We start from the raw sequence: 71,008 nt of genomic DNA, 5'->3' as shown, positions 1-71,008 counted from the left end.
AATTATACTAGACAGAAATATAAAGGCGATTTGTTTCTGTGTTTTGTTTCGTTTTGAGACGTAGTGTTGCTCTGTCACCCAGGCTGGAGTGCAGAAGCACAGTCTCGGGTCACTGCAACCTCTGCCTCCCAGGTTCAAGTGATTCTCCTGCCTCAGCCTCCCAAGTAGCTGGGATTATAGGAACCCACCACCACACCCAGCTAACTTTTGTATCTTTAGTAGAGACAGGGTTTCATCATGTTGACCAGGCTGTTCTGAAACTCCTGACCTCAGGTGATCTGCTCGCCCTGGGCTCCCAAAGTGCTAGGATTACAGGAGTGAGCCATTGTGTCCGGCTGGAATTTGTTAATAAGCACTTTTTTTTTTTTTTTTTTTTTTGAGACGGAGTTTCGCTCTTGTTGCCCAGGCTGGAGTGCAATGGCACAATCTTGGCTCACTGTAACCTCCACCTCCCGGGTTCAAGCAATTCTCCTGCCTCAGCCTCCCAAGTAGCCGGGATTATAGGCATGTGCCACCACACCCAGCTAATTTTCTGTATTTTTAGTAGAAACGGGGTGTCACCATGTTAGCCAGGCTGGTCTTGAACTCCTGACCTCAGGTGATCCGCCAGCCTCAGCCTCCCAAAGTGCTGGGACTACAGGCATGAATCACCACGTTTGGCCTTCTCTTTTTTTTTTTTTTTTGAGATGTGTCTTGGTCTCCTGGAGTGCAGTGGTGCAATCTCAGCGCACTGCAATCTCCACCTGCCAGGTTCAAGAGATTCTCCTGCCTCAGCCTCCTGAGTAGCTAGGATTACAGGCACGTGCCACCACAACCGACTGATTTTTGTGTTTTTGATACAGACGGGGGTTTCACTATGTTGGTCAGGCTGGTCTCGAACTCCTGACCTCAGGTGATCAACCCACCTCGGCCTTTCAAAGTGCTGGGATTACAGATATGAGGCACTACGCCCAGCCTCTTTTTTTTTCTTTTTCTTTTTTTTTTTTTTTAAGAGACAGCATCTCGGCTGAGCTCAGTGGCTCACGCCTGTAATCCCAGCACTTTGGGAGGCCGAGGCGGGCGGATCATGAGGTCAGGAGATCGAGACCATCCTGGCTAACATGGTGAAACCCTGTCTCTACTAAAAAGATACAAAAAATTAGCCAGTGTGGCGGGCACCTGTAGTCCCAGCTACTCGGAAGGCTGAACCAGGAGAATGGCGTGAACCCAGGAGGCGGAGCTTGCAGTGAGCAGAGATCTGGGCCACTGCACTTCAGCCTGGGTGACAGAACGAGACCCCATCTCAAAAAAAAAAAAAAAAAAAAGAGAGACAGCATCTCACACTGTCGCCCAGACTGGAGTGCAGTGTTGGTCACTGTAACCTCAAACTTTAAGGCTCAAGTGATTCTTCCATCTCAGCCTACTGAGTAGCTGGGACTGCAGGCACATGCCACCCTGCCTGGCTAATTTTTTGTAGAGACATAGTCTTACTGTGTTTTTCCAGCTGGTCTTGTATTCCTGGGCTCAGGCAATCCTCCCACCTTGGCCTCCCAAAGTGCTGGGATGACAGGCATAGGCATGGCCTCTGGCCAATAAGCATTCTTACGCAGCGTTTACTAAGTGCCAAGTGCTATCTCAAGCACTTTTCTGGGGACTGCATATGTTTATGGGAAAAAGCCCATGGCAGAGGCCCCAGGAGACAGGTACATGGAGGGCTGGGTTGGGGAGTGAAGGGCCCCCTCACGGGACCAGGGCCTCCAGGAAAGATCTCTCACCCCAGGGTTGCAGGGGTGCAAGGCTCCTGCTTGGTTAGGAAGGTCAAGGGGGCAGTGCAGGTGGAACACTGCTGACTGTCACTCAGGTGTCTCCCTACAAGGAACCCCACAGGACTCCAGCAGGCAGAATGAAAATACTAATAAATTAAGCAGAGGCATCTGCAGAATACGGTGTCAAGGCAGGAGGCCATGCCTCAGGGCACAGGAATAACAGCAGCCTGGCCTGCTGCAGCAAGGTAGCAGCCCCTACTGCAGAGGCCAGTGGCAGCCACCATTGGGGGCACAGACTCTGGGGGTGCTCGTGCATGCGTGTGTGTGTGTGTATGTGTGTGTGCGCGGGTGCGCATATGACATTTTGAGACACCTGGATCTATCTAGGAAGTATCTGAGGGGTAGTCGGCTTCCTGCAGAAAACGTAGGGACAAACCTGGAGAAGTAGCATTTTGTAACTTTGGACCCTGAGTAAGCAGGAGACAGTCTGCACAGAACAACAGATGTGTATGGGAATATACTGATTTTCTCTTACTGCAGTAACATACTACTGCACAAAACCCCACAAATTTATTGTTTTAAAATTCTATAGGTTAGAACAAGGGTCCCCAAACCTTGGACCACAGACCAGTACCAGTCTGTGGCCTGCTAGGAACCACGTCGCACAGCAAGAGGTGAGTGGTAGGCGAGTGAGAGGAGCTTCTTCTGTATTTATAGCAGCTCCCCATTGGTTGCATTCCCACCTAAGGTCTGCCTTCTGTCAGATCAGTGGCAGCATTAGATTCCATTAGATTATCATAGGAGCGTAAACGCACATGCGTGGGATCTAGGTTGCACGCTCCTTATGAGAATCTAATGCCTGATGATCTGTCACTGTCTTTCATCACCCCCAGATGGGACTGTCTATTTGCAGGAAAACAAGTTCGGGGCTCCCACTGATTCTACATGATGGTGAGTTGTATAAATATTTCATTATCTATTACAAGGCAATAATAATAGGAATAAAGTACACACTTAATGTAATGTGCTTAAACCATCCCGAAACCTCCCTGTCTCCCAGTCCAGAAGACAGTGGAAAAACCGTCTTCTACAAAACAGGTTCCTGGTGCCAAAAAGGATGGGGACCACTGGATTAGGAGCTGATATGGTTTGGATCTGTGTCCCCACACAAATCTCATGAAGATTGTAATCTCCAGTGTTGGAGATGGGACCTGGTGGGAGGTCATTGGATCATGGGGGTGAAGTTCTCATGAACGGTATAGCACCATCCCTTTGGTGCTGTTCTTAATAGAGAGTTTTCACAAGATCTAGTTGTTTAAAAGTGTGTAGATCCAGCCCAGCGTGGCAGCTCATGCCTGTAATCCCAGCACTTTGGGAGGCTGAGGTGGGCAGATCACCTGAGGTGAGGAGTTGGAGACCAGCCTGGTCAACATGGAAAAACCCTGTCTCTACTAAAAATACAAAAATTAGCCAAGTGTGGTTGTGTGTGTCTGTAATCCTAGCTAGTCAGGAGGCTGAGGCAGGAGGATTGCTTGAACCCTTGAGTTGGAGGTTGCAGTGAGCCAAGATTGCCCTACTGCACTCCAGCCTGGGCAACAGAGTGAGACTCTGTCTCAAATAAATAAATAAATAAATAAATTGGCTGGGCGCAGTGGCTCACGCCTGTAATCCCAGCACTTTGGGAGGCCAAGGCAGAGAGATCACAAAGTCAGGACTTTGAGACCAGCGAGTCCAATATGGTGAAACACCGTCTCTACTAAAAATTAGCTGAGTGTGGTGGTGCATGCCTGTAATCCCAGCTACTCAGGAGGCTGAGGCAGGAGGATCGTTTGAACCCCGGAGGTGGAGGTTGCAGTGAGCCAAGATTGTCCCACCGCACTCCAGCCTGGGCGACACAGTGAGACTCTGTCTCAAAAAAAAAATTAGGCCGGGCGCGGTGGCTCAAGCCTGTAATCCTAGCACTTTGGGAGGCCGAGACGGGCGGATCACGAGGTCAGAAGATCGAGACCATCCTGGCTAACACGGTGAAACCCCGTCTCTACTAAAAAATATAAAAAATTAGCCAGGTGTGGTGGCGGGCGCCTGAGGTCCCAGCTACTCGGGAGGCTGAGGCAGGAGAATGGTGTGAACCTGGGAGGCAGAGCTTGCAGTGAGCCGAGATCGCACCACTGCACTCCAGCCTGGGTGAGAGAGCAAGACTTCGTCTCAAAAAAAAAAAAAAGAAAAAAAAGAAAGAAAGTAGTAATAATAAAAGTGTGTAGCTCCTCCCCTCCTCTCGGTCGTGCTCCCCTTCACCTTCTGTCATGAGTAGAAGACCCCTGAGGCCTCCCCAGAAGATGCTGCCTTACTTCCTCTAGAGCCTGTGGAGCTGTAAGCTGATTAAACCACCTTTCTTTATAAATTATCTAGTCTCAGGTATTCTTTTTCTTTTTTTTTTTTTGTCTCAGGTATTTCTTTATTTTTTTCTTTTCTTTCTTTTCCTTTTTTTTGAGATGGAGTCTTGCTGTGTTGCCCAGGCTGGAGTGCAGTGGCACAATCTCAGCTCACTGCAAACTCTGTCTCCTGGGTGAAGCGATTCTACTGCCTCAGGCTCCCCAGTAGCTGGGATTACACATGTGCGCCACCACACTCGGCTAATATTTTTTGTATTTTTTTAGTAGAGATGGGGTTTCACCACATTGGCAAGGCTGGTCTTAAACTGACCTCATGATCTGCCCACCTCAGCCTCCCAAAGTGCTGGGATTACAGACGTGAGCCACCGTGCCCCGCCTTCAGGTATTTCTTTTTCTTTTTTTTTTTTTTTTGAGACGGAGTCTGGCCCTGTTGCCCAGGCTGAAGTGCAGTGGCCGGATCTCAGCTCACTGCAAGCTCCGCCTCCCGGGTTTATGCCATTCTCCAGCCTCAGCCTCCCGAGTAGCTGGGACTACAGACGCCCGCCACTTCGCCTGGCTAGTTTTTTGTATTTTTAGTAGAGATGGGGTTTCACCATGTTAGTCAGGATGATCTCGATCTCCTGACCTCGTGATCCGCCCGTCTTGGCCTCCCAAAGTGCTAGCATTACAGGCTTGAGCCACCGCGCCCGGCCAGGTATTTCTTTTTTTTTTGAGATAGAGTCTTGCTCTGTGGCCCAGGCTGGAGTGTAGTGGCACCATCTCAGCTCACTGCAACCTCTGCCTCCTGGGTTCAAGTGATTCTCCTGCCTCAGCCTCCCGAGTAGCTGGGATTACAGGCGCCCGCCACCATGCCTGGCTAATTTTTGTACTTTTAGTAGAGATGGGGTTTCGCCATGTTGGCCAGGCTGGTCTCAAACTCCTGACCTCAAGTGATCCACCCGCCTCAGCCTCCCAAAGCGCTGGGATTATAGGCGTGAGCCACCGCACCTGGCCGCCTTCGGGTATTTCTTTATAGAAGTGTGAAAACGGAGTAATACAGAAGTCCTACATGGATCTCACTGGGTTAAGATCAAGGTGTTGGTAGGGCTGCAGTCCTTTGTTTTTTTTTTGTTTTTTTTTTTTTTGAGTTCGAGTCTCGCTCTGTCACCCAGCCTGGAGTGCAGTGGCACGATTTTGGCTCACCACAACCTACCCCTCCCAGGTTCAAGCGATTCTCCTACCTCAGCCTCCCAAGTTGCTGGGATTACAGGTGCCCGCCACCACACCCAGCTAATTTTTTTTTATTTTTAGTAGAGACAGGGTTTCACCATGTTGGCTAGACTGGTCTTGACCTCCTGACCTCAAGGGATCCACCTGCCTTGGCCTCCCAGTGATGGGATTACAGGTGTGAGCCACTGCACCCAGCCAGGCTGCAGTCCTTTCTGAAAGCTTCAAAGGAGAATCTGTTTTCTTGCCTTTTCCAGCCTCTAGAGGTTCCCTACATTCCTTGGCTCATGGTTCCTTCCTCCATTTTCAAAGGCAGGAACATTGCATCTCTCAGACCATTCTTCCCTAGCCACACCTCTCTTGGGCTCTGACATCAGGGGAGAATGATTCTATGCTTTTAATGACCCATGTGATTACACTGATACCATATACAAAATCCAGGATAATCTTTTCTTTTCATCCCAAGGTCCATACTCTTAATTGTCATGGTGATCAGCGACTGTCCAGGGCCAGAGGTGCAGACAGTAAAAAGAATTTTTACTCAGCTCACTGTAACCTCCGCTTCCCGGGCTCAAGTGGTTCTCTAATCTCAGTCTCCTGAGTAGCTGGGATTACAGGCGCCCGCCACCATGCCTGGCTAATTTTTGTATTTTCAGTAGAGATGAGGTTTCACCATGTTGGCCAGGCTGGTCTTGAACTCTTGGACTCAAGTGATCCACCTGCCTTGGCCTCCCAAAAAGCTGGGATGACAGGCATGAGCCACCATGCCCGGCCTAGTGGGTACCATTTGAACACCCAGCTAACTCCCTACACTAAGTCACACCTGAGCCATTTTATCATGGGGGCTGTCAGAGGCACTGCTCTTTTCCACTGAAGCCTGTACCCAATTCCTAGATCTTGTGTACTTTTCCCCTCACCCAGTTCAAAGGCCCGTGGCTTTGGGACGCCTCTCCACCTCATTAGTCATTCCCTCCCCTGCCCCATCCCGTCGAAACACAATGCATTGTAGTTATTTATGTCCAGAGCTGGTTCCCCAACTAGGCTGTCAGCTAGCCAGTGCAGAGGGTGTGTATTAGTCACATTTGTATCATCAGCCCCCGATTGGCCATGGCTACATTATTGGTTGAGTGAGTAACACAAGGAGCATCTTTAGCGTTTCTTTGTGGGATCTAGTCTCCTCAATGAAGGTACAGGGAATTTTCCGCACTAACCAGGCCAGCTGGGTCCGGGTGGCATTTTATGTACTTTTTTTGTTGTTATTTTGTGATAGAGTCTCGCTCTTTCGCCGAGGCTGGAGTGCAGTGGCGTGATCTGCAACCTCCTCCTCCCGGTTTCAGGCGATTCTCCTGCCTCAGCCTCCTGAGTAGCTGCGATTACAGGCGCGAGCCATCACGCTGGTTAATTTCTATTTTTTTGGTAAAGATGATGTTTTGTCATGTCGCCCAGGCTGGTCTCAGACTGGGCTTAAGGGATCCACCTGCCTTCATCTTCCAAAGTGCTGGGATTATAGGTGTGGGCCACCACACTTAGCCAAGTAAAAAATGTTTAACAGCTTTATTAATATAAGACTCATATGCTGTACAATTTGCCATTTAAAGTGTACAACTCAATGTTTTCAGTATATTCACAGGGTTGTGCAACCACCATCACCATCTATAATACTTTTTTTTTTTTTTTTGAGACGGAGTCTCGCTGTGTCGCCCAGGCTGGGGTGCAGTGGCGCGATCTCGGCTCACTGCAAGCTCCGCCTCCCGGGTTCACGCCATTCTCCTGCCTCAGCCTCTGAGTAGCTGGGACTACAGGCGCCCACCACCACGCCCGGTTAGTTTTTTGTATTTTTAGTAGAGATGGGGTTTCACCGTGTTAGCCAGGATGGTCTCGATCTCCTGACCTCGTGATCCACCTGCCTCGGCCTCCCAAAGTGCTGGGATTACAGGCTTGAGCCACCGCACCTGGCCCATCTATAATACTTTTAGATGATTTTTGTTTCCCAAAGAGAAACTCCCTACTTATTACCAGTCACTTCCCATCCCTGCCCCCAACCTAGCCTTTTGTCTGTATCCATAGACTGGCCTCTTCTTGCACATTCCATATAAAGTGAATCATACTATATGTATTCTTTTTTTGTGGGGGGGGGACAGAGTCTCGCTCTGTCACCCAGGCTGGAGTGCAGTGGCGCAATCTTCGCTCACTGCAGGCTCCACCTCCTGGGTTCACGCCATTCTCCTGCCTCAGCCTGCCAAGTAGCTGGGACCACAGGCGCCCGCCACCATGTCTAGCTAATTTTTTTGTTTGTTTGTTTTGTATTTTTAGTAGAGACAGGGTTTCACCGTGTTAGCTAGGATGGTCTTGATCTCCTGACCTCATGATCCGCCTGCCTGGGCCTCCCAAAGTGCTGGGATTACAGGCGTGAGCCACTGCGCCCGGCCTTTTGTTTTGAGAAGCAGTCTCATTCTGTCACCCAGGCTTGAGTGCAGTGGTGTGATCTTGGCTCACCGCAACCTCCACCTCCTGGGTTCAAGCAATTTTCCTGCCTCAGCTTCCCGAGTAGCTGGGATTAGAGGTGCCCACCACCACGCCTGGTGATTTTTGTATTTTTAGTAGAGACAGGGTTTCACCATGTTGGCCAGATTGGTCTTGAACTCCTGACCTCAGATGATCCGCCCACCTCGGCCTCCCAAAGTGCTGGGATTACAGGCATGAGCCACCCGGGCAGGTGATATGTATTATTTTGTGTCTGGCTTCTTTCACTTATTAATAGCACCATGTTTTGGGAGGTTGTCCATCTCACAGCATTTATCTATCTATCTATATATTTTTTTGCAACAAGGTCTCTCACTCTGTAGGCTGGAGTGCAGTGGTGTGATCATAGCTCCCTGCAGCCCCGACCTGCTGGCTCAAGCGATTCTCCCACCTCAGCCTCCCCAGTAGCTGGGACTACAGGTGCTCACCACCACACACCTGGCTAACTTTTCATAGATGGGGGTCTGGTTATGTTGTCCAGGCTGGTCTGGAACTCCTGGTCTCAATCAATCCTCCTGCCTCCGCTTCCCAAAGTGTTGAGACCAAGCCTGGCCTCATTTTTATTTTTATTTTTTTTTTGAGACGGAGTCTTGCCCTGTCGCCCAGGCTGGAGTGCAGTGGCACGATATCGCTCACTGCAAGTTCCGCCTCCTGGGTTCACATCATTCTCCTGCCTCAGCCTCCCGAGTAGCTGGGACTACAGGCGCCCCCCACCACACCCAGCCAATTTTGTTTTGTATTGTTAGTAGAGATGCGGTTTCACTGTGTTAGCCAGGATGGTCTCAATCTCCTGACCTTGTGATCCGCCTGCCTCGGCCTCCCAAAGTGCTGGGATTACAGGCATGAGCCACTGCGCCCGGCGGGCCTCCTTTTTAGGTAGGTTTCCATTGTACAAATGTAGCACATTTTATTCATCCACTCATCAGTCTCTAGTTAATGCATCCCTAGTATTTGTTCAGATTGACGGGTTCAATACCCACTGGACAAGTTCCTAGATGAGTGACTTTTGGTAAATCATAATCTCCCCAAGTCTGCCTCAGTTACTTCGATTATAAAATGTCAATAATAATGGAATCTACTTCATAGAGAGTCATGGTTGTATTGCCACAGTAATTAATAAAGTGCCAGGCACTTTATAAGGATTGTGTAACACATTTGGCTATTGCAGTGGCTCACACCTGTAATTCCAGTACTTTGGGAGGTGGAGATGGGAGGATCACTTGAGGCCAGGAGTTCAAGACCAGCCTGGACAACATAGTGAGACTCCCATCTCTACAAAAAAAATTTAAAAATTTTCTAGCTGACCCTTTGGACAATAAAGAATTTTATTTTAGAAAATTAGCCAGGTGGCTGGATGCGGTGGCTCACGCCTGTAATCTCAACACTTTGGGAGGCTGATGCGGGTGGATCACAAGGTCAGGAGTTCAAGACCAGCCTGGCCAAGATGGTGAAACCCCGTCTCTACTAAAAAATACAAAAATTAGCTGGGCGTTATGGCGGGTGCCTGTAATCCCAGCTACTCAGGAGGCTGAGGCAGGGAATTGCTTGAACCCGGGAGGCAGAGGTTGCAATGAGCCAAGATGGCGACACTGCACTCCAGCCTGGGCAACAGAGTGAGACTCATCTCAAAAAAAAAAAAAAAGAAAGAAAAAGAAAATTAGGCCGGGCGTGGTGGCTCAAGCCTGTAATCCCAGCACTTTGGGAGGCCAAGACGGGCGGATCACGAGGTCAGGAAATCGAGACCATCTTGGCTAACACGGTGAAACCCCATCTCTACTAAAAAATACAAAAAACTAGCCGGGCGAGGTGGCGGTCGCCTGTAGTCCCAGCTACTCGGGAGGCTGAGGCAGGAGAATGGCTAAACCTGGGAGGTGGAGCTTGCAGTGAGCTGAGATCCGGCCACTGCACTCCAGCCTGGGTGACAGAGCGAGAGTCCGTCTCAAAAGAAAAAAAAAAGAAAAAAAAAAATTAACCAGGTGTAGTGGAGCGCACCTGTGGCCCCAGCTATTCTGGCAGGCTGAGATGGGAGGATTGCTTGAGCCCAGGAGTTCAAGGCTGCAGTGAGCTCTGACTGCACCAGTGCATTCCAGCCTGGGCAACAGAGGAAGACCCTGTCTCTTAAAAAAAAAAAAAAAACTACAATGTTTCTGGCAGCCCAGATGCCAGCAGCCTCACTACTCTCTGAGGGGTGGGATTTTAACATGCAAAGGCCCACTAACCCGATCACATCTTGCAACTTGAGCTGATTAATACTTTGTTAAAACCTGGACCACGAAAACAGAGATAGGCCGGCGAGGTGGCTCACGCCTGTAATCCCAACACTTTGGGAGGCCGAGGCGGGTGGATCACGAGGTCAGGAGTTCAAGACTAGTCTGGCCAAGATGGTGAAACCCCGTCTCTACTAAAAAATATAAAAATTAGCTAGGTATTATGGCGGGCGCCAGTAATCCCAGCTACTCAGGAGGCTGAGGCAGGGAATTGCTTGAACACCGGAGGTAGAGGTTACAGTGAGCCGAGATCGCGCCACTGCACTCCAGCCTGAGCGACAGAGCGAGACTCTGTCTCAAAAAAGAAACGACAGAGCGAGACTCTGTTTCAAAAAAGAAAAAAAGAGGCTGGGCGCGGTGGCTCACAACTGTAATCCCAGCACTTTGGGAGGCCAAGGCGGGCGGATCACGAGGTCAGGAAATCGAGACCATCCTGGCTAACACGGTGAAACACCGTCTCTACTAAAAATACAAAACATTAGCCGGGCTTGGTGGCAAGCGCCTGTAGTCCCAGCTACTTGGGAGGCTGAGGCAGGAGAAGAATCGCTTGAACCCAGGAGGCGAAGGTTCCAATGAGTCGAGATCGCGCCACTGCACTCCAGCCTGGGCGACAGAGCGAGACTCCGTCTCAAAAAAAAAAAAAAAAAGAAAAGAAAAAAAGAAAAGAAAACACGAGATAATCCTGTCCGCAAACGCTTAGCAGTCTTACGTAGCCCTGGTGAAAGGATGCAGGAACACTCCCCCACCCGCGCCCCCGAGAAAGGCGAACGCGCAGCGCGAGGTTCCGGGTCCGCCAGGCTCCCGGCATGCAGCGCTGCAATCCCGGCGAGCACCTTGGCGCGCGGAGCTGGCACCTTGGCGCGGTCGGCGGCGGCGGGGACAGCTGTGACGTGTGAGGTTCTTGGTCTGCTGGCAGCTAGGGGCGACGAGGCGGGACGTCATGGAAGTGTAAGTCTCCCCGGGCGCGTCCCTTTTCGGCCGAGGAGCCCATCGGTTTGACCGCTGAGAGCCGAGATCCGTGGGAACTTGGCGACCCTCGTACGGAAGTGAGGGCAGCGGGCCGGCCCTGTCCGGGAGGGCCGCGGGGTGGGGACGGGGACGAATGGGACTCTCGCTTTGCCCCTTCGAACCTTCGCTTCCCCTCCACGCCCTGTGTCTGGGGTGCGCGGCCAAACACCTCCCAGTCTGGTTGCCTTTCAGTGTGCGCCCTCCTTCTCTCATTCATTTACCAGCGTTTTTGGGTCACAGTGCGGGGGTGGAGCCCAGCCTGGTATCCGAGCCAGGACTTAGAAGGCTATAAAGGCCTGAGTCTGTTCGCCCTGAAAGTACCTGGAGGAAAGATGAATCAGGGCCGGGTAGAGCTCTGCTTGCAGCACTGGGCCCCTGGGGAGCTCTCACTCGGAAGAGCTGCTCTCAGAGTTTGATGGGAGCAGTCAACACTGTGAGGGAAGGGGCTGGTTTTTGTGGGGAGAAGGGAAGGATGTGAGCCAGGACTGGGACCGGAGAAACAGCACGGGGTGTGAGGGTGTGTACAAGGCGAGGTAAAAGATTTTCTGACAATTTAACTCCACGTGGTCTTTTCCATGCTTGCTCGTTGCACGTCGTGCAAATGGAAGTTTTTGCATCTACTCCGAATGTGGGCTTTATATGGTTGATATTAACTTGTAGGTATTTACCTATCTTGTGTTCTCTGTGCACTGATTATTTGATTCAGTTTCCTTTATGTTCTTTTGCCTCGTGTTTAATGGTTATATGTACGATGGCATTTCAGATTTTTACATTCTTAATTGTTTTTTCTTAAGAAACAGGGTCTTGCTCTGTCCCCCAGGCGGGAGTGCAATGGTGTAATCATGGTTCACTGCAGCCTCACCTTCCGGACTCAAGCAATCCTGCTTCAGCCCCTCCAGTAGCTGGGACTACAGGCCCACACCATCACTCACGGCTAATTTTTTAAAAAAGTTTTGTAGATACAGGATCTCACTACAGCCCAGGCTGGTCTCCAGCTCCTAAGCTCAAGTGATCCTCCTGCCTTGTACTCCCAAAATGCTGGGATTGCAGGCGTGAGCCACCTCACCTGGTCCCTTCCCATTTTTTTTTTTTTTTAACTTAACACAATATATCTGTGTAACTGAAATGAAAGGATCATGAAACAATAATGTATGGAGTACACTCTCATATTGTCTATTTTTTATTAAGATGAATGGGGCCAAGCATGGTGGCTCATGTCAGTAATCCCAGCACTTTGGGAAGCTTAGGCAGGAGGATCACTTGAGCCTGGGAGGTGGAGACCAGCCTGGGCAACATAGGGAGACCCTGTCTCTACAAAAAATTAAAAAGCTAGTTGGGTGTGGTAGTGCATGCCTGTAGTCTCAGCTACTTATGAGGCAGAGATGGGAGGACCGCTTGAGACCAGGAGGCTGCAGTGAGCTGAGATGGAGCCACTGCACTCCTGACAGAGTGACAGAGCAAGGCTCTGTCTAAAACAAAACAAAACAGAACAAAAAAGGTTGACCCACTGAATTAATTTTGCAACCCACTGATCGGATTTCATCTGCAACCTGAAAAACTATTCATATAATTTACTCTAGTCCAAGCCATCATTACTAATTTTTCCCTCTTTACTGGAGCATTTCCTGTGAGCATACAACCCTGCTTTAATGTATTCATCTTAGAAAATCCCCTGTCCCCACATACATGTCCACCTCTTACTCCATTTCTGCTTACCATCCCAACAAAACTTCTTGAAAGTGCTGATTAGCCCCTCTTTCTCTCAACCATTCTGTTGGGCTTTCATCCTCACTGGTCTATAGAAATGACTGTTAAGATTACCTGATCCAGCAGGACGCGGTGGCTCACGCCTGTAATCGCAGCACTTTAGGAGGCCAAGGTGGGCGAATCGCCTGAGGTCAGGAGTTTGAGACCAACCTGGCCAACATGGCAAAACCTTGTCTCTACTAAAAATAAAAAAATTAGCCAGGTGTGGTTTTGGGTGCCTGTAATCCCAGCTACTCAGGAGGCTGAGGCAGGAGAATCACTTGAATTCAGGAGGCAGAGGTTACAGTGAACCAGATTGTGCCACTGCGCTCCAGCCTGGGCGACAGAGCAAGACTGCATCTCCAAAACAACAACAACAACAGAAAAAAAAACCCTGATCCCTCCATCCCTCCGTCTTGTCAAATCCAGAGGTTGATTTTCTGGCCTCAACTTTTTTGATCTCTCAGCAGTGGTTAATACAGAAACTCTAGAAACTTTCCTTTCTTCATGTTATATGTTCCTTTGTGATATTTCCTCCTACATCAAGGATTACTTCACAGTGTCCTTCCCTGGGTCCCATTCCTCCCTTGCTGGATGTCTAAGTGTTGAGGTATCTTAGGTCTCAGTCCTGGGACCCTTTCTCTCCACGCTCTGTCATTTAACCCATCTGTGTGCTGATGGTTCCCAAAGGTGTGTTTCTAACCTCTTCTCATCATCTATCCAATTGCATAGACCAAAAATCTAGCCCTCTCTCCTCACTCCGTAAATCCAGTCCGTCAGTGGTCCTGTTGTCTCTACCCTAGAATGTATTTTGAATGCAGCTACTTTTCACCGTCGCCACTGTTAGCTTTATAGTCCATCACCTCTGGGCTGGATTAAGCAATAGCCTTTGAGTGTTCACTCTTCCCCAGCCTCCATTCTGTTCTCCACATGGCAACTGGAGTGATCTTAAGTAACGACTGGAACATGTCACCCCCTGGGTAAAACCCTTCATTGACTTTCCATTGCACGTAGAGGAAATCTTCATCTCTTACCAGGACCTGCAAGACCCTGTAAAACCTCACCTACTCCCCAGCCTGACCACTTGCCACTCTCCCAACCTCCCAGACGCACACTTTCCACTGACAGGTATTTCCTTCTCCTCTAACCTTCTAAGCACTTTCTGAGGACAATTGCATTGCCATACCCTCTGTCTGGTATACTTTCCTCCTCGCCCTCACCCTGTTCTCTTCTTTTTATTGTATTTTTAAAGTTTGTTTTTGAGATGGAGTCTCGCTCTGTCACCCAGGCTGGAGTACAATGGCGCAGTCTCGGCTCACTGCAACCTGTGCCACCAGGGTTCAAGATTCTCGTGCCTCAGCCCACCAAGTAGCTGGGATTACAGGTGTGTGCCACCATGCCCAGCTAATTTATGTATTTTTAGTAGAGACAGGGTTTCCATGTTGGCCAGACTGGTCCAGACTGGTATTGAATTCCTGACTTCAGGTGATGTGCCTGCCTTAGCCTCCCAGAGTGTTGGGGTTACAGACGTGAGCCACCACACCTGGCCACCTGTTCTCATCTTGAAGGTTGTGTCCCTTTTCAAAGTTGCCTTTCCTCTTCAGTAAGTCTAACATAAGTTCTTTTTGTCTCTCATATCGACTTGATTTACTTTCCCTTAAATAATTACAAGTTGCAATAATAAATGTATGTTTACTTGTTTGGAGGGTGGGGACCAGTGTGTGTTCACCTAGTGCTTAGCATTGCATCTGGCACACAGTAGGCATTCAGCAAATACTTGTTCAATAAAGTAATATAATAATACTTTATTACCTTCATAAATATAGTCATCGCTCAGTGTCTTTGAGGGACTGGTTCTGGGACCCCCTGCATATACCAAAATTCACAGATGCTCAAGTCCCTTATGTAAAATGGTGTGGTATTTGCATATAACCTATGCACATTCTCCCATATACTTTAAATCGTCTCTAGATTACTTATTGTGATTTCATGACACATAATACCAGTTTTTGTCCATGGTTCCTGGCTCACAACTGCCATAGTCCTTGTTACTTCCTGAGTGACTAAAATAGTAAGCATAACTTTTGTTAAAGTATTTGTCCTTTGTCCATGGTTCCTGAAGCGGCCTTGGAACAGCTTCAGAGCAGTAAAGGTAAAAGACAGTCTTTTGTTAGAATGTTGGGATGCTCTGACCAGGCATGGTGGTTCACGCCTGTAATCCCAGCACTTTGGGAGGCCGAGGCAGGCGGATCATGAAGTCAGGAGATCAAGACCATCCTAACACAGTGAAACCCCGTCTCTACTAAAACTGCAAAAAATTAGTCGGGCGTGGTGGCAGGCGCCTGTAGTCCCAGCTACAGGAGAATGGCATGAACCGGGAGGCGGAGCTTGCAGTGAGCCAAGATCGTGCCACTGCACTCCAGCCTGGGTGACAGAGTGAGACTGTCTCAAAAAAAAAAAAAAAAAAGAATGTTGGGGTGTTGTAAGCCTCAGAAGCAGGCCTCAGAAAACAGAAGCTCTGTCCGTCTCTTGCTCTCTAATCATCCGCTGCCTTTCTGTCTTAGAGCTGGCGATAAAGAAAATCTCTGACCTGTCTTGTCTGATTGTTTCAGAGGGGGTCCTGCCCCTTACCTGTGAGGAAGGAATACCGCACAGAGAGGCCAAGGAGAATCTGGACGGGCCTTGCTGGGTTTCTGCACTCAGTCTGCTAGTATTAGATCACACTCTTTGTCCAATCAATTACTATGAGGTTGGCCATGCTTCAATCATCTCTCTCCAATGAAATCTCTACAAAACGCCCAAGAGAACTTCTAGATAGCCTAATAGGTAGATGTTTCTGGAGGGTGGTACGCCTGGGAAGGGCATAGAGCTCTGCGTCCCCTCTCCATCCCTCACCCTGTGCACCACTTCATCTGTATCCTTGGTAATATCCTTTATAATAAACCAGTAAACCTAAGTAAGTGTTTTGTGAGCCATTCTAGCAAATTAATGAAACCCGAGAAGGAGGTCCTGGGAACTGCAGCTTGAAGCCCATCATTGAGAAGTTCTGGAGGCCCTGACTTGTGTGGCTGGTGTCTGAAGTAGGGGTAGTCTTCTGGGACTGAGCCCTCAGCCCGTGGAATCTGACACTGTTTCCAGGTAGTTAGTGTCCGGATTGAATTGGATGGGAAGATACCCAGCTGGTGTTGGCTGCAGAGTTGATTGCCTGCTTATTGGTAGAGAGAAATCCCCACGCGTCTGATCACAGAAGTCTTCTGTATAGATTGTTGTCAGGTGAGAGCAGAGGAAAGACTGTTTGATTCTCAACCAACTTGTCATACCTGATGCAATGTAATGGCTGTGTAAATAGTTGTACTGTGTTGTCTAGGGAATAATGACAAAAAGTATCTGTCCATGTTTAGTACAGAGGCAGCCATCCTAGGCCTAACTACATAGTACATGTCAGCAACAGTGTAGCATTTTCTTAAAATTTTTTTTTGCATGTTTTTCATTTGAAGTTGGTTGAATCTAAGGATGTGGAACCTGAGGCTAAGGAGGACCAACTGTATAGGAATTCATTAGCTAGCATCCTAGTTGCTAGGCGTGTATATTTTCTGACTTTCCTAAGTGAAATGGTTTGAATCAAGGGTTTTTGTTCTTGTAACAGCCTGTCCACTTCTGCCAAGTAGTCAGTGATTTCTGGTAACCAATCTAGAATTTTGCGGCTAGTAATTCATGGGAAAATGAGATTTCCTGATATAGACATGTGATTTGGGAGTGGAAGGGCCCTGGAGTGGAAAGGTCTGGAAGCCTAACTTCTGGTCCTTACCTGGTCATCAACAGGAGGTGTGGTGTTTGGAAGTCTGCTCTGTGGGATCTTTAGCAGAACCTTGAGTTGCAGATACAGTTGACCCTTGAACAACACGAGCTTGAACTTCATGGATCTCCTTATACGCAGATGTTAAAAAATAAATGCAGTTGGCCCTCCTTATCTGCAGGTTCCAAATCTGCAACCCAATGCAGAGAATGAAAATAACGATATTTGAGGGTTGAGAATATACCGCGTATGTGGAGAACTGACTTCCTAGCTGCTGGTTCTGCAAGGCTCTCTGGGAGACAAGCATGTTCAGATTGTGGTATATGTGGGGGTCCTGGGACCAATCTCCAATGAATACCAGGGGATGACTGTATATTGTACCTCATCAGACACTCCCAGAACCTGAAGTGAGGAGGCACAATGAACGACTCCCCTAAGTTTTTGCTACTTTAAAAATTCTTATTGAGTAAATACCTACTAAGTAAATAGTATAGAATAATAATAATAGTACCAATAATAATAATAATACCTGAAATTTCTTCTTTTTTTTGAAAGAGTTTCGCTCTTGTCACCCAGGCTGGAGTGCAATGGCGCAATCTTGGCTCACTGCAACCTCCGCCTCCCGGGTTCAAGCAATTCTCCTGCTTCAGCCTCCGGAGTAACTGCCTGGGTAATTTTTGTATTTTTAGTAGAGATGGGGTTTCATCATGTTGACCAGGCTGGTCTTGAACTCCTGACCTCAGGTGATCCACACGCCTCTGCCTCCCAAAGTGCTGGGATTACAGGTATGAGCCACTGCGCCCGGCCCAGAAATCTATTAAAGGGGAGGAATATTTATGCTTTATTTGATTGACAATTTAAAAATAAAAACTTCTTGACCATTACTTGGAAATGTATTTTCCTCAAGTAAAAGGTTACAATTTTTTTTTTTTTTTTTTTAATATGGAGTCTCGCTGCATCACCTAGGCTGGAGTGCATGGTGCGACGTCAGCTCACTGCAACCTCCACCTCCTGGGTTCAAGCGATTCTCCTGCCTCAGCCTCCTCACTAGCTGGGACTACAGGCATGTGCCACCATGCAAAATATTTATATAGCAAAGTTAGGTATGTCTATATATAAGGTATTTGCTGTTTGGCTTTGTCTATAAATGATCACTGATATGCTAGAAAGGTTTGTATCCACTCTTTTATTCTTGAACATAATATGTATAATTGGCAAAGTGGACACTATCCTCTGTACCATTTTTTTGAGGTAGTGTCAGGATTTCTTTCCTTTTACAGCCGAAAATACTGATATTTATAAAAGGTAGGTAATAGGTACTATAACAACCCAGTAACAGGACTGAAAAGAGGATACCCATGTGCTAGATCCCAAGAGAATGCTACAGGTTAATTTGTTCATTGATTTCAGAAGCTGCCCAGTTTGCTTGTACCAGAGTTTAGTTTTTCAGAGCATGACTTGATAGCATAGGTTGGGCATAGGAGAATTTGAACAATTCTTTTAATCATTGCCTGCATAAGAGTTAACTGTGTGGCAGTTAATAGGAACTGTTTGGCCGGGCTCGGTGGCTCACGCCTGTAATCCCAACACTTTGGGAGGCCCACGCAGGCGGATCACGAGGTCAGGAGACTGAGACTATCCTGGCTAACACAGTGAAACCTCGTCTCTACTAAAAATACAAACAATTAGCCAGGCGTGGTGGCGGGCACCTGTAGTCCCAGCTACTCTGGAGGCTGAGGCAGGAGAATGGCGTGAACCGGTGAGGCGGAGCTTGCAGTGAGCCAAGATCGTGCCACTGCACTCCAGCCTGGGTAACAGAGTGGGACTCCGTCTCAAAAATAAATAAATAAATAATAGGCACTGTTTGCATGGGCCATTTGTGTATGTGTTTGCTTCTAAGGAAAGTTCACTGAGAGATCTTTTTGTTCTGTTTATTTGGAATTCAGTTTCCCCAACTAGTTGTTTACATCCATTTAATTGACTCACCATTTTAAGCAAATTTTACAAGTTAAGTGTCAAATAGAACGTCAGCTTCAGTCATCTAATTCATTACTTGAGGAAATTAAGTAACTGCCTGCCTGTGGTATTGATTTAGACAGTTGTTTTTGTTTTGTTTTTTTACTCAAGCATTGCCATGTTAATTTGCCAGGGCTGATTTTAGAAAGCACCACACAGTGGGTGGCTTTGACTGCAAAAGCTTATTTTCTGACAGTTCTGGAGACTGGAAGTTGAAGATCAAGGTGTAGCAGGTTTGGTTTCTTTTGAGGCCTCTTGCCTTAGCTTGCAGATTGCATACGTCTTGCTGTGTTCTCACATGGTCTCTCCTCTGTGAGCACAAGTCCCTGAACTTTTTTCTAGACAGTCTTGAAAATGCATTTGGAGTATTTGCTTTAAACACATGTAAATAAAATGAGTACTATTTTAAGTCCTACAGGAGAATATGAAGTTTTTGTATAGGTAAGCAGTTTCTGGAAGTCTGATTGCGTGTGAATATATTACATAATACTGAAGTGTTAGCTGTAGAGCAGACAGTTCTGCTTTGTAGAGATCAACAGCTTGTACATTTATAATTGCTAGATGTGTCTAGTAAGTTCTAGTACCTCTAAAAAACTTTTAGAGGCCCAGTGTGTTGGCTCACACCTGTAATCTCACTTCTTTGGGAGGCCAAGGCGGTCAGATTATCTGAGGTGGAGTTCGAGACCAGCCTGACTAACATGGAGAAACCCTGTCTCTATTAAAAATACAAAATTAGCCGGGTGTGGTGGCTCATGCCTGTAATACCAGCTACTTGGGAGGCTGAGGCAGGAGAATCGCTTGAACCCGGGAAGTGGAGGTTGTGGTAAGCTGAGATCATGCCATTGCACTCCAGCCTGGGCAACAAGAGCGAAACTCTGTCTCAAAAAAAAAACAAAAAAACAAAAAAAACAAAACAACTTTGGGGGAAAATGTATTTTACATCCTCAATTATAAGTTACAGTTGTTTTTTTTTTAACCTTATGGCATTCTTTATTTTAGCTTTACATTTTTTTTTTTTTATTTTTTTTTTTTATTGAGACGGACTCTTGCTCTGTTGCCCAGGCTAGAGTACAGTGGCGCAGTCTTGGCTTATTGCAAGCTCTTCCTCCCGGGTTCACACCATTCTCCTGCCTCAGCCTCCCGAGTAGCTGGGACTACAGGTGCCCGCCACCACGCCTGGCTAATTTTTTGTATTTTTAGTAGAGATGGGGTTTCACCGTGTTAGCCAGGATGGTCTCGATCTCCTGACCTCGTGATCCGCCCACCTTGTCCTCCCAAAGTGCTGGGATTACAGGCGTGAGCCACTGCACCTGGCCATAGTTTCACATTTTCATATTCCTTAACTTCTTAGCATGAAAAATTTTAAACCTATGAAACAGCTGCAAAAAGAGTGCCACAAATACTTGTATACTCGTTACCTAGAGTCACCACTTGTTAACTTTTTTTTTTTTTTTGAAACGGAGTCTCGCTCTGTCTCCCAGGCTGGAGTGCAGTGGCCGGATCTCAGCTCACTGCAAGCTCCGCCTCCCGGGTCCACGCCATTCTCCTGCCTCAGCCTCCCGAGTAGCTGGGACTACAGGCGCCCGCCACCTGACCCGGCTAGTTTTTTGTTTTTGGAATTTTTTAGTAGAGACGGGGTTTCACCGTGTTAGCCAGGATGGTCTCGATCTCCTGACCTCATGATCCACCCGTCTCGGCCTCCCAAAGTGCTGGGATTACAGGCTTGAGCCACCGCGCCCGGCCTTCTTGTTAACATTTTGATTCGGATATTTGCTGCCTTTTTCTTTTTCTCTTTTCTTTTTTCTTTTCCCTCCCTCTCTCTTTCCCTCCCTACCTCCTTCCCTCCCTTCCTTCCTTTCTTTCTTCCTTTCTTTGTTTTTGATTAGAGACACTTGAGCCCAGGCTGGACCTAAACTCCAGGCTGAAGCTTCCTCCTGTCTCAGCCTCCGGAATAGCTGGGATAACAGGTGTGAGCCCCCATGCCTGGCATTCCCTTATTTCTTTTGCACAGGCATAAGCTTTCTCTCCATACACAGGTGCACACACTTACTTAACTGAACCGTTAGAGAGTTGTAGATGTCAGATCATTTCACCCCTTCTTGAAAAAACAGGGCATTCGGTGTAGCTCTAATTGCCTTATCACACTCAGGAAACTTAGCGCTAATTTATCTACTATTACTAAGACAAACAATGTAAACTCATATTTTTTCAGTTGTCCTAATAGTGTTCTTTTTCCTCCCAATTCAGGATCCAGTGAAGAACTGCACATTGCATTTAGTTGTCATGTTTCTTTAATTTTCTTTTCTCTGGAAATTTCCTTAGCTTCTTTTTGTGACATTGGCATTCTGACAGATGACATTGATATTTGAAGAGTCTGAATCTAACCCAGTTGTTTTGAAGACTGTTCCTCAGTTTGGAATTCTCTGACTGTATCCCCATGGATAGATTTGAATGAAACATCTTGGGGCTGGATTACTCTGAGGGATGTGTCTTTCTCATGCGTCACATCATTGGTGCTGTGAAATTGGATAACTTGATTAAGTTGATGTCTGTCTGGTTTCACCGTATCCTGTTGCCAACAATCTGTCATTTAGTGGTGGTTACAGTCACTTCTCAAGAATAAAAACTGCCTTTAAAACAATTTCCCATACATACAGCTCGTTTAGGACTTCATAAAAGGTAGATAAGGTACCTCTTGACATTTTATTAAATAAAGAAAGGCCTGGCATACATGGGCATTTATACTGTGAGTATTTGGCTGGGTTTAAAAAACAATGTATCTTCCTGATAAAAATCAATGGATAAATCAGCTTCTGTCAGCCAGAGTCTGCAAAATGCAGTACGTGTGTAAACATCGATTGTTCTCTTGATCCCAAAACACAGATTCATTAAAACTTAAGTGAAAGAGAGTTTTCCTCCTTTATATTTGTTCTAGAAGAGGCAGAGGCTGTTCTTTGGATTCTTGCATTACAATATTGACTTGTTTAGTGGGGTAGTAACTTGGAATGGCTAAGGACAAATTTCCCAGAGCGTGGAATGTTCTGAGTGACAGAGAAGGGGCCATGATTTGGAAATGAAGTTGTAACAGTGCACCTGGAATGGATCCATTGGCCCCAAAGAGAAATAACATTCATATTTTTTTCTCCAGTCAAGTATTCCAGGAAGAGATGTCTTAATGCCTCATATTGTGTAGAGCACAGGGAGTTATAACTCAATTTCAAGCAAAGATAGGAGGAAGCCAGTGGGCTGATTTCCTGATTAAGTAGGCAAAGATGACATGTGGTTTCACTTGTCATTTTCAATTTTAAATGAACTGCATCACATGCACTAATTATGCATTGTCCTTCCTGTGTTAGGTTCCTTTCAAATATGATACTCTGTGACTTGAGTGTGTTTGTGGTCATTTGGGCAAAGCAGCACTTTTGTGAAATCGTAGCTTGAATCACTGGTAGCATTTGGATCACTGGTAGCATTTGGATCACTGGTAGCACAGAGCTGATTTGATTACAGTGCTGATATCACTGTGCTGATGACCTAAGGCCTAGGTCGAGCCTTGTTGGTTTTGCTTTATTTATTGGCTGGGAAATCACCTCTCTGTTTGGTCTGTGCTTTTGAAATCTTGGGTCATCATTTGCATCATCTCGCTGCACTCCTGGTTTAAGAAAATACAGGTGTCTCTGTTGCACATTATGTCAAGTGCAGACCCCTCTACCTGATTTTTCAGGATTCTGCATTACGAATTTCCATTCATCCAGTCCAGTCTCATTTCCCACAATTCCATAGTTACCTTCCACTTTGTTTAGACTTCTTACTGTGTGACCTTGAGCAAGTTATTTAATTTCTGAACCTTGGCTTCCTCTCTATACAGTAGGGATCATATGAATAGCTCCTACGTCAGAGGGGTTTTAATGAGAATTAGCTGAGATAACATCTTTTAAAAATAATAGTCTTCCATTATGGAAATGTTAATACAAGTACCAAGAACTATTCTAAACTTTTAAAATTTGTTGTCTCACTTCATCATAACAGTTTGATGAGGTAGGAGGAGCTGGTGGTAGTGGTAGTTGCACAGGTAGTGGTAATGATAATGTTGGCGCTTATTGAGCACTTACTATGTTCCAGGTACTTTACATGTTTTCAGTGAACCCTGTGAACAGTCTTACAAGGCCGATGCTATAATTGCATTTCATAGATAGGAAATTTAAACATAATGAGATTAAGTAACTTGCCCAGATTCACACAGCCAAAGAATTCAGGAGCTGGATTTAGAATCCAGGCCATACTTTTAGATACTAGTTTCATCCCATTTTTATTGTAGAAGGAAAACTTAGGGAGTAATTAACTTAACTAAAATTCTCACAGCACATAAATGGCAGAGCTAGAATATGAACCCAAGTCTTGATTTCAAAACTATGCTCTTTGTCATACTCCACTGCCTCCAGACTGCTGAAACAATGCTTTCTGTTGTGCTATTGTAGGGTGGATTGATTGTGATTTAATATATGTAACATCGTTGTTTCTTCACTCAGGAAAGATGGCATATTGCCTGGATTAACTGTTACACAGGGAACCAGGCTTTTGGCCGCTGCTTGCCACCCTGACTCTGCCTGTTGAGTTGATGTAGGTGGTGAACACCCTTGGAGCGCAGTGGATATTTGGCAGGATACTTGACCACGGCTGGAATTCCCAGTGGTGACATTAGTGTTAAGTGGCCCATTTCTGTTGATTCAGCAGGAGGACGTGGCTAGCCCAGGATGTCAGTAGCTGATGGGAGGCAGACAGTAATGGGGAGAGGACATGGCTGTGTGATGGGACAGCACTTTGATCCCAAGTCTGCTCTGAAATTGCCCACAGCTAGCTAAACCATGTTGGACTTAAGACATTTCTCAATTTCAATTTTAGGTTGTAGGCCCTAAATTCAAAAAGTGGACTACTACATCTTGACAGGAATTCTTTTACAGATATTTGATACCCAGAAAGGGGTGTGAGTGCAGACTGATGATAGCTTACTTTTCTTTTTCAGGAAGGATGCCAGTTCTGCGCTTCTCAGTAACTACGAGGTAAATTGGACTGTTACATTTTCCTCTCTGATAGTTTGCCCTTTGTAACTAAGATTGTTAAATTCATTTTGGTTAGAAATGACTGAATTCAGGCTGGGCGCATTGGCTCATGCCTGTAATCCCAGTACTTTGGGAGGCTGAGGCGAGTGGATCACTTGAAGTCAGGAGTTCAACACCAGCCTGGCCAACATGGTGAAACCTAGTCTCTACTAAAAATACAGAAATTAGCCAGGTGTGGTGGCATGTGCCTGTAGTCCCAGCTACTTGGTATCCCAGATGAGGCAGGAGGATCACTTGAACCCAGGAGGCAGGGGTTGCAATGAGCCAAGATGCGCCACTGCACTCCAGCCTGGGCAATAGAACAAGGCTCCGTCTAAAAAAAAAGAAAAAGAAAAAAGAAATGACTGAATTTATTTGGATTTTCCACTTTAAAACAAGACATATGGCACCATCTGGTGGACCTTGGAATAGTGTAAGCTTGATACGTTATACATAGTACTTCAGGGAAGCTGGGAAGACTCTAATTTAGAGGTGGCAACCTTCTTTAAATCTCAAAGATTCTAGATCATCATTTGGGATGTAGTCATAGTATAGGAGCTATGTCTAATATCTAAAAGTATTTTAAGGCTGTTTCTCTCTGCAGAATTTCGCATTACCTTTTTTTATGCTTTTTCCTAATTATCACCCTTGATATATTTATATATTTATAATGCTTTTATACATTGCAAATAGTCTTATGGGTATTCATATCCTTATTTTGAAAGTGAGTTTAGTTTGAGCGCGGTGGCTCACGCCCGTAATCCCAGCACTTGGGAGGCCAAGGCAGGAGGATCACGAGGTCAGAAAATCAAGACCATCCTGGCCAACATGGTGAAAACCCGTCCCTACTTAAAAAAAATAAATAAATAAAAGTGAGTTTAGTTGACTCACCTTTCTGAATAGTAGAAATTAAGAAATGTAGAATTTTTTGGGCTTAGGGTGGGATTGCTGGAGAAAGGAAAAGAAGGAAAAAGGTTGGTAAGAGAGGAGATATTCCAGCATTTTTGCCTCCTATTTGGCACTAGCAAAACCATCTGATAGGCTAACTCTAGGTGTAGAAAGAACCATTTCTACCTTGATTGTGAATTTTCCATGTGCCAGAGTCTAAACTCAGGAAGACTCAGAGGAGGTCTAGAAGGTAGTAGGTTAAATGTGGTGGCTCACGTCTATAATCTCAGCACTTTGGAAGGCCAAGGAGAGAGGATTACTTGAGGCTATGAGTTAGAGATCAGCCTGGGAAACATAGCAAGACCCCATCTTTTTTTTTTTTCTTTTTTTTTGAGACGGAATCTCGCTCTGTCACCCAGGCTGGGTGCAGTGGCCGGATCTCAGCTCACTGCAAGCTCCGCCTCCCGGGTTCATGCCATTCTCCTGCCTCAGCCTCCCAAGTAGCTGGGACTACAGGCGCCCACCACCTCGCCCAGCTAGTTTTTTGTATTTTTTTAGTAGAGACGGGGTTTTACCATGTTAGCCAGGATGGTCTCGATCTCCTGACCTCGTGATCCGCCCGTCTCGGCCTCCCAAAGTGCTGGGATTACAGGCTTGAGTCACCACGCCCGGCCAAGACCGCCATCTCTTTAAAAAAAAAAAAAAACATTAGCTGGGCATGGTAGCAAACACCTACTATGGTCCTAGCTACTTGGAAGACAGAGGGGAGGTTCCCTTGAGCCCTGGAGTTTGAGGTTACAGTGATCACCACTGTACTCCAGCCTGGGAGACAGCCTTTGAGACCCTGTCCCTAAAAACAGCTCCCAGAGTTGAAGACAGCAAAAAGAAAGAAAGAAACCTCCCCCTTGTGCCCCCCACCCCGCCCCACAAATTAGAAGGTAGTAGAATAAACACAGTTGGCCGTATTCTTTCCTCCCTAAAGGCTCAATCGTAAATGGTTGCAGCTTAGAACAGGAAGGAAATAGTTGAATGGTCATTGGCCAAGCCTTTGGCTTTTAGGAGCCTCCTTGTCTAGTTTGGACTTTGCTAGGTGTTTGGGTGTTTTATCCGTTGGGGAAACATTGCATTCATTGATATCATGTCACTATTTCTGAAAGGAACAGCAGACGAAAGGGGTTCCATTGTATCTAGTAATGGTGTATGAGCCTGCATTTTCTTCACTTCTCTGGTAGAATGTCTAAAACAGGAATGAGATTGAGATTCCCCCCTGCCCCCAGCACTAATGCCTGTATGTTTTATCCTTGTGGGGAAAGTTTACTTCTAAAGATCCATAGCATTTTTTCCTTTCTTTTTTTGGGGGGGGTAAACTCTGTCTTATCACTTGCCTCAAAATTTTTATTTTCCAGAAAGAAATCATTATATTAGATTTTTATACTAGAGAAGCAGAATTCTTTTTTTTTTTTTTTTTTTCCCAGAGGGAGTCTCGCTCTGTCACCTAGGCTGGAGTGCAGTGGCACCATCCAGGCTCACTGCAACCTCTGCCTCCCAGGTTCAAGTGATTCTCCTGCCTCAGCCTCCCGAGTAGCTGGGATTACAAGCACGTGCCACCACATCCAGCTAATTTTTTGTATTTTTAGTAGAGACAGGGTTTCACTGTGTTAGCCAGGATGGTCTTGATCTCTTGACCTCGTGAACTGCCCGTCTTGGCCTCCCAAAGTGCTGGGATTACAGGCATGAGCCACCGTGCCTGGTCACATAATTCTTTTTTAGCAAAATATTTGTTTTAAGAAAATCTGCTTTCAAATAGTATATTTTTGAGATCAGAGGCGATTAGTGATGTATATATTGATAGGAAATACTTGAAATATTTTAAATAAATTAATGAATTTGGATTATTTGGCTTATATAAGAGCATTTTTTTAAAATGTCATCTGCCTCTAGGACTCATTTGCTCAAATCCAAGAGTTGGAAGCTGGGTGATGGGCGAGTGAAAGGAAGTACTACACTTTCCTGTTTATCCTTCCAAACCACTGACCTTGGATAGATATATTTCTCAAATGTATTCATAAACATCTTTTTTGTATCTCCTTCTAGGTGTTTCAGTTACTAACTGATCTGAAGGAGCAGCGTAAAGAAAGTGGAAAGAATAAACACAGCTCTGGACAACAGAACTTGAACACCATCACCTATGAAGTAAGCCTGGGCTTCTGGCAGACCTACTTAAAGTACCACTGAGGGAGAGGGGTTTATTCTCCCAGTGACTGGCTGCCGAAATCAAGATCACTTTTTATATGATCTGAATAGTTTTACTCTAACCTGATTTTGTTTGTTTGTTTGTTTGTTTTTTGAGACGAAGTCTCCCTGTGTTACCCAGGCTGGATTGCAGTGGCACGATCTCCGCTCACTGTAAGCTCCACCTCCCAGGTTCACACCATTCTCCTGCCTCAGCCTCCCGAGTAGCTGGGATTGCAGGCATGCAGCACCTTGCCCAGCTAATTTTGTATTTTTAGTAGAGACAGGGTTTCTCCATGTTGGTCAGGCTGGTATCGAACTCCTGACCTCAGGTGATCCGCCCACCTCGGGCTCCCAAAATGCTGGGATTACAGGCGTGAGCCACCGCACCCAGCCATTTTTCTCTTACATAAAAGTTGTAGAGACAGTGCTGGGAGTTTTCATGTACCCTTCCCATAGTTTTCTCTGATGTTAACATCTTACATAACCATGGTACGGTGATCAAAACCAAGAAATTAACAGTGGTACATACTGCTAAACTAAGCTAACATTTTATTTGAATACCTTGTTTTCCCATTGCTGTCTTCTGGGTTCCAGGATTCAATTCAGGATACCATTTTGTATTTAGTTAACATGTCTCCATAATGTCATTCGATCTGTATCCTTACTCTTCCTTTGTCTTCCATGACCTTGACACTTCTAAAGGGCTTGTCAAGTATTTTGTAGAATGTCCCTTGATTTCTGATTGTCTGATGTTTTCTTATGATTACACAGAACCTATGGCTTTTGAGGAAGAGTACCACAGAGGTGATCTCTCCTTCTTGTGTCATGATTTCTCGGGGTACATGATGTCGATGTTTCTTATGGCTAATGTTGTTAACTTTGGTCATTTGGTTAAGATGGTATCTGCCCGGTTTCTCCACTGTAAAGCTACTGTTTCTTCATTTCCATATTATGTTAGAAAGGATTCACCAAGTTCCGCCCATATTCAAGGGGAAGGGGGAGATTAAGCTCCACCTCTTGAAGGGAGGGATGTCAAAGAATTTGTGGATGTGTGTTAAAACCACCACAGTAATTAAAAAATATTTTGTGGGAGATGCTTTGAGGCTATGAAAACAGCCTACCCTTCCTTAAGCTTTTAACCATCAATTTTAGCACTCATTGGTGGATCTTTCCTGCAGTAATTATGACTATGGTACAATTGCCTGAGAGTGATTTATAATTTTTCTCATTCTTTCTATGCTTATTAGATACAATTTTTTTTTTTTATTTTAAGAGGCAAGATTTTACTGTGTTGTTCAGGCTGGTCTCAAACTCCTGGGCTCAAGTGATCTTCCCGCCTTGGCCTCCCATAGTGCTGGGATTACAGGTGTGCACCACTGTACCCAGCTCATATGAGTTAGAATTCTTCCATAAGAAAAAGTTGTCTCTTCTGGCTGGGCACAGTGGCTCACACCTGTAATCCCAGCACTTTGGGAGGCTGAGGTGGGCAGATCACGAGGTCAGGAGATTGAGACCATCCTGGTTAACAAGGTGAAACCCCGGCTCTACTAAAAATACAAAAAAATTAGCCAGGTGTGGTGACAGGTGCCTGTAGTCCCAGCTACTGGGGAGGCTGAGGCAGGAGAATGGCATGAACCCGGGAGGTGGAGCTTGCAGTGAGCGGAGATCACACCACTGTACTCCAGCCTGGGCAACAGAGCAAGACTCTGAGACTCTGTCTCAAAAAAAAAAAAAGTAAAAGTTGTCTCTTCCTACTCATTATTTTATTCACTTATATATATCCATGTGGACTCATGGCAATTTATTTTATTCTTTGGGTTCCCCCTCTTTTAAAAAATTGTTCAAAATATGATAGCACAATTGTCAGATTGAGGTTTTTTTTGAAATCAGAAAAATTTTCTTCTAAAATTTCATTAATTATTCTTCCTGTTCTAGCTACTGATTTTCTCTTTCAGGAATTCCAATTACATGAAGATTGGTTCTCCTGAATGCCTCTTTGTTTTATATAGGATTTTCTTTTCTTTTCTTTCCTTTTTTTTTTTGAGACAGAGTCTCAGACTCTGTTGCCCAGGCTGGAGTGCTATGGTGCAGTCTCAGCTCACTGCAACCTCTGCCTTCCGGGTTCAAGTGTTTCTCCTGCCTCAGCCTCCCTAGTAGCTGGGATTACAGGCGTGCACCACCACACCCAGCTAATTTTTTGTATTTTTGGTAGAGATGGGGTTTCACCATGGTGGCCAGGCTGGTCTCGAACTTCTGACTTCAGGTGATTTGGCCACCTCGGCCTCCCAAAGTGCTGGGGTTACAGGTGTGAGCCACCGTGCCCAACCTCTACAGGATTTTTAAAAACAAAATTTTAGAATTTTAATTACAGCCATTTCCTTCGTTTTTTCTCATTCAGGGTTGTCTTATGCTTGGCTTTTTTCTTTTTTTCCAGACGTTAAAATACATATCAAAAACACCATGCAGGCACCAGAGTCCTGAGATTGTCAGAGAATTTCTCACAGCAATGAAAAGCCACAAGTTGACCAAGTAAGTAAATCTCTTTAAGTAGGAAGAGAGTGACACATGGTGAAATGATGGCTGAGGAAAGCCATTCGAAGCTACGGTGTATTGATACTCAGCTGGGTTTGGATTTAAAGGAGGATTATAGTATTGTAGATGAAACAACTGAAAGTTAGACATAGGGACTAGAGTAAGGAACAAATCTTTTTTTTTTTTTTTTTTTTTTTAAATCAATGAAGAAAGTTCATTTCTCCTAGTGATACTTTATTAGTGTGCCTGCTTATTCGGCAAAATTAGCAGAGATAATTTACATTCTCAAAAAAGATGGGTGAGGGGAAATGGAAATGCCTCATGGAAAAGAAGGCAAATTTAGGTCATGGGTAGAGATCTCAATCAAATGGGCCAAAATACAGTTTATTTATATCTTGTAACTCCCAACTGCTAGCATCTGACCACAGCATGACAAGATTGGAATCGGGGAACCTGGGCTGTAGTCCATTTTCTGCCCCTTACTAGCACCATGACCTTGGAAAAGGTATTTGACCTCTCTGAGTTTCATTATCCTCACCACTGAGATAAGGATCATCTGCTAAACTCACAAGGCTGGGGCAAGGGTGAAGGGTGGTGTCTTCGTGGAAATAATATGTGTAGATGTCCTTTTTGGACTCCAGAAGCCATAAATGATGCAACCTTATTTATTAATCATTACTGTGAACAGGGCCAAACATTTCTATATTATTAACACTGCCTCTACCCTAACGATTCAATTCAGATAAACTTTACAGAGCACTTCACTCCAAGAGCTGAGGATCAGGGCCACTTGGTTCTTACCTACACAGTGCCTCGAAACCAAAATTGGTAGAACCAATAGTTCTACTCTTAAAGCGGGACCCATCTAGCCTTCCATTATCTAGATGAAAATGAGCTTACTAATTTAGAAACACAAGTGAGTGTATTCTAGGCTAACGAAATTAATTCTTCTCTAATTATTGAGAACATTAAATGTCACGAGCTGATCTCAAAATGTTAGTAAAATAAGTTAAATTGTTTTGAAAGGAAGGAAATGTGATAATGTGATAGAAATGGGGAAAAAACAAGACAGAATTCAAGTATTATATTAATCAAGTACTAACTCTGGTTTGACTGGGAAAATGCAGGAGAAGACCTTCCTTCCTTCCTTATTTATTTATTTATTTATTTTTATTAACTTTAAGTTCTAGGGTACATGTGCACAGCGTGCAGGTTTGTTACATATGTGTACATGTGCCATGAGGAACACATCTTAATGGGGTGTAAAAATCTTTTCTTGGCCGGGCGCAGTGGCTCATGCCTGTAATCCCAGCACTTTGGGAGGCCGAGGCGGGCGGGTCACCTGAGGTCGGGAGTTCGAGACCAGCCTGACCAGCATGGAGAAACCCTGTCTCTACTAAAAATACAAAATTAGCTGGGCGTGGTGGCACATGCCTGTAATCCAAGCTACTAGGGAGGCTGAGGCAGGAGAATTGCTTGAACCTGGGAGGCAGAGGTTGTGGTGAGCCAGTGAGTTGGCGGTGAGCCAAGATCACGCCATTGCACTCCAGCTTGGGCAACAAGAGCAAAATTCCATCTCAAAAAATAAATAAATAATCTTTTCTTGGAGTCCCAGTTTGTATGACCTATCACATTACCCCTACTCCCAGAATTCAGACCAAATTGAATAAAAAGTAGGGTTTACAAGTTAAAAGTATTTTTTATAAAGTTGATCAATGAAGTCCTTCGATGTTTGTGTTTGCTTGAGGCAAAAGTGGCTTGATCGTATTCTGTGAGTTCTTGTAGTGTCCAGTTCCTTTTCTTGGTCTGGAATGAGTTAATCTATTAAAATCAAAAACGTCATAGACCAAGGGTTTACATGAGAAGAAAACTAGCCCAGTTTTTTTTGTTTTGTTTTGTCTGTTTTTTTGAGATGGAGTTTCGCTCTTGTGAGTTCATGCTGGAGTGCAATGGCGCGATCTCAGCTCACTGCAACCTCCACCTTCAGGTTCAAGTGATTCCTCCTGCCTCAGCCTCCACAGTAGCAGGGATTACAGGCATGCGCCACCACGCTTGGCTAATTTTGTATTTTTAGTGGAGACGTGGTTTCTCCATGTTGGTCAGATTTTTCTCAAACTCCCAACCTCAGATGATCCGTCCACCTCGACCTCTCAAAGTGCTGGGATTACAGGCATGAGCCACTGTGCCTGGCCAATTTTGTGTTTTTATTTTTTTAAATTAATTAATTTTTTTTTTTTTTTTTGGATGGAATCTCGCTGTCGCCCAGGCTGGAGTGCTGTGGTGCGATCTCGGCTCACTGCAAGCTCTGCCTCCTGGGTTCACGCCATTCTCCTGCCTCAGCCTTCCAAGTAGCTGGGACCACAGGTGCCCACCACCAAGCCTGGCTAATTTTTTGTATTTTTAGTAGAGACGGGGTTTCACCATGTTAGCCAGGATGGTCTCGATCTCCTGACCTTGTGATCCGCCCGCCTTGGCCTCCCAAAGTGCTGGGGTTACAGACGTGAGCCACCGCCCCCAGGCCCAATTTTGTATTTTTAGTAGAGATGGGGTTTCACTGTATTGGCCAGGCTGGTCTTGAACTCCTGACCTCAAGTGATCCTCCTGCTTCAGCCGCCCAAAGTGCTAGCATTTCAGGCGTAAGCTACCGTGCCTGGCCTATGTATGCATTTTTGAATTGACTTGTTGATATCTGGAACAAATCCTGCTGAGATTCTGATTGGGATTGTATTACATCTATAGGTCAGTTTTGGGGGAGAATTGACATTTTGACAATATTAATAATTTAAGATCGGCCAGGCGCAGTGTCTCACGCCTGTAATCCCAGCACTTTGGGAGGCCAAGGCAGGTGGATCACAAGGTCAAGAGATCAAGACCATCCTGGCCAACATGGTGAAACCCTGTCTCTACTAAAAATACAAAAACTTAGCCAGGAGTGTTGGCGGGGGCGCCTGTAGTCCCAGCTACTCGGGCGTCTGAGGCAGGAGAATCACTTGAACCCGAGAGATGGGGGTTGCAGTGAGCTGAGATCGCACCACTGCACTCCAGCCTGGTGACACAGCGAGACTCTGTCTCAAAAAAAACAAACAAAAAAAACTCATAATAATTTAAGATCAGTCAAAGGTAAAAAAACAACCCACCAATACTGAACCTTCTAGTCCATGAAAACAGTGTAGCATACAGGTTCTGCACAAATTTTTTTAGATTTATACCTATTTCATAATTTTGCATGCTATTGTAAGTGGTGTTCATTTCCAGTTGTTGATTGCTAATGTAGAAATACAGCTGACTTTATATTGATCTTATGCCCTCAAGCCTTGAAAAATCCACTTATTAGTTCCAGGAACTTTTTTAGTGTATTCTTTAGGATTTTCTATGCAGACAGTCACGGTGTTTGCAAACAGAGTTTTACTTCTTTCTCATCTGTATGCCTTTTCCTTCTTTTTCTTATTTCATTGCCCCAGCTCAGGCCTCCAGGACGATGTTGAGTAGGAGTGGTGAGAGCAGACATCCTCAGCTTGTCCCTGATATTAAGGGAATACAGTTTGGCCTTCACCATTAAGTATGATGCTAGTTTAGGTTTTCCATGGATGTCTTTTACCAGGTTTAGGAAGTTCAAATTGCTGAGATTGGATGTTGAATGTTGTCACTTGCTTTTTCTATATCTATAAAGCTAAAAAGATTTGTAGCCTTTTGGCTGTATCTTTTTATTTACTTTCTAGTAGTTACTCTAGGGATCCCTACTGGGTTACTAGTAGGGTTAATAATATGCATGCCTGACCATTTATAGTCCGGAGTTAATGTTTTACCGATTAGTGTATATAGGTCTCTTTACCTTCTTTTTGTGTTATGGTTATATTTATAACATATAAACTACATACATTGAAACATATAATCTACATACTATTAGTGGTGTTTTAACATTTACTTTCTTTTTTTTTTACTTCGTTTTATTATTATTATTATTATACTTTAAGTTCTAGGGTACATTTACTTTCTATATTCTTACATACTTTAAAGAACTTAAGAGAACAAAAATGTCTTTTATGTCTACCCAAAATGTCATCATTTCTTTTGCTGTCTATTTCTTTTTTTTTTTTTTTTTTCTGAGACGGAGTCTCGCTCTGTTGCCCAGGCTGGAGTGCAGTGGCGCGATGTTGGCTCACTGCAAGCTCCGCCTCCTCGGTTCCCGCCATTCTCCTGCCTCAGCCTCCTGAGTAGCTGGGACTACAGGCACCCGCCACCTCGCCCGGCTAGTTTTTTGTATTTTTCAGTAGAGACGGGATTTCCCCGTGTTAGCCAGGATGGTCTCGATCTCCTGACCTCGTGATCCGCCCGTCTTGGCCTCCCAAAGTGCTGGGATTACAGGCTTGAGCCACCGCTCCCGGCCTGCTGTCTATTTCTGAAGTGCCCTGTGTCCTGTTTATCATTTACTTCACCAGGAAGAACTTCCTTTGGCACTTTTCTGAGAACAGGTCTGCTGGCTACAAATTCTCTTATTTTCATTTAGCCGAGAATGTCATCATTTTCTTTCATTCCTGAAGGATAATTTCCCTGGATTGATTGATCTTTTCCTTCAGAACTTTAAAGATGTCATTTCAGTGACTTCTGGCTGTCACAGTTTTTGGTTAGAAATCTGTGATCAGGCCAGATGTAGTAGATCACACCTGTAGTCTCAGCCCTTTGGGAGGCTCAGACAGGAAGATCACTTGAGGCCAGGAGTTTGAGACCAGCCTGGTCTTCATTGTGAGACTATCTCTATATTTTGAAAAATAATTAATTAAAAAAAAATTTTAAATCTGCTATCACCCTAACCCTAATGTGTCATTTTCCTCTGGCTGCTTTCAAGACTTTTTTTTATCCCTTCTGTACTCTCACTGCTTCACTTCACTAGCCTAAAAAAATTTTTTAGGCCGGGTGCGGTGTCTCACACCTGTAATCCCAGCACTTTGGGAGGCCGAGGCAGGCGGATCACAAGGTCAGGAGATCGAGACCATCCTGGCTAACACGGTGAAACCCCGTCTCTACTAAAAAAATACAAAAAAAGAAATGAGCCGGGCGTGGTGCTGGTTGCCTGTAGTCCCAGCTACTCGGGAGGCTGAAGCAGGAGAATGGCGTGAACCCGGGAGGCGGAGCTTGCAGTGAGCTGAGATTGCACCACTGCACTCCCACCTGGATGACAGAGCGAGACTCCATCTCAAAAAAAAAAAAAATTAAAATTAAATTTAAAAAAGATTCTTTAAGTCTTTGGTCTTCAATAATTTGATAATGATATGTTTCAGCTTTTTTTCCCCAGTTTGTCTTTGCTGAGCTTCTTGATTATGTAGATTTATGTTTCTTACTACATTTGTGAAGTTTTCACCTATTTTTGAAATATTTTTTCTGTCCCAATCTCTTTCTCCTCCTTTTCTTCAGCTTCCAAAAATACAACTGGTAAACCTCTGATACTGCTGTACAGATCTTTGAGGCTCTGTTCCTTTTCTAAAAAATTGTAGTTCAAATGGAGTAATTTCTCTTTTTTTTTCCTTTCTCTTTTTTTAATAGAGACAGGGTTTCACTCTGTTGCCCAAGCTGAAGTGCGGTGGCGCCATCAGGCTCACTGCAGCCTCAAAGTCTAATGAGATGATTTCTGTTGATCTGTTTGTATACGCACAGATTGTTCTGGCATCTTCCGTTATCAAGCCTACCAGTGAATTTTTCATTTCGGGTATTTTTCAGTTCTAAAGTTTCCATTTGGTTGTTATAACTCTGCTCTTTTCTGAGAACTTGTATTATTCCATTCATTTCAGGAATGTTTACCTTTTCCCCCAGTTGTTACAATAGTTAGAATCTTGATAATTTTAACATCTGGGGTATCATGGGCTTGGCACCTGTTGATTATCTTTTCCCTGGAGAATGAGTCATATTTTCCTGATCTGGGTAATTGTAGATTGTATCCTGGGCATTTGAGTATTATATTGTTTAGACTCTGGGTCCTGTTAAACTCTGGTTTGTGTTTTAGGAGGCTGTCAATCCAATTAGGTTCAGACTTCAAGTCAGTCTTGCCTTCCGGGGCAAGGATTTCAGTGTTATTTGGTTTTGAAACCGTTGCCCTGCCACTCTGGGTGTTTGCATATGGGGCTGGACTGGTGGCGTAACTCTCTCACTTCTCATTCGGGGTCTTTGCTCTTCTGGGTCTGCTCCATGCTTGCTGTTTTGGTGCTGTTCTGCACATAAATAGCTCAGGTGAATCTAGAATTTGTGTTGGTTGATATTCAAATTTGGAGGAGTCCCCTTCTGTAGCTCTCCTCTCTGGAACTTCCCTACTCTCTGGCCCACATGATACCCCTCTTTGGGTCCTCTAGCCACAAATTCCCGATTGTCTCTCAAAGGTTTGCCTGCCGGCTTGTGTATGGTTGTTACTAGAGCTGTCCTTGGAGCACAGCAGGGAAAGTAGAAAAGGGAAAAGGAAAAAGGACTCTTCGGCACTGTGGACAGCGAGGGCTTCCAGGCTACGCCTGCTGCTGGTCCCCGCCTGGGGGGCTGCCCTTGAGTTGTGAGCTCCTCCTGGGTCTCCAGCCTTTCTCAGTCTCCTGGCCGGAAAGATTGGATTTCTCCTGGAGTTGGAGCTGCCTGTGGGGCCACCACAGCTGCACCAGGATTGAGGCCCTGAGACAAAAGAGGGGAAAAAACCCCAAGAAACTCACATCCATCCTCCACTCCAGATGGTTCTCAGGTTTTGTTTCCCTCCCAGACCACCTGCTTTTGTTTGCTTTTCAGAGTCCTCAGGTATTTTTGTGGTTTTTGTCTGGGGATTCTTTTTTTTTTTTTTTTGAGATGGAGTCTCACTCTTGTTACCCAGGCTGGATGGAGTGCAGTGGCACAGTCTCGGCTCACTGCAACTGCTGCCTCCCGGGTTCAAGCGATTCTCCTGTCTCGGCCTCCTGAGTAGCTGGGATTACAGGCGCATGCCACCACGCCCGGCTAATTTTGTATTTTTAGTAGAGACAAGGTTTCTCCATGTTGGCCAGGCTGGTCTCCAACTCCTGACCTCAGGTGATCCGTCACCTCAGCCTCCCAAAGTGCTGCGATTACAGGCATGAGTCGCCGCGCCCAGCTGTCTGGAAGTTTTTCATTGTAATATGTGGAGAGAGAAAAGCTTTTGTGGGCTTCCTTCATCTTCTCCTGTAGCAGCAGTGCTAACAGTTGATTTGTAAGGCCTCTTTTCAGCTCTTTGTCTGGGCTGATGTATTGCTTCCTAAGTCTAACATCTTTTCTACTATAAGTATGGACAAATACTGTTCAAAAAACCTACAAATATATAGGCATTGTCTTGCAAGCCGATTCATGATTGGCCGTGATCTATATAAATTTAAAGCAGACTGTAGAATTCAAGAAAGATTAATTTTAATTCGCTTTTTTCCATTAGTGATCCTAAAATCGAGGATTTTAAAAAATCTTTTAAAAAGACTTTCTAAACCTTTTAACTTCAACCCTGTGATTAATCGCTTGGTTCCATGACTCTGCCAAGAGCAAACGCTACAGGCAGTGTTGTTGTCCAACAGCCAGTAGAGGGAGCGGCAGGCTTCTTCACTGCGGCTGGGCCTGGCTTCTCCTCTGGGAACTTGCAGCCCTTGTTATATTTGTGAGCACAACACATCCAGTTATACTCTTGTAGTTATTTTTAAATGTACAATTAAATTATTGTTGACTCTAGTCACCCTGTTGGACTATCAAATACTGGATCTTATTGATTCTTTCTATTTTTTCATAGTCATTAACCACATGCACTTCCCCCTGCCTCGCCCACCCCACTGCCCGTCCCCGCCTCTGGTCTGCTACTCTCTGGTCCTTCTCCTCTGTCTGTCTCCAGAAAGCACGGACTTCTTGGTTACAGCCTGTAGTGGTAGCTGAGATTTTGAGGCCTGGGTGAAGACGTCAGTAGGAGGGTCAGAGGATGAAAGTCAGCACCATGAGAGTGCCTAAACCTTGCTGAAGAAGAGAAAATCCAGGAGATGAAGAAGGGAGAGTTGGAAGGATCAGAAAAGAATTGAGAAAGGTGTCATGGAAGCCCTGAGGGCAGGCAGTTTCAAGGAGGGAATGATCAGCAGTGTCACATGTCACCAACAGGATGGAGTGGGACTGAGGAGCAGCCACTATGTGTGGAGGACACCAGGCCCTTGAAGCAAGAACAGTTTTGGTGATCACTGGGGCAAGAGCTAGGGTGTGGGGAGTTGAGAAGCAAGGGGAGAAAGTAGACACAATGAAAGAGGCTTGGTTCTGAAGCCAGCGGGGAATGTTTGTGTCCCAACCCCCTTAACCCCCCCAATACCCCAGACTGGAGTGTGCAGTGTGTGGGGGCCTGCCGTGACCACAGCAGTGCTCAGGTCCTTGGATGTAGGACAGGGAACTTGCTTGGTGGTTCGACCTCGAGCTGGAGTTTTTCAGGGAGCGGTTGTGAATGTCGTTGCTGATCTTAATTCTGGTCGTCTCATTACCAGATCCCCTGCAGCTTTTAGTCCTTGCAGTCCCTCTTCTCCCTCTTCACGTGGAGACCTCTCAGATGGGAACTCATCTCCTTTCTAATTGGCTGCTGCTTTCCCCTCACCATGGTCTCGGTGGAACATGAGACCCTTTGCTGGAGATTTGGGCAGCAGTTTCTGAGGGTCTTTACTCTTCCCTCCTGGAATTTCAGCCTCTCCACATGTTTGTCTCCCCAGCTGGTGGCCATTCTCTACTTTCCTTCCAGACCCTCCCTACTTCGGCTGGAGTTGGTTTTTTACTTCTGTGTTATCAAGAGGCTGTTTCCTCCACAGTCATTCCTCAGTCCCGAGAGTCCAGTTGTCAGCACAGCTGTCATTCCACTGAACTGCACAGGCCACTGATGACCTCTTGGTTGGCAAATCCAGTGACTTCTACGTTGACACAGTCTACCTATCTTTCTCGCTCTGTCGCCCAGGCTGGAGTGCAGTGGTGTGATCATAGCTCACTGCAGCCTCAGACTCCTGGGCTCAAGCAATCCTGCCTCAGCCTCCTGAGTGGCTAGGACTACAGGTGTATGCCACCATGCTTGACTAATTGTTTTATTTTTATTTTTTGTAGAGACAGAGTCTCAGTTTGTTGCCCAGGCTGTTTTTGAACTCGTAGCCTCAACTGATCCTCCTACTTTAGCCTCCCAAAGTGTTGGGATTACAGATGTGAGCCACCGCGTCTGGCTTCTGGCCCCTTAAATGGAGGCGCTTTATGGTGTTCTGTCCTGGTTCACTCGGTCCACAGTTGGTCTCTGGAGCATAATATCCACTCCATGGTTTCATGTAACTCCTTGCAAATAAAGCTAGTGCTGGTTTTTTTCCTTTAGTTCTAGACCAAACTAGACACACTTTTTGACAGAAGCCTCTTCAGAGTTATAAAGGTACTACAAACTCAAATTTCATTTTAAATAATGTATTTTTTTCTAAACAACCTAACCTTGACTCTCTCTATTCCCTCACTCCTCCTCCCCCACCCCACCCAATCTAGGCAGTTGTAAAGTACTGTTGACTTTACCTAAGGGTGACGGGAAGCATTTCACATGTGCTTACTGGCATGCCTGTTGCTGCTGGCCAACTTTATAACTGCACTGTCTACCTCCATTTTTTGTGGGTCTTCCAGAATCACTGGCAGCACCAGCCAGAGCATGCCCCTCTTCCTTGGTTGCTCTCCTGTACTGACCAAGTCACATCCAGCTTTTTGATAGAGCCCTTTTTGATCTTATCCCAAATGACTCTTTCACCCCATGTCTCACCCCTCTTTAGCTGTTTCCTAAAACTCCGGGAGCTTTCTTTCCTGTGGGCATGTCCTTGTGTTGTTCCTGCCCTGGCTGGCTGTCCCTCCCATCCCTTTTGTGTTGAAAAGCCATCAGGGGCCAGGCGCGGTGGCTCAAGCCTGTAATCCCAGCACTTTGGGAGGCCGAGGCGGGTGGATCACGAGGTCAGGAGATCGAGACCATCCTGGCTAACATGGTGAAACCCCGTCTCTACTAAAAAAAAATACAAAAAACTAGCCGGGCGTGGTGACGGGCACCTGTAGTCCCAGCTACTCGGAGGCTGAGGCAGGAGAATGGCGTGGAACCTGGAGATGGAGCTTGCAGTGAGCTTCTGAGATCGCGCCCACTGCACTCCAGCCTGGGTGTGACACAGCCGGTGACTCACGCCTCCCTCAAAAAAAAAAAAAAAAAAAAAAAAGAAAGGCCATCAGGGTCTAGTGCAAGTGTCATCTCTGTGGAGTCTCCCTTCTTGAGTCTAGAGTAAATGTTTGGGGGATTACAAGCAGTAGAACTTGACTAGAGCTGTCCTAACACGACTGCCATTTATGGAGAAATTATTGTGTGATGATTGCATTATGACGCTTTCCATCCATTATCACATGTACACTCAGGAAGCAGATGGCCAAGAACAGGAGCTTTTCTGCCATTTACTAGCTTTGGCAACCGTGGACAAGTTAATTCACATCTCAGTGTCAGTGAAATCTGAGGTGATTCAATGTACTTCCACATGGAAAACAAGCACAAAATGGTAGCGTGGCCTCTGGGAAGATCATCCCTCTTCATCCTCTCATAAGATAGTAGTACTGTTATCATTCCTATTTCATAGATGAGGAAACTGAGGCTCAGGGAGAGTGGGTAATTGTTCTGCTTCCCCCAACACATGGCTGCAGGAGTCGTGGCTTCTTCATGTTTTCACTCCAGAAGGTCTTTAACGCAATAAATACTTACTGAGCTGATTGGAAAGATGGATCTGCAGCCCCAGAGTCAAATTGAGAGAGAAATATAGAAGTTGTCACCTGCACGGGGGTGGTCATTGCTGTTGTTTGATCTCCTCGAAGTTCTGTAGTCTTTCAGCATCCACACAATTCAGCCCCCCTTTCAGCAATGAGCTGTGTCTTTCTTTGAGGCAGATGATCACTATATCTAACTGTCACTCAGATCTTTTGTTGTGAAAATTTGCATGTATTTGCCTTCTTCTCCAGTTGCTATGCTTTCAGGGCAGAGGGATTGTACCTTGTATTTCTGTGTATTAACTCCCACCTCTTTTTTTTTTTTTTTTTTTTGAGACGGAGTCTCTTCTGTCACCAGGTTGGAGTGCAGTGGCAGGATCTCAGCTCACTGCAAGCTCCGGCCTCGGGCTCACGCCATTTTCCTGCCTCAGCCTCCTGAGTAGCTGGGACTACATGGCCTCACCACCTCGGCCTCGCTAAGTTTTTTGTATTTTTAGTAGAGACGGTGTTTCACCGTGGTTAGCCAGGATGGTCTCCATCTCCTGACCTCGCGGATTCAATCTGCCTCGGGCTTCCCAGCAATTACAGGCTTGAGCCTCACTCATGCCGGCCAACTCCCACGTCTTTTAGTCCCTCTTTACTAAGATAATAGGTCAAATCTGGGAAATATTAATCTCAAAAAGGAATTCACCCATTTCTAAGAGATGACCACACAAGATGATTTTGTGTGTTTCAATTTTTTAGTTTTAGAGATAGGGTGTGGCTCTGGGACCCAGGCTGGAGTACAGGCTAAAGCGATCCTCCTGCCTCACCCCCTTGTCCTCTGCCTTCCGTAGCTGGGACTGCAGGTAGCTGGGACTACAGGCACAACCCACCATGCCCAGCTAATTTATTTTAATTTTTTGGTAAGGTCTTTTAATGTTGCCCAGGCTGATCGGAAATGCCTGGCCTCAAGGGATCCTCCCACTTGGCCTCCCAAAGTGCTGGGATTATAGGCATGAGCCACCACACCTGGCCCAAGGTGATTTTGTTAGTTGGTACTTTCTGTAATTTGGATGAAGAAAGCATTATTTTCTTCACATTTTCCAGATAGAAATTACCATCCTGGGCCGGGCGCGGTGGCTCATGCCTGTAATCCTACCACTTTGGGAGGTCAAGGTGAGTGGATCACTTGAGATCGGGAGTTCGAGACCAGCCTGGCCAACATGATGAAACCCCCTCTCTACTAAAAACATACAAAAAATTAACTGGGCATGGTTGTGGGCACCTGTGATCCCAGTTACTTGGGAGGCTGAGGCAGGAGAATCGCCTGAACCCTGGAAGTGGAGGCTACAGTGAGTCAAGATCGTGCCACTGCAAACCAGCCTGGGCAATAAGAGCGAAACTCCATCTCAAAAAAAAAAAGGAAAAAGAAAATGACCCTCCTGTTTTTAAAATGGTACATGCACTGCTGCTTTGTTTCCTACAATCACACCTCTGATACCCATTCGTACCCTGAGCTGGGAGTCACTCACACACACGTTCCTATTCCCATTCTCGGTTTACAGTTGAAGGAACTGAGAGCCACACTCCAGCGGTTTTCCCATTTTTTATCTGACAAAGTATTCTCTGTGCAGCTCAGTCAGGACTCAGGACTTAGGGCTATGCGAGTTCTCAACGCTGTACTTTCCCTCCACAGAGCTGAGAAGCTCCAGCTGCTGAACCACCGGCCTGTGACCGCCGTGGAGATCCAGCTGGTGAGCCAAGGGCGCCTGCGCTGGGGAGGCTGCTGTGGGTCTGAGATGTAGAAAGGCTGTGGTGGACAAGCTAGGAACTGTTGTTTTTTTTTGAAGAAGCTGCCCAACCACCCCATTTTTTAAGGAAAAGGAGACCTTGCCAGTTTGATCCTAGTTAATGTGGACTTAGGGACCGTAAAACACTGGAGGAGATTTCATTCCTCCCCTAGGATTTTGGCTGATGACTTGGCGGCTCTCTGTCTCCCCTGATGTCCAGGCCATTCTGGCTGTTGCTTCCCTGTAGGGGTTGTTGCCAACCAGATGTTGCATAAAAACATGAAACTCAGCATGTCTCTGGTGAACATTCTCTGCCCCCACGCCCACCCTTCACCCCACTCTTGCTTCCTCTCCTTCTGGGTGAGGGGAGCATGTGTGCGCTGTCCCACCGGCTCCCTTCCTTGCTCATCTCCTGGCCTAGCCTCCCATGCTGGAAACCTGCAAGCCATTCTCTTCCTTTCATCTCATAGTCACAGAGTCCCCAAGTTCTGTTGCTTTTGTCTTCTGTTCTTGCTTCTCTCCCTCCTGTACTGCGTTTTTTTTTTTTTTTTTTTTTTTTTTTTGAGACGGAGTCTCGCTCTGTCACCCAGGCTGGAGTACAGTGGCCAGATCTCAGCTCACTGCAAGCTCTGTCTCCCAGGTTTATGCCATTCTCCTGCCTCAGCCTCCCGAGTAGCTGGGACTACAGGCGCCCGCCACCTCACCCGGCTAGTTTTTTTTTGTATTTTTAGTAGAGACGGGGTTTCACCGTGTTAGCCAGGATGGTCTCGATCTCCTGACCTCGTGATCCGCCCGTCTCGGCCTCCCAAAGTGCTGGGATTACAGGCTTGAGCCACCGCGCCCGGCCTGTACTGCGTTGATTTCTGCATTATTTCTCTACACGGCTCTTGTGGTTGTCCTCTCCCCATTCTCCCTGGCTCCCCAAGTCCATCTCCCACATCACCGTCAGAGATCACATCTAAAATGATGAATGTGATCCCGTTTCCCTGCATGAAACCATTTATTTAGTGCAGCCTCATCACTTACGGAGTCCGCTTTGCACTGAGAGCATAGGCTTTGGAACAGGAGGAGGCAGCCAGAGTAGAGGGCCTGCGATGGGGTATTGGGCCTGGGAAATGATCCAGGGAGATACCCAGGCCACCACTGGGCACATTGTGGCCACTGCCTTCTTATTACAGGGCAGAGAGCATCGGTACGTGACAAGTGTCAAGCAGGCCATCTAACTGCCAGTTTAAAAAAAAAAAAAAAGAAACTGTTCATTGTCTTTCTAGGATTGTTTTTGTCCTTCAGAATGTACCCAAAATTAAATTAGAACAGTTCCTTCCATGAAGGGTGCCTTTCTCTGGGAACCCGCCTGTAGCCTAAATAGAAACCCCTTTCTCATGTGTCCTGATTATTTTCATGCTTTACGCTGTGTTGGAGTTTCAACTTAGAGCTTAGAGGAGAGAAAAAACAAACAGAACAGCAAGAAACGAATCCCTGTCCCTCTGGGTTAAAGATCACATGTCATGTCTCCTCCAGCTTTAATCAGCAACATATGTTACCCATGGCTTAATGACAGGCAGAGAGAAGAGATGAGGATTAGCGTGACCTCAGCCAGAGCCTGTGGAAAGTGCTATCATTACTTGGGGGAAAATTCGCTGCTATTGAGAATGCCTGGGGTGGGCTGGGCGCAGTGGCTCATGCCTGTAATGCCAGCACTTTGGGAGGCCAAGGTGGGCGGGTCACCTGAGGTCAGGAGTTCAAAACCAGCCTGGCTCAAGTGGTGAAACCCCATCTCTACTAAAAGTACAAAAATTAGCTGGGCATGGTGGCACACACCTGTAATCCCAGCTACTCGGGAGACTGAGGCAGAATCACTTGAACCCGGGAGGCCAAGGTTGCAGTGAGCTGAGATCGCACCACTGTACTCCAGCCTGGGTGACAGAGTGAGACTCCATCTCAAAAAAAAAGAGTGCGTGGGGTGTGCCAGACCTTGGTCCTGGCGCCAGTGATTGTCTGTCACTTTGAATGCCCTCCCCACAGTCTTGGAAGGGGGCAAGTGTCCTCTCGATTTTAGCCCAGAGGGCTGGTGAGTGGCTGATTGAGACCTTCTGATTCAGAAGCTTTACTTTGCCTCCTCCAAGCTAGGTACTCGTGCTTGATAAGACGAAAGATGTGTGTGACATCTCCTAAGATGGTTTCCTTCTCCTTTCTACAAAGTATGTAGGCCTTGGTAGAAAGTGCTGTTTCTCAGCAGTTGAACCATTTTACACCCAGATTCTTCCCACTCTGGAATTTGGCTACAAAAGGTAGCAAATTGTTTACCAAGGTTTGTAGCAGTATCTCTTCTCACCAGAGAGTGAATAAGAAATGAAAGCTTTGACTGAACATGGTGGCTCACGCCTGTAATCCCAGCACTTTGGGAGGCCAAGGTGGGAGGATTGCTTGAGGACCAGGAATTCAAAACCAGCCTGGGCAACATAGTAAGGCCCCATCTCTACGAAAAGTTAAAAAAAATTAGCCAGGTATGGTGGCGCACACCTGTGGTCCCAGCTATTCAGGAGACTAAGGTGAGAGGATTGCTTGAGCCCAGAATTTCAAGGCTGCAATTAGCTATGATAGTGCCACTGTACTCCAGCCTGGGTGACCGAGCAAGACCCTGTCTTTAAAAAAAAAAAAAAAAAAAAAAAAAAGCAAATCGCCAGGCACAGTGGCTCACACCTGTAATCCCAGTACTTTGGGAGGCTGAGGTGGGTGGATCACCTGAGGTCAGGAGTTTGTGACCAGCTTGGCCAACATGGCCCCGTCTCTACTAAATACACAAAAATTAACTGGGTGTGGTGGCATGAGCCTGTAATCCCAGCTACTCGGGAGGCTGAGGCAGAGAATCGCTTGAACCTGGGAGGTGGCAGTTGTAGTGAGCCGAGATTGCGCTACTGCGCTCCAACCTGGGTGACAAGAGCGAAACTCCATCTCAAGAAAACAAAAAGAAATAAAGGTTTCACTTACAGTGGAAAGCGCAAAGGACTTGAGTGAGAAGTTCCCTATATCAACACTAGAGCCATTTTTTCTCCCTGGGTCCAGAAAACAGTCCCAGTGTTCGACATTTATTACCATTCACTTGGGAGCCAGGTGTCTTTTGGAGGCTGAAACCTCACCTCTTCAGTTACGCCTGAGCCGTGATTTGCCGTGGCCCTCTGATGACTGCCTGCTGACTCAGAGACTCAGTGAGGAAATGAGGTGGCCACCCGGCTTAGGACTTGTCGTGCCCAGTTGTGTATTGATTTGGAATGATTTGTGAGCCCTCTGGGCTGAGGTCAGTGAATCCTGTGACCTCACAGGCCACTGTCCTGAACAGCACTACCATCTAGGCCTGTTAGTAATTTCGTGATTATGAAGTCTGGACTCATATAGAGTGTTATTGCTTGTAAAACACTGTTACATATGTTCTCCTTTTGTCCTTGCTGTAGGCGTTACTTTCATTTTACATTAGAGAAAATTGAAATTTAGAAAGCCAGGTTTAGTAAACTGTTCTGGATCAAATATTTAATAGTGTACGTTGTTGCTCTCAGATCTTTGACTCATTTTGAGGAAAGTAGGACATTAGGTTTGGCAACTTCGAGTTGCCATTTTTGGAGATCAGCAACCCAGTTTGATGCTCCTGGGACTGAGATAATGAAAGTTTATCATTTGTGTTAACTCAGCTGTCGATACTTCAGACTTTTACATTTATTTGTCCTTATGTTCTGAACTACCTGAAATGATTGGTATCTGAGAACCTTGAGATGGTGCTTTGAACTTTACTCTTGGAATGTTTCTCCTCTGTTGGAAAGAAAAGGTGAAGGGTCAGGCACAGTGATTCATGCCTGTAATCCCAGCACTTTGGCAGGCTAATGTGGGAGGATCGCTTGAGCCCAGGAGTTCAAGACCAGCCTGGGCAACCCCATCTCTACAAAAAATAATAAAAAATAATTAGCTGGACATGGTGCCACATAGCTATAGTCCCAGCTACTCAGGAGGCTGAGGCAGGAGGATTGCTTGAGCCCAGGAGTTTGAGGCTGCAGTGACGATTGCGCCAGTATGCTACAGCCTGAGTGACAGTGTAAGACCCACTCTCTTTGGGAAAAGAAAAGGCGGGGGTGAGGGATAATGTAGGCATTGTCATTTACGCTAGTGATCCAAGAGGTGCTAGTGTTTTATTTCTGAAAGTTTCTTTTTGTTTATATTTCATTTAGTTTAATGCAGTGTAGGGTTTCTTCCTGTGACTGGGAACCTTAGGTTGAAAAACAAAAGGTCCTGACTATAATTAACCCTGAGGATTGGATGTTGATAAAAGGTTCGGCTGTTAGTGAATTTAGCAAAGTTTTTTTCTGCACATTCTTTCCTCAAACGGAGATCATCTTTTCTCTGGATTAAATAACCAAATCTTGGCTATTTTCCTCCTTTCTCTGCTTTATTCTTTGGGGGCAGTACATGTTAGATTACTGCTTTTTATAGACTGTAACTTTGCATGTCTAATTTTAAACATGGCTTTTTGGCCGGGCATGGTGTCTAACTCCTATAATCCCAGCACTTTGGGAGGCCGAGGCTAGTGGATCGCCTGAGGTCAGGAGTTCAAGACCAGACTAACCAACATGGAGAAACCCTGTCTCTACTAAAAATACAAAACTATCTGGGCGTGGTGGTGCATGCCTGTAATTCCAGCTACTAGGGAGCCGAGATCACCCCATTGCACTCCAGCCTGGGCAACAAGAGTTAAACTGTCTCAAAAAAAAAAGGGGGGCGGGGGTTGAAGATTGTTTCTTTCTCCCAAGAGAATTTACATTTTCCTGAGCTATGGAATCTTTAGAAAATGGTCATTTTATTTCACAGCGTCATAGGGAGTAGCCCCCATTGATTCGCTCAGGATCCCCCCGCCCCATCCTGGGACACCAGAATTATTATCTAGTTGCAGAAACACTTTTGGGCTGAAGTGAGTGGAGAGACCAGGGTTTTGCCAGGAGTTCGTGGTGTGACCTTGGGCATGTCACATGACTTCCTGAACTGTGCTGTTGTCTGTAAAGTGAGGTGGTCAGACTGGGATCCTCTCCAGGATTGCAGGCCTGTCCTATTACCTTGTTTTACTTCAGTCTGCCAGGATTTCTTTCTGGAACTCCCTGTGGTTCCATTTGCCGAATTTCAGAGATTGCTGTGGGGAATGCTGTGGAATAGGACCTGGCCACCTTGAGCTGAGAAAGGTGTTTGTGATCGATGGTTGATGCCACCAAGCAAACAGGGTTAAGTAACTTGACTGCCTGCATGCTGCTTTTAAAAAGGCAGCTGATGACCTAATTCTGCTTAGAATTAGGGGCTCAGGCTGTGGGTATCATCTCTAGATTCAGATTTCTGGGACCACATCAGAAACCAGGTTTTGCGTGGACCTTTGATGGGCAGTGTGGTGTGGAGTGTGGGAGACTGTGGGTTTTAGACTGGGCAGGCCTGGCTGGGGATTCCAGTTCTACCTCTTGGCAGCATTGCTGAGAGGATGAAAGGAAATGCTGGACGGGAAGTGCAAGATGCAGCTCCAGGCACACGGGAGGCCTCCCCGCAGGGCTGTTGCTAGTGGGAGTGAGGATTAGAAGAAGGCTCCAGCCGGGCGCGGTGGCTCAAGTCTGTAATCCCAGCACTTTGGGAGGCCGAGACGGGCGGATCACGAGGTCAGGAGATCGAGACCATCCTGGCTAACACAGTGAAACCCCGTCTCTACTAAAAAAATACAAAAAACTAGCTGGGCGTGGCGGCGGACGCTTGTAGTCCCAGCTATTCCAGAGGCTGAGGTAGGAGAATGGTGTGAACCCGGGAGGCGGAGCTTGCAGTGAGCTGAGATCCGGCCACTGCACTCCAGCCTGGGCGACAAAGCGAGACTCTGTCTCAAAAAAAAAAGGCTCCAAACCATTTGGCACACAGTGGGCATCATCAACTATGTTGACGTTCATTAAATTACAGCTGTGTGCCGGGCACGGTGGCTCACACTGTAATCCCAGCATTTTGGGAGGCCAAGGCGGGTGGATCACGAGGTCAAGATATTGAGACCATCCTGGCCAACATGGTGAAACCCCGTCTCTACTAAAAATACAAACAGTTAACTGGGCGTGGTGGCTCGCGCCTGTAGTCCCAGCTACTCGGAAGACTGAGGCTGGAGAATTGCTGGAACCCGAGAGGCGGAGGTTGCAGTGAGCCAAGATCGCGCCACTGCACTCCAGCCTGGCACAGAGCAAGACGCCATCCCAAAAAAAAAAAAAAAAATTACAGATGTGCTTGTGAAATGTAAAAGTACATAAAGTGCCATATAACTTCTCAGAGATGCATATGCAACCTGTTGACTTCTCTCTGTGCGTGTCGGTGGTTGTATAACTGTTAGCGTTTTCCTTTTTTCTTTTTTTTTTGAGAGTTGATCTTGCTCTGTCACCCAGGTTGGAGTGCTTGGCTCAACCTGGGCTCAAGTGATCCTCCTACTTCAGACCCCCGAGTAGCTGGGACTACTGGCACACACCACCATGCCTGGCTGATTATTATTATTATTTTTTTTAAGAGATGGGGTTCCTCTATGCTGCCCAGGCCGGGGGTTTTCCTTTTCTTTAAAGAAAAATGCTATCCTACAACTCAGTTTTTAGTGACCCATTTGATCAGTCGCATTGGCTCAGTCCAGGATGTGAGTTGGCTCCACCCTTCCATCTGGAAGATGGAGAGGACTCACGAGGACCCAGGCCGTGAGATCTGTGTGCCAGGAGGCCGGGCTGAGACTGTGAGCACAGTGGGCAGGGCTGCCCAGGACTGTGAGTTTCATTTGTAACCCTGGAGGATTTTCTTTCCTTCTGCAGATGGTGGAAGAGAGTGAAGAGCGGCTCACGGAGGAGCAGATTGAAGCTCTTCTCCACACCGTCACCAGCATTCTGCCTGCAGGGCCAGAGGCTGAGCAGAAGAAGAAGACCAACAGCGACGTGGCAATGGACGAAGAGGACCCAGCGTAGAAGAGCACAGCTGGCCCTGGCATTTCATGAAGTCAGAAGGCCCAGCAGCCATTTCCTGGATGTTGAGAGGATTGTTTATTTGATTATACCCTCTATCCCGGCAGGCCTGGCTGGCTTCGTGGTTAGTTGGGTACATCACAAAAATAAGCTAAAAAGAAATATTTGTGCCTTGGGGAGAAGAAACATGGTGAAGACAGGCTGAGGTTGTCAGGGCAGAGAGCTGAAGGTGGGGACAGTGACCGTGGATCCCTCTGTGCTTGAAAGATTTCCTCCACAGCCTTTGCCCCAGTTGTGGGGAGGTCTCTATACACAGCGGGGAAAATGCTTGTGTCTTCTTTGGTGGGCCATGTCCTAATTAGTTTCATCTGCTTCCCTGGGAACTTACTAAACAGGGGCTCAGAGCACTGTTGGGAATCTGGTTAGAACCCCAGAGAGTTACTCTAAGTTAAAATGAGTCACTGACCTTGGCTCACCTTAGAGGAATTTCCTCGAGAACAACAGAGATAAGAAAAGAACCAGCCTGGCCAATCCTTCAACAGCTCTAGAGCCCCTTTTCTCTGCTGGCAGGGGCTTTGTTTACCAGCTCACTGTTTAGGCTAAATGTTAGGGACCAGATCACTGCAGTTGAAAACAGGCACTCCAGGCTTAGTGACAGTGGCAGCAGAAACAGTTTTGGCTGCCTTCCTGACCACCCCACTTTCCTGCCCTGAGACAGCAGCCCAGAGCAGGTGCTTCATATTGAGACCAGGTGAGCCTCATTTGCACAACAGTCAAATTGTTTGCTCCTTTAAAAAGGACACAATTAGCCTGGCCCAGTGGCTTATGCTTATAATCCCAGCACTTTGGGAGGCCAAGGCAGGAGGATCACCTGAGGTCAGGAGTTTGAGACCAGCCTGACCAACATGGAGAAACCCTATCTCTACTAAAAAAAAATACAAAATTAGCCGGGCATGATGGTGCATGCCTGTAATCGCAGCTATTCGGGAGGCAGAGGCAGGAGAATCACTTGAACCCAGGAGGCGGAGGTTGCAGTGAGCTGAGATTGCACTATTGCACTCCAGCCTGGGCAACAAGAGGGAAACTTCATCTCAAAAAAAAATAAGTAAGATTATTACCATGTGAAAACCTTTTTAATATTCAGGAATTCAGGATTTGGAAAGTGTAGTTGCCCCAGGCATGTGGTTGTTGCCTTAGGTCCTGTGAATATTGCTGAAAATTGGATTTTCCACATTCACTGTCTTCCCTGTTTTAGGGAAGAAAATGATCGTAGACATTCGATTTTCCAAATTGGTAGTCTTTCATTTTCAATGCTAATGGGATTACTTCTCTTCCAACCCTCCTGCCCATCCATCCATCCCACTCCCCAGGCAATTGATTGCAGGTCCGTGCATCTTAACCTTACCATCTGAGATTCAGCTGAAATCTGTTTATAGGCAATTGAAAGTACCAGATTAGGGTCAGGTGTGGTGGCCCACACCTGTAATCCCCAGCACTTTGGGAGGTGGAGGCGGGCGGATCATGAGGTCAGGAGTTCAAGACCAGCCTGGCCAACATAGTGAAACCCCTTCGCTACTAAAGATATAAAAAAATTAGCCGAGTGTGGTGGTGCATGCCTGTGATCCCAGCTACTCAGGAGGCTGAGGCAGGGGAATCGCTTGAACCCGGGAGGCAGAGGTTGCAGTGAGTCAAGATCACACATTGCACTCCAGCCTGGCCAACAGGGCGAGACTCCATCTCAAAAAAATGAAAGTACCAGATTGTACTTGTAAATCTATCTAGGGTATTGGGAATTTTACTGGGAGCTGTTGATTTATTTCTCAGGGCATATGTGTGCTGTGTGCCGATCTGTCTCATTATTGTCTTTTTTTTTTTTTTTTTTTTGAGACAGTCTCGCTGTATCGCCCAGGAGTGCAGTGGCACGATCTCAGCTCACTGCAACCTCTCCCTCCCAGATTCAAGCGATTCTGGTGCCTCAGCCTCCTGAGTAGCTGGGACTACAGGCATGCGCCACTATACCCTGCTAATATCTATATTTTTTAGTAGAGATAGGGTTTTGCCATATTGGTCAGGCTGGTCGTAATGTCTCTTTTTAACACTGAATATGTTAGGTGGTTTTTCTTGATGGATTTAGGGTTAACCTAGTTAATAATAAATTGTTTCCAGGTAATTAACAAGTTTTGTCATCTTATAAATCTGAAGAGTTAATATTGTCATGGATACAAATAAAGTGAAATCTGACTGAAGCTAAAATGTGTGATTTTTTTTCTTAAAAAACTGACTTTATTTAGATCTACATTTTTAATTGGATTTCAAGAAAAGTTTAAGTTTCTATATTTGAGACCTGAATTTAGCCTCAGTTTTTTGTTAAACCAGGTTCTGGAAGACTTAATTTTATAAGAAATGCACATATATTCCGTGTAATTTTCCTACCACATTAATAGTAAATGTTTCAGAAATAAAAATTGACCAGGCTCAGTGGCTCACACCTGTAATCCCAGCACTTTGGGAGGCCAAGAGGGGTGGATCACGAGGTCAGGAATTCAAGACCAGCGTGGCCAACATGGCGAAACCCCGTCTCTACTAAAAATGCAAAAATTAGCCGGGCGTGGTGGCAGGTGCCTCTAATCCCAGCTACTTGGGAGGTTGAGGCAGGAGAATTGCTTGAATCAGGGAGGCGGAGGTTTCAGTGAGCCAAGATCGTGCCACTGTACTCCAGCCTGGGTAGCACAGTGAGACTCCGTCTCAAAAAAACAAAAATTAAAACAACTGAATTCATGGAGGTAGAGATTTGAAGAATGGTTATCAGAGGCTAGGAAGGGTAGTGGGGGTTGGGAGGGATGGCTAATGGATACAACAATATAATTAGAAGGAATAAGATCTAGTATTTGATAGCACAACAGGGTGACTACAATCAACAATGATTTATTGTACTTTGTTTTTGTTTGTTTTTGAGACGATCTCATTCTGTCACCCAGGTTGGAGTGCAGTGGCAAAGTCTCAGCTCATGGCAGCCTCCACCTGGGCTCAAGCAATCCTCCCATCTCAGCCTCCTGAGTAGCTGGGACCACAGGTGTGCGCCACCACACCAGGCTAATTTTTTGTATTTTTAGTAGAGACGGGGTTTTATCTCATTGCCCAAGCTGGTCTCAAACTCCTGAGCACAAGCAATACACTTGCCTTGGCCACCCAAAGTGCTGGGATTACATGCGTGAGCTACTGTGCCCAGCCTCAAATTTAAAAATAAAGAGCCTAATTGCATTGTTTGTAACACGAAGAATAAATGCTTGAGGGGATGGATACCCCCTTTACTCTGTGATTACTATGCATTGCATGCCTGTATCAAAGTATCCTGTAAATATATACACCTACTATCTACCCACAAAAATTAAAAAAAAAAAATGGCCAGGCATGGTTGCTGATGCCTGTAATCCCAGAACTTTGGGAGGACGAGCTGGGTGGATCACCTGAGGTCAGGAGTTCGAGACCAGCCAGGCGAACATGGTGAAACCCCATCTCTGCTAAAAATACAAAAATTATCCAGGTGTGGTGGTGGGTGCCTGTAGTCCCAGCTACTCAGAAGGCTGAGGCGCGAGAATCACTTGAACCCGGGTGGCGGAGGTTGCAGTGAATTGAAATAGCGCAACTGCACTCCAGCCTGGGTGACAAAGCGAGACTGTGTCTCAAAATATTAAAATTTAAAAATTTAAAAGTAAGAATAACTTAAAGTATAATTAGATTTTTTTGTTTGTTTATTTGTTTTTGTTTTTGAGACCGAGTCTCGCTCTGTCACCCAGGCTGGACTGTAGTGGTACCATCTCAGCTCACTGCAACCTCTGCTCCCAGGTTCTAAGCAACTCTTCCGCCTCAGCTCCAGAGTAGCTGGGATTACAGACATGCGCCATCATACCCAGCTTTTTTTTTTTTTTTTAAAGTAGAGATGGGGTTTCACCATGTTGGCCAGGCTGGTCTTGAACTCCTGACCTAAGGTGATTCACCTGCATCGGCCTGCCAAAGTGCTGGGATTACAGGTATGAGCCACCGCACCCACCCTACATTGCTTGTAACACAAAGGATAAGTGCTTGAAGGGATGGATACCCCATTTTCTATGATGTGATTATTACACATTGCATGACTATCAAAGCATCTCATGTAACCCATAAATAATACACCTACTATGTACCCACAAAAATTAAAAAACAACAAAAAACCCCACACCACTACCTCACTGATGCCATAATGTTTAACCATGCTTTTCACTTAAAGAATTCCAGGAAATAGGCCAGGCGTGTGGCTCACGCCTGTAATTCCAGCACTTTGGGAGGCCAAGGTGGGTGGATCACCTGTCATCTGAGCTCAGGAGTTCGAGACCAGCCTGGGCAACGTGGCAAAATCCTGTCTCTACTAAAAATACAAAAAATTAGCTGAGCGTGGTGGCACGCGTTTGTAGTCCCAGCTACTCTGGAGGCTGAGTCACGAGAATTGCTTGAATTCAGGAAGTGGAGGTTGCAGTGAGCCACGATCGTGCCACTGCTCTCCAGCCTAGGGGACAGAGTGGGACTCTGTCTCAAAAAAAAAAAAAAAAAAAAAAGAAAATTCCAGGAACTGGCCTTAGAAGATCTAAATATCAAACCAAGGCTGCGGAGAGTTCTACCTCAGAAAGAAATGCTGAGTAATTGATTTACAGCCCTTTTGTCGCCGGCCAGACCACCAAATGGCCCTTACCCAAGATTGCAACCAGACATGCTTGGCTTGCATGCCTTGCCCATCATGTGCTACCAGCTCAGCCTGCAAACCTTACCCCTGATGCCAGTTCCCACACTTTGCCTAATAAAAAAACTACTGACTTTTTTCAGAGAGTCAGCTGGAGCATCCTTGTACTGGGGCGCTAGCCCCAAAATAAAAGCCTTGTCTGGGGCCGGGTGTGGTGGCTCATGCCTGTAATTCCAGCACTTGGAGGATGAGGCAGGTGGCTCACCTGAGGTCAGGAGTTCGAGACCAGCCTCGTTAGCATAGTGACACCCTGTCTCTTCAAAAATACCAAAATTAGCTGGGTGCAGTGGTGTAGCCTGTAGTCCCAGCTACTCAGGAGGCTGAGGCATGAGAATGACTTGAACGTAGGAGATGGAGGTTGCAGTGAGCTGAGATCACACCACTGCACTCCAGCCAGGGTGACAAAGTGAGACTCCATCTAAAAAAAAAAAAGAAGAAAAAGAAAAAATTAACAAGGGGAGCAGCAGATTTCCCAGACAAGGTTTTTGTTTTGTTCTGTTTTCTTTGAGACACAGTCTTGCTCAGTCTCCCAGGCTAGAGTGCAGTGGCGCGATCTGGGCTCACTGCAAGCTCTGCCTCCTGGGTTCCCACCATTCTCCTGCCTCAGCCTCCCGAGTAGCTGGGACTACAGGCGCCTGCCACCACACCCGGCTAAGTTTTTGTATTTTTTTTAGTAGAGGTGGGGTTTTACCATGTTAGCCAGGATGGTCTCGATTTCCGGACCTCATGATCCACCCGCCTCGGCCTCCCAAAGTGCTGGGATTACAGGTGTGAGCCACCGCACCCAGCCTTGTTTTGTTTTTTAAGGTGGAGTCTTGCTCTGTTGCCCAGGCTGGAGTGCACTGGTGTGATCTCAGCTCACTACTGCAACCTCCACCTCCTGGGTTCAAGCAATTCCCTTCCCTTAGTCTCCCAAGTAGCTAGGAGTAGCATGCACCACCACATCCAGCTAATTTTTGTATTTTTAGTAGAGATGGGTTTTCTCCATGTTGGCAAGGTTTTCTCAAACTCCTGACCTCAAATGATCTGCCCGCCTCAGCCTCCCAAAATGCTCCCAAAGTTACAGGCATGAGCCACCTCACCCGGCATGATTTAGATAAGACTTTGAAGTTTAGACTTTTAAGGGTGATGCTGAAAAAAGTTAAGACTTCTTGGGATTATTGGGATGGAATTTAATGAAGGTATTTTGGATGTGAGAAGGATACGGATTTCGGGGAGCTAGGGGAGAGTGCTATGGTTTGAATGTTTTTCTCTCCTCCAAAAATGTATGTTGAAATGTAATCCCCATTACCCTAGGATTGGGAGGTGGGGCCTAATGGGAGGTCATGAGGGCTCTGCCCTCTTTAATGGATTAATACCACTGTATAAAGGGCTTGCTGCCATGTGAGGACATACATTTCATCCCTTTGTACCCTCTGCCTTCTGCCATGTGAGGACACAGCAAGAAAGCCCTTATCACACCAGATGCGGGCACCTTCCTCTTGGACTTTAAAGTCTCCAGAACTGTGAGAAACACATTTCTGTTCTCTCTAAAGCGCCCGGTCGGTAATATTCTGTAATGCAGCACAAAATGGACTGAGACATTTCGCTTTCTCCTCAGGTGGATCCCAAGACACAAAAAATGTCCTGCTAATTAGTGAAGGAGTTTCCTTGGCACAGACCCAATATGCAAAGAAGTGGCTGCCTTTTCAAACGCCTACTTTCCAACAACAACAAAAATCACAAAGCATATTTAAAAAAAACAAGGTAACATGGACTATTTCAAGGAAGAAAATGAAGTGGCAGAAATTATATCTGGAGAGGCCGGGCGCACTGGCTCATGCCTGTAATCCCAACACTTTGGGAGGCCGAGGCGGGCAAATCACTTGAGGTCAGGAGTTTTGAGACCAGCCTGGCCAACATGGTGAAACCCCATCTCTACTAAAAATACAAAAATGAGCTGGGCATCGTGGTGGGCACCTGTAATCCCAGCTACTCAAGAAGCTGAGGCAGGAGAATCACTTGAACCCGGGAGGCGGAGGTTGCAGTGAGTTGAGATCGCGCCACTGCACTCCATCCAGCCTGAGTAACAGAGCGAGACTCCATCTCAAAAAAAGAAAATAAAGAAATTATTCCTGAAGAGACACAGGTACCAGACTTACTAGACAAAGAGCTTAAAACAAAACCATCTTAAATATGCTTGAATAGTTAAAGAAAAACATGGACAAAGAAGTAAAGGAAATCAGCAAAATTATATATGTATAAAATGAGAATATCAATAAAGAGATAGAAATTATAAAAAGGACCAAAACAAAAATTCTAGAGATGAAAAATACAATAAACTGAAAAATTCAGTAGAGTCAATGGAAGGATCAAGCAGGCAGAAGAGAGAATTAACAAACTTGAAGAAAGTACATTTGAAATTACTTCGTCTGAGAAGCAAACAGAAAAGAACAAACAGGCCGGGCATGTTACAGGCTCACACCTGTAACACCAGCTCTTTGGGAGACTGAGGCTGGAAGATCACCTGAGGTCAGCAGTTCGAGACCTGGCCAACATGGTGAAACCCCATCTCTACTAAAAATACAAAAATTAGCTGGGCGTGGTGGCAGGCGCCTGTAATACCAGCCACTCTGGAGGCTGAGGCAAGAGAATCGCTCGAACCCAGAAGGCAGAGGCTGCAGTGAGCTGAGATCGTGGCACTGCACTCCAGCCTGGGCGACAGAGCAAGACTCTGTCTCAAAAGAAAAAAAAAAAGAAAAGAGAAAACAAAGGTGACTGCATCCAAAGGGACTAGGGGACACCATCAAGAGGACCAAGATACACATTATGCAGTTCAGCAAAGGAGAAGAGAAAGAGGGAGGGACAGAGATTATTTGCAAAAATGGTCAAAAACTACCCCAAATTGGAGAAAGACATGAAACTACAAATCAAAGCACCTCAGTGAACTCCAATAGAATTAACCAAAAACAGATCCACACCAAGACACATTATCATCAAACTGACAAGTGACAAAAAATCTTGAAAGCAGCAGCCAAAAAAAAAAAAAAAAAGTTAGCTGGGTACAGTTGCTCACACCTGTAATCCCAGCACTTTCGGAGGTCAAGGGATGTGGATCACCAGAGATCAGGAGTTCTAGACCAGCCAGGCCAACATGGCAAAACCCCGTCTCTACTAAAAATACAAAAAATTAGCCAAGTGTGGTGGCGAGCACCTGTAATCCTAGCTACTTGGGAGGCTGAGGCAGGATAATCGCTTGAACCCAGGAGATGGAGATTGCAGTGAGCAGAGACTGCACCACTGCACTCCAGCATGGGCAACAGAGTGAGACTCTGTCTCAAAAAAAAAAAAAAAGCAAAAAATGTTGCTTGTCATGTACAAGGATTTCTCAATAAGATTGTCATTGATTTCTCAGCAGAAACTGTGGAGTCCAGAAGGGGGTGCGGTGATAGATGTAGCATGCTGGGTGGGTGGGGGGAAACCTGTCAACTGAGAATTCTATACATGTAAAAGTGTCCTTTAGTTACTATTAAAAATAAAGTAACTAAGATTCCAGAAATCACAAGTGTTGGAAAGGATATGGAGAAAGTGGAACTCTTGTGCACTGTTGCTGGCAATTTAAAATGGTGCAGCTACTATGGAAAACAGTGTGGCAATTCGTCAAAAAATTAAAAATAGAATTATACAATGTAGCAATTCCATATCTTTGTATATAGCTGGCCCTCTGTATCCATGTTTTTTTGTTTTGTTTTGTTTTGTTTTGTTTTGTTGAGATGGAGTCTCTGTTGTCCAGGCTAGAGTGCAGTTGCACCATCTCAGCTCACTGCAACCTCTGCCTCCCGGGTTCAAGTAATTCTTGTGCCTCGGCCGAGCACGGTGGCTCACGCCCGTAATCCCAGCACTTCGGGAGGCTGAGGCGGGCGGATCATGAGGTCAGGAGATCCAGACCATCCTGGCTAACACGGTGAAACCCCGTCTCTACTAAAAATACAAAAAATTAGCCAGGCGTGGTGGCGGGCACCTGTAGTCCCAGCTACTTGGGAGGCTGAGGCAGGAGAATGGCGTGAACCTGGGAGGCGGAGCTTGCAGTGAGCTGAGATTGCACCACTGCACTCCAGCGTGGGGGACAGAGCAAGACTCCTTCTCAAAAAAAAAAAGAAAGAAATTCTTGTGCCTCAGCCTCCTAAGTAGCTAGGATTACAGAAGTGCACCACCATGCCCAGCTGATTTTCGTATTTTTAGTAGAGAAAGGGTTTCACATGTTGGACAGGCTGTCTCGACTCCTGAGCTCAGGTGATCCACCCACTTTGGCCTCCCAAAGTGCTGGGATTACAGGTGTGAGCCACCGTGCCCGGCCTGTATCCATGGGTTCTGCATGTTGATTCAACCAACTACACATAGACATTGTAGTTAGGCCTATGATGATTGTGTCTGTTCTGAAGATGTACATACCTTTTCTTCTATCATTATTCCCTAAACAATACAGTATAACAACTATTTACACGACATTTACATTGTATTGGGTATTACAAGTAATCTAGAGATGATTTAACGTATATAAGAGGGCCAGGCGCAGTAGCTCACGCCTGTAATCCCAGCACTTTGGGAGGCTGAGGCAGGCGGATCACGAGGTCAGGAGATCAAGACCATCCTGGCTAACATGGTGAAACCCCGTCTCTACGAAAAATAGAAAAAATTAGCCAGGTGTGGTGGTGGGCGCCTGTAGTCCCAGCTATTCGGGAGGCTGAGGCAGGAGAATGGCGTGAACCCGGGAGGCGGAGCTTGCAGTGAGCCAAGATCGCACCACTGCACTCCACCCTGGGTGACAGAGCGAGACTCCATCTCACAAATAAATAAATAAATAAAATAAAGTATACAAGAGGATATGCATAGATTATATGCAAATACCACCTCATTTTAAATAAATGACTTGAGCATCTGTGGATTATGGTATCCTCAATGTATCCTAGAACCAATCCCCTGTGGATACTGAGGGATGACTGTATACACAAAATAATTGAAAGCAAGGTCTTGAAAAAATATTTGTACACCCATGTTCACAGCAGTCTTATTCATGGTAGCAAAAAATGGAAACAGTCTGGGCACAGTGGCTCACACCAGTCATCCCAGCACTTTGGGAGGCCGAAGCGGGTGGATCACTTGAGATCAGGATTTCGAGACCAGCCTGGCCAACATGGTGAAATCCTGTCTCTACCAAAACAACAACAACAACAAAAATTAGCCCAGCATGGTGGCACATGCCTGTAATCCTAGCTACTCGGGGAGCTGAGGCAGGACAATCACCTGAACCCAGGAGGTGGCGGTTGCAGTGAATGGAGATCACACCACTGCTCTCCAGCCTGGGCAACAGAGTGAGACTCTGTCTCCAAAAAAAAAACCACACACACACACGATATGGAAACAATCAGTATTCATCAATGAATAAATGGATAAGCCAAATGTGGCATATACATACAATGAATATTATTCAGCCTTAAAAAACAAAAAAATTTCCAGACATTACGATATGGATGACCCTTAGTGATATTATGCTAGATGAAATAAGCCAGTTACACACAAAAAATACTGTATGATTCCACTTATACAAGGTACTTAGCATAGTCAAAATCATAGAGACAGAAGGTAAAATAGTGGTCTCCAGGGGGTAGGTGAAGAGGGGATTGGAAGTTATTGTTTAATAGGTGTATGTTTTTTGTTTTAAGAGATGAAAAGAGTTATGGAGATGGATGGTAGTGATGGTTTACAACATTTTAAATATATTTAATGTCACTGGACTGTACACTTAAAAACCGTTAAGGCAGGGTGTGGTGGCTCACGCCTATGATCCCAGCACTTTGGGAGGCCAAGGTGGGAGGATTACTTGAAGCCAGGAGTTCCAGACCAGCCTGGGAAACATAGTCAGACTTCATCTCTACAAAAATAAAAAAATAAAAAATAAAAAATAAATAGGCCAGGCGCGATGGCTCACACCTGTAATCCCAGCACTTTGGGAGGCTGAGGCGGGTGGATCATGAGGTCAGGAGATCGAGACCATCCTGGCTAACACAGTGAAACCCCATCTCTACTAAAAACACAAAAAAATTAGCCTGGCATGGTGGCGGGTGCCTATAGTCCCAGCTACTAGGGAGGCTGAGGCAGGAGAATGGCGTGAACCTGGGAGGCGAAGCTTACAGTGAGCAGAGATTGCGCCACTGCACTCCAGCCTGGGCGACAGAGCAGACTCTGTCTCAAAATAAATAAATAAATAAATAAATAAATAAATAATAGCTGGTTATGTTGGCATGTGCCTGTAGTCTCAGCTACTCAGGAGGCTGAGGCAGGAGAACTGCTTGAGCGCAGGAAGTCAAGACTGCAGTGAGCTGTGTTGGCACCACTGTACTCCAGCGTAGGCAACAGAGAGAGACCCTGTCTCAAAAATTAAAAACAAACAAACAAACAAAAAAAAACCCATCAGGCCAGGCACGATGGCTCACGCCTGTAATCCTAGCACTTTGGGAGACCGAGGTGGGTGGATCACCTGAAGTCAGGAGTTCAAGACCAGCCTGGCCAACATGGCAAAACCCTGTCTTTACTAAAAATACAAAAATTAGCCAGGCCTGGTGGCGGGCGCCTGCAATCCCAGTTACTTGGGAGGCTGAGGCACAAGAATTACTTGAACCCAGGAGGCGGAGTTTGCAGTGAGCCAAGACTGCCACTGCACTCCAGCCTGGGCAACAAAAGCAAGAGTTCGTCTCATTTAAAAAAAAAAAAAAAAGAGACTAGCGAACAATACAGTCAGGATGGCTAAAGGTGACCCGAAGAAACCAAAGGGCAAGATGTCTGCTTATGCCTTCTTTGTGCAGACGTGCAGAGAAGAACATAAGAAGAAAAACCCAGAGGTCCCTGTCAATTTTGCAGAATTTTCCAAGAAGTGCTCTGAGAGGTGGAAGACGATGTCCGGGAAAGAGAAATCTAAATTTGATGAAATGGCAAAGGCAGATAAAGTGCGCTATGATCGGGAAATGAAGGATTATGGACCAGCTAAGGGAGGCAAGAAGAAGAAGGATCCTAATGCTCCCAAAAGGCCACCGTCTGGATTCTTCCTGTTCTGTTCAGAATTCCGTCCCAAGATCAAATCCACAAACCCTGGCATCTCTATTGGAGATGTGGCAAAAAAGCTGGGTGAGATGTGGAATAATTTAAATGACAGTGAAAAGCAGCCTTACATCACTAAGGCAGCAAAGCTGAAGGAGAAGTATGAGAAGGATGTTGCTGACTATAAGTCAAAAGGAAAGTTTGATGGTGCAAAGGGTCCTGCTAAAGTTGCCCGGAAAAAGGTGGAAGAGGAAGATGAAGAAGAGGAGGAGGAAGAAGAGGAGGAGGAGGAGGAGGAGGATGAATAAAGAAACTGTTTATCTGTCTCCTTGTGAATACTTAGAGTAGGGGAGCGCCGTAATTGACTCATCTCTTATTTGAGAAGTGTCTGTTGCCCTCATTAGGTTTAATTACAAAATTTGATCACGATCATATTGTAGTCTCTCAAAGTGCTCTAGAAATTGTCATTGGTTTACATGAAGTGGCCATGGGTGTCTGGAGCACCCTGAAACTGTATCAAAGTTGTACATATTTCCAAACATTTTTAAAATGAAAAGGCCCTCTTCGTGTTCTCCTCACTCTGTGCACTTTGCTGTGGGTGTGACAAGGCATTTAAAGATGCTTCTGGCTTTTGTTTTTTAATTTGTAAGGTGGTGTTAACTATGGTTATTGGCTAGAAATCCTGAGTTTTCAACTGTATATATCTATAGTTTGTAAAAAGAACAAAACAACCGAGACAAACTCTTGATGCTCCTTGCTCGGCGTTGAGGCTGTGGGGAAGATGCCTTTTGGAGGGGCTGTAGCTCAGGGCGTGCACTGTGAGGCTGGACCTGTTGACTCTGCAGGGGCATCCATTTAGCTTCAGGTTGTCTTGTTTCTGTATATAGTGACATAGCATTCTGCTGCCATCTTAGCTGTGGACAGAGAGGTCAGCTGGCATGAGAATTTTTTTTTTAAGTGCGGTAGTTTTTAAACTGTTTGTTTTTAAACAAACTGTAGAACTCTTCATTGTCAGCAAAGCAAAGAGCCACTGCATCAATGAAAGTTCAAGAACCTCCTGTACTTAAACATGATTTGCAACGTTCTGTTATTTTTTTTTGTATGTTTAGAATGCTGAAATGTTTTTGAAGTTAAATAAACAGTATTACATTTAAAAAAAAAAATAAATAAAAATGGTTTAAGGCATGTGAAATACAAAGATAATTTAGATATCTCTGTTTTATCTTGTTTTGTTTTGTTTTGTTTTGTTTTGAGACAGAGTCACTCTGTTGCCCAGGCTGGAATGTAGTGGTGTGATCTCAGCTCACCACAACCTCCACCTCCCAGGTTCAAACAACTCTTGTGCCTCAGCCTCCCGATAGCTGAGACTACAGGTGTGCACTACCATGCCCGGCTAATTTTTGTATTTTTAGTAGAGATGGGTTTTGCCATGTTGGCCATGCTGGTCTCGAACTCCAGGCCTCAAGTGATCCTCCCACCTTGGCCCCCCAAAGTGCTGGGATTACAGGCATGAGCCACTGCACCTGTCCATCAGCAAAACAGGTATGTTGGAAACCTCACCCTTAGTATCTCAGATGTGACCTTATTTGGAGACGGTTTTTTACAGTGATAATCAAGTTGAAATTAGGTCATTTGGGTGAGCCATAGTCCAATATGACTGTTGTCCTTATAAAAAGGGGAAATTTGGACACAGAGACACACATAGAGAGATGATGTGAAGAGACACATGGGAAGACAGCCAACTGCAAACCAAGGAGAGGGGTCTGGAACAGAGCTCTCAGAAGGAACAAACCTGGCTCCCCACCTGTGATCCCAGCACTTTGGGAGGCGAGGCAGGTAGGAGACCTGAGCTCAGGAGTTTGAGAACAGCTTGGGCAACGTGGCAAAACCCCATCTCTATAAAAAAAAAAAAATCCAAAACTTAGCTGTGCATGGTGATGTGCAACTGTAGTCCCAGCTACTCAGGAGGCTGAGGTGGGAGGATTGCTTGAGCCCAGGAGGTGGGGGTTGCAGTGAGCCGAGATTGGACCACTACACTCCAGCCTGGGTGACAGAGTGAGACCCTGTCTCAAAAAAAAAAAAAAAAAAAAAAAAAAAAAGAACCCTGTCATTACCTCTAGCTTTTGGACTGTGAGACAATACATTTTTCATGGTGAGAAAACGAAAAAAAGAAAACAACTAAGCATTTAACTCTAACCTTCTAGGTCATTTACCATTTGACTTCCAATAACATTTCCAACTTTAAGTCTCTTTCGTGACTGAGTGCAGTGGCTCACGCCTGTAATCCCAGCACTTTTGGTGCCTGAAGCCAGAGGATCACTTGAGGTCAGGAATTCGAGACCAGGCTAGGCAACAAAGTGATTCCCCATCTCTATAAAAAAAAATTATTTAGACCAGGCGCAGTGACTCACGCCTGTAATCCCAGCACTTTGGGAGGCCGAGATGGGTGGATCACCTGAAGTCAGGAGTTCAAGACCAGCATGGCAAAACCCCATTGCTACTAAAAATACAGAAAGTAGCCAGGCATGGTGGTGCACACCTGTAGTCCCAGCTACTGGGGAGGCTGAAGCAGGAGAATCACTTGAACCAGGATGGGGAGGTTGCAGTGAGCTGAGATTGTGCTATTGCACTCCAGCCTGGGTGACAGAGCGTGATTCCAACACACACACACACAAAACTTTAAATTATCTGGCATGGTGGCACACGTCTGTAGTCCCAGCTACTCAGGAGGCTCAGGTGGGAGAATTGTTTGAGCTCGGGAGGTCCAGGCTGCAGTGAGCCGTGATTGTACTGCTGCAACCCACCCTGAATGACAGAGTGAGACCCTGTCTTAAGAAAAAAATTCTCGGCCGGGCGTGGTGGCTCATGCCCGTAATCCCAGCACTTTGGGAGGCTGAGATGGGCGGATCACAAGGTCAGGAGATCGAGACCATCCTGGCTAACACGGTGAAACCGCCGTCTCTACTAAAAATACAAAAAAAAAAATTAGCCCGGCATGGTGGCGGGCGCCTGTAGTCCCAGCTACTCGGGAGGCTGAGGCAGGAGAATGGTGTGAACCCGGGAGGCAGAGCTTGTAGTGAGCCGAGATGGCACCACTGCACTCCAGCCTGGGCGGCAGAGCGAGACTCCTTCTCAAAAAAAAAAAAGAAAAAAGAAAATAAATTATCTTGCAGAACCCTCTATTCCAGCTGAATGGGTTCACACATAAATTTTCATCCATTTTTATTGAGTGTCTATGACGCAAGGTTTAGGACTAGGCAGTGCAAGGCTTGTTTAGGACTAGGCAGTGGATACATGATATGACTCAGACAACCAGGGCCCCTGACTTCTTGGGGAGGAGATGCTAAATGACCAAGATCACAATTCATCATTGAATTACAACTGTGGCAAGAGTTACAAAGGAGAGTGCGCTAAGAACCTGACATTTTCTGGGAGACACAGGAAAAGTTCTCTGAGCAAGTAATGTTTGGACATGAAGGGTAAGCAGAAGTTAACCAGAGGAGGAAAGAACATTGCGCGAAGATATTTTGTGTTTTCTCTGTGCTTTTGTGTATACAGTGCCATCTGCTTGTACAGCATGCCTGTTTCAAGTATCCAAATCCTAACTCAAGATTTGGCTCCTGGCTTGGCGCGGTGGCTCAAGTCCAGCACCATGAGAGGTGGAGGCAAGTGGATCACTTGAGATCAGGAGTTTGAGGCCAGGCTGAGCAACATGGTGAAACCCTATCTCTACAAAATTACAAAAATTACCTGGGCAGGTGCCTGTAATCCTAGCTACTTAGGAGGCTGAGGCAGGAGAATCACTTGAACCTGGGAGGCAGAGGTTGCAGTGAGCTGAGATTGTGCCACTGCACTCCAGCCTGGATGACAGATTGAGGCTCCATCTCAACAACAACAACAACGAAAACGCTTTGGTTCCTACCCTGCTTTCTCTGGAAAGCCATTCCTGATCATCTTACAAAGTATTCTATCCTTGCGATACATTGGAGGAGTTTGTTGGTTATTTGTTATAAGCTATGCATGGACTTGTGATGTTTTTGTGATTCTCGCCTTGCCCTGTGATGTAAATCCAGGAGTCACTCTTGAGTCCAGTTCTATCCAATCCATTTACTTCAGTTTTATGTCCACGAAGGACTTCCTGGGAAAAAAATTAGAGGATTTGGTTTTGAAATAACCTTAATTTTTCAATTGTATGATAAGACACAGATACAAAAAAAAAAAAAAAAAAAAACCAAAAACAACAACAACAACAACAACAACACAAAACATGTGAACTGGTCAGGCTGTGGTGGCTCACACCTGTAATCCCAGCACTTTGGGAGGCCGAGGCGGGCAGACCACCTGAGGTCAGGAGTTCGAGACCAGCCTGGCCAACATGGCAAAACTCTGTCTCTACTAAAAATACAAAAATTAGCTGGGCATTGTTGCAGGTACCTGTAATCCCAGCTACTTGGGAGGCTGAGGCAGCATAATCGCTTGAACCTGGGAGGTAGAGGTTGCAGTGAGCCGAGATACCCCCACTGCACTCCAGCCTGGGCAATAGAGCAAGGCTCCATCTCAAAAAAACAAAACACAAACAAAAAAAACCATGAACAAAAGGAGAGAATTATTATTATTACTATATTATTATCATTATTATTATTATTATTATTTAGATATAGGGTCTCACTCTGTCACCTCCAGCTAGAGTGCAGTGGCTCGATCATAGCTCATTTGCAACCTTGAACTCCTGGGCTCCTGTGTCAGTGTTAGGATTACAGGCATGAGCCCCTGCACCCGGCCTAAAGAGAGAGTTATAAAGAAAATGTGTTAACGATAAATCATAGTTTTATGAATTTTCAGGAGAGCTTGTAATTGTAACTACCACTCAAGGACAAGAAGTAGACTGGCTGTGGTGGCCTATACCTAAAATCCCAGCACTTTGGGAGGCTGAGGTGGGAGGACTGCTTGAGGCCAGGAATTCGAGACCAGCCTAAGCAACATAGCAAGACACTGCCTCTACAAAAAAAAAAGAAAAAAAAAAACTCAATAATTAGCTGGGTATGGTGACATGCAGCTGTAGTTCCAGCTACTTGGGAGGCTGAGGTGGGAGGATCGCTTGAGCCCAGGAGTTTGAGGCTGCAGTGAGCTATGATGGTGCCACTGCATTCCAGCCTGGGCAAACTGTATCTCCAAACAAGAAAAAAATAAAATAAAAAATAAAAAAAAGAACTCTTTTCCAGCCCCTACAGAAACCTCCCCTTTGTCCTGTCTCAAATACAATGACCTTCCTCTTGCTTAAAGTACGCACAATCCTGACTTCAAATAAACCACTTCTTTGGGTTTCTTTACAGTTTTATTACTATCCCTTACCATGATAGTTTTCTCTTGCACTTTTGTTGACTTTAACATGTCTTTTAAGACTCTTTGGCTAGGTGCAGTGGCTCACTCCTGTAATCCCAGAACTTTGGGAGGCTGAGGCAGGTGGATCACTTGAGGTCAGGAGTTTTGAGACCAGCCTGGCCAACATGGAGAAACCCTATCTCTACAAAAATACAAAAATTACCTGGGCAGGTGCCTGTAATCCCAGTTACTCAGGAGGCTGAAGCGGGAGAATCACTTGAACCTGGGAAGTGGAGGTTGCAGTGAGCTGAGATCGGGTCATTGCCCTCCAGCCTAGGCGGCAGAGCAAGACTCTGTCTCAAAAAAAAAAAAAAAAAAAGAAAGAAAAAGAAAAAGAAAAGAGGGCCTGGTGGCTCACCCCTGTAATCCCAGCACTTTGGGAGGATGAGATGGGCGGATCACGAAGTCAGGAGATCAAGACCATCCTGGCCAACACGGTGAAACCCCGTATCTACTAAAAATACAAAAAATAAAAATTAGCCGGAGATGGTGTGGGTGCCTGTAGTCCCAGCTACTCGGGAGGCTGAGGCAGGAGAATGGCGTGAACCCGGGAGGCAGAGCATGCAGTGAGTGGAGATTGTGCCACTGCACTCCAGCCTGGGCAACTGAGTGAGACTCTGTCTCCAAAACAAACAAACAAAAAAAACTCTTTATCTAGAGGATCACCCTCAATTCCTTTCTTTTTACTTTATTTTATTTTACTATTTTTTCATAGAGACAGTATCTTGCTATGTTGCCCAGGCTGGTCTTGAACCCCTGGCCTCAAGCAATACTTCTGCCTCAGACTCATCCCTTTTTATTCTTACAGTTTCATGATGAAGGGCCCAAGAAGTTTGACCTGTAGAATTTCACACAGTCCTGGATTTTACTGATGGCTTACTTATGGCACATTTCAACTTGTTGTCTTATGTTTTTCCTGAATTTCAGCAGCTGGATCTGTAAGCTCAGTCAGATTCACGCCTGACCCCTTTGGCAACACTATAGTTCGTATTGTGATCTTTCCTCATGAGGGAAATAATGTGTCTTTGTGACTTATGCTACAAAATATAGTTTGTATAGAGCAGGCAAGATGAATGTTTGATTCTTTCCCATTTTTTGCCTATTTTCAAGGTAATGAATTGGCTTTTCTTTTTTTGAGACTGGGTCTTATTCTTGTTGCCCAGGCTGGAGTGCAGTGTTGCCATCACAGCTCACTGCAGCCTCGACTTGCCTGGTTCAGTTGATCCTCCCACTTCAGCCTCCTGAGTAGCTGGGACTACAGGCATTTACCCCAATGCCTGGCTAATTTATTGTATTTTTAGTAGAGACAGGGTTTCACTGTGTTGGCCAGGCTGGTCTCGAACTCCTGGCCTCAAGCGATCCACCTGTCTCGGCCTCCCAAAGTATTGGGATAACAAGTGTGAGCCACCACGCCCGGCCAATTTCATGCCTTTTTAAGGCTGAATAAGAGTCTATTGTGTGTGTATCCTGCATTTTCTTTATCCATTCAACTGCTGATGTGCATTTGGCTTGCTTCGAACTTTTAGCTATTACAAATAATGCTGCTGTGGACACTGGCATGCAAGTATCTGAGTCCCTGCTTTCACATCTTCTGAGTATGTATCTAGGAATGGAATGACTGAATTGCTTAGTAATTGTGTGTTTATCTTTTTGAGGAATTGCCAAACTGTTTACACAGCAGCTGCACCATTTTATATTCTTACCCGCAATGCACAATGTGATTCTCATTTCTCCACGTTCTTGCCAACCCTTGTTATTTTTCATTTTCTTTTTTAAATTTGTTTTTCATATCAGCCATCCAAATGGGTGTGAAAGGGGATATCATTGTGGTTTTGTGTTTTTGATCTGCATTTCCCTAATGATTCATGATATTGAGTATCTTTTCATGTACATTTCAACCTATATATATATATCTTCTTTGGAAAAATGCCTACTCAAGTCCCTTGCCTGTTTTTTTTTAATTTTAATTTAATTTTTTAGTGACCATGACCCGTGACACAGCCCTCAGGGGATCCTGAGAACATGTGCCCCAACCCTTGCCTTTTTTTTTTTTCGACATGGAATTTCGCTCTTGTAGCCCAGGCTGGAGTGCAATGGCTGGAGTGCAATGGCAATACTTCAGCTCACTGAAACCTCCGCCTCCTGGGTTCAAGTGATTCTCTTGCCTCAGCCTCCCAAGTAGCTTGGATTACAGGCGCCTGCCACCATGCCCAGCTTAATTTTTTGTATTTTTAGTAGAGATGGGGTTTTCACCATGTTGGCCAGGCTGGCCTCGAACTCCTGACCTCAGGTGATTCACCTGCCAGGCCTCCCAAAGTGCTGGGATTACAAGTGTGAGCCACCATGCCTGGCGATTTTTGAATTGATGTTTTGTTGTGTTTTTTAGTCACAGGAATACTTAATGTATTCTGGATATTAATCTTTATCAGATATGTGAATTGCAAATATTTATTTCCAATCTGAGGGTTGTATTTTTACTCTTTTGATGGTGTTCTTTGATTAGTTCTCCCTCCCCTTTTTTAATTTTTGTGAGACGGGGTCTCACTTTGTCACCCAGGCTGAAATGCAGTGGTGCCATCATAGCTCACTGCAGCCTCTATCTCCTGGGCTCAAGCAATCCTCCCTCCCAGGTAGCTGGGACTACAGGTGTGCACCATCACACCCAGCTTTTTTTTTTTTTTTTTTTTTTTGAGACAGAGTTTCACTCTTGTCGCCCAGGCTGGAGTACACTGGCCTGATCTCGGCTCACTGCAACCTCTGCCTCCTGGGCTCAAGCAATTCTCCTGCCTCAGCCTCCCAAGTAGCTGGGATTACAGGCACGCACCACCATGCCCAGCTAATTTTTGTATTTTTAGTAGAGATGGGGTTTTGCCGTGTTCACCAAGCTGGTCTCAAATTCCTGACCTCAGGTAATCCACCTGCCTCAGCCTCCCAAATTGCTGGGATTACAGGCATGAGCTACTGCATCTGGCTGCTAAATTTTTATTTTTTGTAGAGATGGGTTCTCACTATGTTGCTTGGGCTGGTCTCAAAATCCTGGCCTCAAGCAATCCTCCCACCTCAGCCTCCCAAAGTGTTGGGATTACAGGCGTGAGCCACCGCACCCTGCCCCCATTTTTAATTAACAAGCATTTTATGGGGAAATATTTGAGAGAAATATTCTCTTACTACATTTTTACTCACTACTCTTAGGATCTAGTGATTGTTCTTGCCTCAACCAATAGCTACTATTTTTGAACACCAACCACATTCCAGGTGCTGCACTAAGGGCTCTGCGTGCCTTGTGCCTGTGTCATAGAGGAGGAAACCGAAGGTGCAGATTGAAACAATGGCCCAGGCACTCCCAGGGAGCAAACACTGGAGGTGGAGGTAGACAGCTGGGCGCAGTGGCTCACACCTATAATCACAGCACTTTGGGTGGGTGAGGCAGGAGGATCACTTGAGGCCAGGAGTTCGATACCAGGCTAGCTAACAAAGTGAGTCCCCAGCTCTACAAAAAAAATTTTCAGGGCCAGGCGTAGAGGCTCATGCCTGTAATCCCAATACTTTGGGAGGCCGAGGTCGGGGATCAACTGAGGTCAGGAGTTCAAGACCAGCCTGGCCAGCACGGCAAAACCCTGTCTCTACCAAAAATTACAAAAATTGGTCGGGCATGGTGATGCACACCTGTAGTCCCAGATACTCAGCAGGCTGAGGCAAGAGCATCCCTTGAACCTGGGAGGAGGAGGTTGCAGTGACCATAGATCATGCCACTGCACTCCAGCCTAAGAGACAGGGTGAGACTGTGTCTCAAAAAAAAAGAGATGGAGGTCGACCTAGACCTGTCTGCTCTAGAGCTGGAGATCACGTGCTAGGTCTTGGGAAGCGAGTGTTTGCTGAGAACTCGAAACGCCCGAGTATCAGCTCTATTGAGCAAGCCTGTTTCTAAAGCTCCTTCCTCGTGGTTCCCAAACACCCCTGACCAAGGAGGAGGATGGAGCAAGTAGACTTTAGGGCTGGAGGCTGTGATATGCTGAGTATGGCTTGCAGCCAAGAGTCAGTCTTCCCTTCACTCCCCCTAGGGCACAAGCTACTCACAATGAGCCTCTGTTAGAAGCTTTGTGGGCCATTAATTACATGTCTGCCGTGTCCTGCGTGCATGGCTGGGTCAGAGGCTGGGTTCACAGAGCCAGAAGACCCATGTTGTCCTTGCACAGGGCAGGGGCAGAGGGTCCCAGGAACCTGGTGGGTTCTGGGTTAAATGCTATTTTTCCCCCTTGTGTAGCCTTAGCTGGGAGGACCAGAACATGGGCAGGGTGGGGTCCTGGGGCAGGGAGCCAGAGTCTTGAGTCATAGGGACACCAAGGAGTCAGGGCCAGGGCAGGGTGTGCTGAGCCAGGGAAACCAGAAGACAGCCAGGGTCTGAATGCTGGGAGATGCATAAGTCACCGATGCAGGCGAGGTCACAGGAGGGGACTGCAGTCAGGACTGGAGCCAAGAACAAGCCCCCGTGAGCCACGATCACACAGGACCAGGGCAGCAGAGCCTGAGCGTGTGTCTGCAGATCTCTGATGCTGGAGGCTTGTTCGCCAGGTCTGGACAGTGGCCCGAGATTGGTAGATTGGCCCAGAGCTGGGGATGCGCCAGGCTGGGAGCGGGCCTTGGTTGCAGGGATCCTCCAGGATCAAGCTTCGTGGTGGACATTTATCTGTCCAGCTGCAGCCTGGCATTTCCAACAGGCCCTGCAGGACCATACCCACCTCTACTCCCTGGGTGTTCAGCCTCTGCATCCTATCAGCTGGGGTCACCTGGCCCAGCTCCTCATTTGCTGTGATGACTCACTCAGTCAGATC

The 71,008-nt window shown here is 45.9% G+C and overlaps 2 protein-coding genes across 5 annotated transcripts; both read left to right on the top strand.

Moving 5' to 3' along the window:
- The first annotated feature begins 10,832 nt into the window (after positions 1-10,832).
- Positions 10,833-51,199, top strand: CRCP (CGRP receptor component). Of its 4 annotated transcripts, XM_003895921.2 has the most exons (6): positions 10,909-11,082; positions 23,724-23,760; positions 26,782-26,880; positions 29,357-29,451; positions 41,864-41,921; positions 48,800-51,199. In XM_003895921.2, the coding sequence occupies exons 1-6, from the start codon at positions 11,075-11,077 to the stop codon at positions 48,947-48,949; spliced, it is 447 nt and encodes a 148-aa protein (XP_003895970.1). In that variant the 5' UTR covers positions 10,909-11,074; the 3' UTR covers positions 48,950-51,199. The 4 variants fall into 4 exon arrangements, with proteins under 4 accessions (XP_009201142.1, XP_003895970.1, XP_009201143.2 ...); XM_009202878.4 differs by lacking the exon at positions 23,724-23,760 and having other exon boundaries at positions 10,833-11,082; XM_009202879.2 differs by lacking the exon at positions 41,864-41,921 and having other exon boundaries at positions 10,938-11,082.
- Positions 51,200-60,480: 9,281 nt separating this feature from the next.
- LOC116274420 (high mobility group protein B3) lies at positions 60,481-61,946 on the top strand. The gene has a single exon (XM_031664897.1). It carries the CDS (start codon positions 60,500-60,502, stop codon positions 61,100-61,102), a length of 603 nt encoding a protein of 200 aa, XP_031520757.1. The 5' UTR covers positions 60,481-60,499; the 3' UTR covers positions 61,103-61,946.
- The last annotated feature ends 9,062 nt before the right edge of the window (positions 61,947-71,008 follow it).

Source organism: Papio anubis, chromosome 4, assembly GCF_008728515.1.
Source record: "Papio anubis isolate 15944 chromosome 4, Panubis1.0, whole genome shotgun sequence".
NCBI classification, from domain to species: Eukaryota; Metazoa; Chordata; class Mammalia; order Primates; family Cercopithecidae; genus Papio; species Papio anubis.
This window is presented reverse-complemented; position numbering and strand designations above follow the sequence as displayed.

Coding starts and splice junctions, on each gene's coding strand:
- CRCP (XM_009202878.4), top strand. CDS start 10,861: ATGCAGGAACACTCCCCCACCCGCGCCCCCGAGAAAGGCGAACGCGCA. Junction 11,083..26,781: donor AGGCGGGACGTCATGGAAGT/GTAAGTCTCCCC, acceptor ATCTCCTTCTAG/GTGTTTCAGTTACTAACTGA. Junction 41,922..48,799: donor CCGCCGTGGAGATCCAGCTG/GTGAGCCAAGGG, acceptor TTCCTTCTGCAG/ATGGTGGAAGAGAGTGAAGA.
- LOC116274420 (XM_031664897.1), top strand. CDS start 60,500: ATGGCTAAAGGTGACCCGAAGAAACCAAAGGGCAAGATGTCTGCTTAT.